A 72,089-nucleotide genomic window follows, 5' to 3' on the forward strand; every position below is an offset into this window, starting at 1 on the left:
TGCCAGTATAGACGCTCTCTTGTGCAAATACTTTTAACGGAAAACTCTTCCGTTAAAAGTATTTGCGCAAAATCATGCCAGTGTAGATGCAGTCTGAGAGACCAAGACCACATTAGTAAAGCATTCTGTCTTTTGTGAACAGCTCTAGGACCAGACCTGACAAACTTATTACACCAAACATATCTTGCAGGTATGTATCCATAAAAGATATCACGTGAAGTGTCTACAGAAAGTTTGTAACTTCTCAAGACCAGCACTGAACCAGAAAATCTGCCAAACCATGGGAGGTCAACATTATCTAGCAGCATCACCAACACTTCCACTGTTGACTGGGCTCTTAGAAGACATTTAGGGGTAAATTAAAATGAAATAACAGCACAGAACCCTGAGAGGCAGGTCTGGTGGCTGTAAGCAAACTTTATGGGACCGCAGGAAACTTGGCCACACCCATGATAAGCGAACTAAAATCATGCCAGACCATGGATGCTTCCAGACTGGAGAGTGCCAGACTAGAGAGGTTCAACCTTTACTCATACTGATTACTGGTCGTCGGTGCTAATCCTACACTGCACACATGTAAGAATGTTTCAGTGATTGCAATTTACACTTTCCTGTGGACAGTAATTTATAAATATTCTAGAAGCACCACAGTATGGGCATGTCTAAACTACGTCCCTCTTTCGAAAGAGGGATGTACATTAGACAGATCGAAATTGCAAATGCAGCCGGGATATGAATTTCTTGCACTTTATTTGCATAATGACGGCTGCACGATCTTTCGAAAACAGGTATTTTGAAAGTGAAACTGCCATCTAAACGTGGTCTCCGGGGGCCATTTTTCATACCCCCCATCACAGCAGCGGGGGAGGCAGTTTGGGGGAAGGGAGGCTACTTTTTCAGTCTAGTGGCAGACAAGATAGCAGAGCCCCAGCCCTGCTAGGTACTCTCTTGGTGGTCCAGTTGCCCCCAGTGGTCCCTCTGCATATAGCTCTCCCCTGTTCTTGCTGCCCCCCACTGGCCACTCTCTGTATCGTGTCCCTCCCTTACCCAGCACTTTCCATTTTCTTGACGCAACCAAACCCCGACATCGCTTTAAGTTAGAAGAAGTGGAAGCTGAATAGCAAATTTGGTGACCCTAGCTCTTATCGTTTAGAAGGCGTTCTTGAACAAACAGACTCACAGACAGACACACATATAGCTAGATTTAATGTGTCCTTGCATCTTTAAAGCTGTGTGTCTCTATGTACAGTGTACATGTAGAGACATCAAAGTGTCACCATCTCACTGCCCATAGCGTTTGTTCTGTGCAACTATTGAGGCTGGATTTGATCAGAGATCATTTTGGCCAGAAGCCATTCATTTTGGAGTCGAAGATTAGAGTTGTCAAGTCCAACTGAAAATTATGAAGAAAGGCGGCTTGAAAGTTAAAAATAACCACTCTATTTGTTTTTCAAAAACGTTAGAATATTTATTCTAGCTGCTTATTTTTCGTGTTTTGAAAGCTACTTACATGAACTTTGAAAAATGATTTGCAAATAAATCTGCGTTGTCGGACTATTTGATTTGACTGTAAAGGGCAGTTTAAGTTCACTTATGTTTGATCTACAAAATACAAGCTACCACAGGGCAGCTGTACAATTTATACTTATGAACACAAACTTTAGATTATATGAAAGCCAAATAGCAAGTCCTGAACATGCCCAAATAGTCTGAGCCTCATCAGAGCGTGTGGGGAAAGTTGTGCTCATAAGCTAAGTCTCAAGCAAACTAAAACAGATGGACTTCTGACTTTCTTGTTGAACTTGCAAGTTTGCATTCCTCTGCAGAAATAAAAAATCATGTCTGTTGCTGCAACGAGGTTTTTTCTTCCATTTAAATGACATGTGATTTTGTGTGTTTCTAAAGAAGGTGGACTGAGATAGATTTCAGCAAGAAGTAAATTCCACATCCTGGGACTGACACAAATATGCAATCCATTTCCAAGGTATAGATACCTATACAACAGGTATCAGATGCAGGATAATGCTCTCTCAGTTGTGAGGATCTGATTGCTGTTCCAGAAAATTAGTCAAGTGTGTGACCACTTTTAGCAAATGCTGCAAAAAACTTTCTGTCTAGTATAGTTTGTTCACCAAAATCAGAATGACATTAAGCACCAGCTATCAACTCTAAGAAAGAAAGAAAGAAAGAAAGAAAGAAAGAAAGAAAGAAAGAAAGAAAGAAAGAAAGAAAGAAAGAAAGAAAGAAAGAAAGAAAGAAAGAAAGAAAGAAAGAAAGAAAGAAAGAAAGGCAATCAAGCCAAAAACATTATTCCAAGCAGAAGCAGCCAGATATTCCATGAAGGCCACTTAACACCATGCTGCTGCCAATCTCTTTGATGTGAAAGTCACTTAAGGTTTGTCTACACAGCAGCATTATTTTGGAATAACGTCCATTATTCCAAAATAACTATGTGAGCATCTACACAGCTAGCCCGTTATTTCAAAATATTTTTGAAATAACAAGTGGCTTATTTTGGTGTTGGTAAGCCTCATTCCACAAGGAATAACACCTCTTCCGAAATAGCTATTTTGGAATAGCAGTAGTGTGGATGAGCCACTGCTGCTATTTCGAAATCGCTCCTCCCCCAGGCCACTCAGAGTAATTACTCCCCAGTGCTTGCTGCAGCTCTAAATCAAAGGAGTGTGTCCACATTACCAGAGCCTGCCACAGACTAATTTCCAGGCTTCCCTGTAATGTAGACATGCTATTTTGAAATATGCTATTTCGGAGTCTTTCTTCCAGAATAGCTTAGTCTGAAATAATCGTTTAGTGTAAATGTAATCTTAGCTAGTATAATGCCAGGTGGAAGCAAAATCTCTAAGCCCTGGTCTACACTATGGCTTTATTCTGAAATAACCCCCCTTAGGTTGAATTAATAAACAGCACATCCACATTACCAAGCCTGTTATTTCGAAATAACAGGCCACTTATTTTAAAATCTGTACTCCTGCTTTTCTCGGGGAATAACACTCATTTTGAAATAGTTATTTGAAAACACGGTAGTGTGGATGCTCCAGTGCCACTACTTCAAAATAACTACTCCCCAGAGTCATTCAAACTAATTACTCCCCCGTGCTTCCTGGAGCTCTACGTCGAGGTCATGCATCCACATTAACAAACGAATTTTGAAGCTTCTCCATACTGTGGGCATGCTATTTCGATTCTGTTAAATCAGGAGTTATTAAATCAATTTTCATTTTTTCCAAATAGTTTCCTAGTGTAGACATGGCCTAAGACAACCAGACAGACACAAAGCCTGCCAATGGGGTGGGGGAGCGAGAAGGGGGGCCGTTGTCTCAGGACCCAGTGATTCTAAAGGGCTATCACAGGAGCAGTGGCAGCCAGAGCGGTAGGCCCTTTAAACAGCCCGCTGGAGTTGCACAGCATGGTTGGGGTGGCTCTCAGGGCTGGCTGGGGGCAGGTGAGGGAGCCTGCTCCTAGCCCCACTCCTTCCACCTGAGGCTCCACCCCTTCCAGAAGCATGGAGCCTGCCCATCCCCCCTTGCCCAGGGGCCTGGGAAGTCTGTTGAGACCCCTCATAGAAATTATAGTGAGTTGGAGAGGTAGTGGCTAAACCTAGAACAACGCTCAAGGCTCGCATTGTAAAATCTATTTACTTACAGCTCAAGGCATTAGTGACATTGTACTCAACGCTTTTGCTCCCAGGTCTAGCCCATAAAGCACATGATTCTAAGTTCCCAAATTTGTGACTGTCTCATGCAGTGGACCCGATAGCCCTCAGGGGAGTGCTGCACAGGGCTCCAAAAGGGATTTACAGGGCCTAGGGCTCTGGGCCCTTTTGTATTGTCAGGCCTCAGGGCAGTTGCCAACTTTCTGCTCCCACAATCAGCGGGCTTGGTCTCATGAGCCAACACCACTTGGTGCTGCAAATATTTTGTCAAGATTCCAGCACTCTTTTTTTAAAAATCACAATTGGGCGGATATAAAGCAGCAGAGCAGGTATCCGTTTCCAGTGCTTTCCTCGTACTAAAGGGCAAAATCCCCAAAGGTAACCTCAAAGTAAAAGCGCAGGCTCAGGGAGAGCAGGAAAACACTATCAGATTTGTAAAACTTTCTCCTGTTTTTGCCAGCTCCAAGTGAGTCTTCATGCATTTTGCCAGTGCAATTTCCCTTGTTTTTAACCAAAGTGAAAAGCCAGTGGAACTGCCTTATGTAAAGCAAGAAAAACCTTGGGGGCAAAAAACTTCTCAGCAGCAAAGATCATCCTAGCTATCCCTTCAGTCCAATTTATTACTGCCTTGTGCCTACCGCAACCTGAAACACCAGTGCAGCATAGGTGCAATATGCTGATCTGGTTATATTTTGCACTAGTGCATAAGGTGCAGGGCAAGGATTAATTTAGCTCCTTGTTTTACAAAAGATCTACCCCACAGAAAGTAAAGTAAAGAAACGAAGGCAGCATGGGAGCAAAAGAGTAGCAACAACCTAAAAGTCTGGCAGAGACAGCTACTTAGCTCAAGAATCAGTTACTTAGCTCAAGAATACTCAATTATTTTTTGTCAAGGTCTAAATTTCTTGGTCAAGGTATAGCCAAGCTTCAGAGGCCAGAGAAATATTTTTTTATACAGTAATAACAATCATAATGATGAGCAGTAAATAAGAAAAAAATTAGGGAACCAGTCATTATCATCTGAGGATCTGGATTTTGCCCTCAGTTCACCTACAGATTACTCCTGATCATCTTCCTATGATTTCTAATTGATATCACCACCCTCTGTCTCTGGAAAAGAAAAACAGAATAGAAGTCAAGGCTCTCTCGTCCAGGACTCTCTGGTCAAGCAACATCCATGGTCTGGCAGGACTACAGATGTTGCTAGACCAGAAAGCCCCGGCTGCAGAGTGGATGGGAGCAGAGCCGGTCTGTGCCAGTGACCCTAGATAGCTCCAGGAGTAGATGCCACTGCGCAGGGGACAGGGATGGGGAACTCTGCAGAAGCCGCAGCTGCTGTGCAGAACTGGGAGCAGAGCTCCGGGGGGGCAGCAGAGCTGGGCAGGTGAACCAGAGAAGGTCAGGCCTCTGCGTTCTCCTGGGGCAGCAACCAGGAGGGGAGCTCCGGGAGATCCTGGACGCCTGACCTCCCCTGGTAGGGCAATTCAGGACCACTTAGGTCCGAAGGATGCAGGACCAGGGAGGTTCAACCTGTACACGTTTTAACAAGGAGTTAAGCTGAAAATTAAATCATGCTGTTGTAACCTAGAGGCACTGAGAGGGAAAGTGACATCTGCTCTACAGCCTGAGCTAAGGACTAGGTGGCTTCTCGCTCATGGAGGTAGCAGCTCAGGCCTAAAGTCCCAGGTTCAATCCTACCTGCTGGCAAACCAGGTTTGTCATAACAGAGTCATACTCGAGAGAAGTTAATTCCTTCGACAGATGGACTTATTGTCACTACACGGTAGATTGACTGCTGCAGTGTCAATCCCACTGGCCTGACACTCATTACGAGCACTCTCCTGTCAACTCCAGTACTCCACCAGGATGAGAAGAGTAACTGGAGTTGACGGGAGAGCCACCCCTGCCAACCTTACCACACAGAAGATACTGTGGTTAGATCGACCCAGGGGGAGGTGTAGTGTAGACTAGGCCTGAGGGACCTTAATGATTCTAGAGGGACTTCTTGCCATAGCACCTCCCCCCACACACTCTTGCATCAGGTCCTTAAACTCTGGTACCAAACTCTGGTGATCTACTTGGGGCGGCCCATCCATATAGGTGAACTAGGCGGTCGCCTGGGGCGCCAAATGGTGGTGCAATATAATTGAGGGGTTTGGAGGTGGGGATGCTGATTGCATGGTTCGCCTAGGGCACCAAGCCCAAATATGGTGATCAATTAGACCATAAGTATGGACAAGACCTACCCACCAGACACCTGGAAAAGAATACACATAGTAACTCAGACCTCTCCCACCCGGTGTCTCATCTCTGGCCACTGAAGATACTTACTAGCACAGTGGTCCCCAACCTTTAGAGGCTCCCGGACGCCTGGGAGGTGGGGCCACTCACGCGCCGGGCGCCCAGGGGCGGGACCGCGCATCCAGGGGCACGCCAGGGGACTGGGATGCCCTTGAACCTGGCGCCGGCATGTGCCCTAGGGCCGGGGCTGGGGCTGCCCGAGCGCCTTGTGCCGTGGGCTCGGGGCTGGCACTGCCACCCGAGCTGCGCGCCTGGGGCCGGCACCGGCGCCACTCGAGCGCCGTGCGCCCGCATGTGCCCCTGGGCTGGGGCTGCCCGAGCGCCGCGCACCCGACGCCGGTGCGTGTCGCATGCCTGGGGCCGGCGCCTCGGCGCCGCGGGCAGGCCCGGCCCAGGTTGTCGGCGGGTGCACACAAATGTCCCGGTGGGCGCCATGGCGCCCACGGGCACCGCGTTGGGCACCACTGTGCTAGCAGAATTCTCCATTTGTAACTACACAAAGTCAGATGGGATGCTACATTACACAATGAAAAACAGCAACTTCCCTGCACTGATCAAAGTGGTTTGAGGCAGGCAAGATGGTGAGCCCCATCCCTATCTGGTCAGTCCATTGGTGGCGTGCCTACCCCCAGTGGTGACTCTGTAATATAGCTCTCCCCTGTGCTTGCTGCCCCCAGTAGTGACTGTGAGGGTCACGTCCCTCCTCTCTCTGCCCCCTCCCTTTCCATATTATGGAAAACAATCAAATTCCAGGCACATCCCATTTTCCTGGCACAACCAAACCCTGACCTTCCTTTAAGCTAGGATAAGAGGAAGCTGCATACCAAATTTGGTGGTTCTAGCTGTTACCATTAGGAGAAGTTCTTGAACAAACAGACTCGCAGACAGACAAATGGACGGACTCACAAACGTATGCACAAATCTCTAAAATATATATAAACTAATGGAGAGAGAGAGAGAAAGAGAGAGATCAAGGACTTGTCCAACAACACAGAAAGTCATGAGGAGCTCTAGGAACACCCGTGAGTGTTGCATGTGAGCTCCATGTTCAATCCACTAGACAACACTGCCTTGCTGGAAACCAAGATCATACAAATAAGACCAATCAGTTCCAGTGGAGTTCATTTTCCCAAACCCATTTGACAAATTTTAAGATACACCTCCGCATGTTGAAAGGAAAGCAGCTCATGAAATTTTCATCCTAGTACCCCAGTGCTCTCATTATAGTAACCTGAGAAGGTGGACATGAAAGGCATTCAATCTGTCTGAGCATTTCTAGCACACAAGGGCAAGCAAGCAATCAAATTACCCGTGGCACTTTTTTCCAAATGAATCCTGCTTTCCTCTGTAAAGAGCCCTTTTCTGACACACTTTCAAATCATTCAAATAGGAAACACAGAGCTGCCAGTTTAGTGCCATGAATGGATGCCGCATCAATGAAGAGGAGTAACTTTCATTGGCTGCTGAGGGCACCACCAGTTGGGACTGCTTTGGTCACTGGCTCCCCATTCCAGTTCATAGCTAGGCACATGACCTTTCTCCTAAAATCTCAGGCCCAATTTTAACTCAGGATGCCGAAAAGCCGTCAGACTCTCCAAATGGAGACACATGAGTATTATTAGCAAGGAGCATTTATGAAAGGGTTTTCTTGTCATAGCATGTATACATTGCTAAGGTAGCAGGCTCCATATACAGACACATTCCAGCATCCAGGCTCCATTTACACATGCTAATAATACAGGTTCCACCTCTCTAAACCAGGACTCTCTGGTCTAGCAACATCAGAGAGTCCTGGCACGCTGCAGGGTGGGACAGAAAATCCCAATGTGATGCAGCTGGGCTATTTGGGAAGCTAGGAGCCCAATAAGCTGGGCTGCGGATACGGGTGCAAAAGCCCAGCACACGGCCTAGCTGTGCTGCTGGGGGGTTGGGGCAGGAGCTATGAAGCCCAGTGGGGTGTCAGGGCTAGGGGAGAGCAGTGACAGGGGGGCCAGAAATAACCTTCCCTGGTCTGGCAAAATCCATCATCTAGGACCAGTCAGGTGCTGAGGGTGCCAGACCAGAGAGGTCCGAGCTCTGTACCCAAATTTGAAAAGCGGTCTTGGATATCAATATTAAATTGCTGCAAACAGTCACCTGCTGGGTAAACAATAACCAACACTTTGTTTTAGAAAATATTTTCCACTTAATGTTCTTTTGGTCTAAGATTTTTTTTCCTCATACAAACCAGAAATATTTTCTAAGCAAGAGAAATTCTGCCAAACCATTTGTTTTTTGCCATTCACTTTGACAATAAATTATAAATGGCTTGGTAATTTCCATTTCCTGAAAGATATCCCTAAATTCATATTAAACAGGCAGTTGCCATTCCACAGGTTTTCATAAACTAAAGCTTGAAAACAAATTGTACTATAGACAGTAAGACCGAATATCTTGAAACATATCATAGTCTTCACTTCCTTTAGCACAAAATTAATAACTTTACTTTGTAAGCATTTAAATCAATCTAAATCAACTCCCATTAAATTTTTTTGTCCAAAATAAACATAAAACATCTGTTCAGCTAAGGTGATTATTAAATCCCTTTGCCGACATAGGAAATGTTCCTGTACTCTTCCAGAAAAAAACACCACCACTTTTTTTTTTTAAATAAACCTCTGAATTCAACTGATTTTCCCCATCTCTTTTACATTCTTTATGGTGATGGAAAAATAATCACTGCATCTCAGTGCAGGGTGATGGGAGTGTGCTGTATTAACAGTAAATCAGGCAGAAATTGGTGGAAGGGGAAGGTTTTGATGAGGTGCAGAGACATTATATCATTTTAAAGCACTTTCCTAGTCTCTCGTAATCCCCATGTAAATGTAAAGGGAGACAAACATGCCTCATTCTTGGGAAGGTAATGGTTTGCAGGCAGGCAGGCTACTAGGGCTTCAGGCTGGACTTCAGCTCAGCCAGCCTTACCTCTAACATGTCAACTAAGTTTGGCAGTTAAGTATTCCATTGTGCTGTTTTGGAGAGACCATATTAGGATGCTTGTACCCGAAGCCTGCAATGTAGAGTGCATCCATGATGAGATCCTCTTGGCATAAAATGCCATCTGCATCATCTGCCATCTGTAGAGGATGGGGTGAGTGGGACAGGTTCATGGCAGACAGAAATTGGCCCCATGAGGCATCCTGAAACACATACTGCTATTAATGCCCTGCATGGTGTGCTCTCCCGTATGCTGTGCCATAGTCAGCAGTAGTGCCGTTCTACTACATGCATACAAGAGGGTCCCTTAAAGTAAGACAAATGAAAGAGCAAAGAAGAAGGATTGTGCAGGATGGCAAAGGCTTAATCTAGAAGAGTCATATGCAGCATGGGTCACTGGCATTGCAAAAGTCTTGCCTTCTAAGATGGGCACTTTTTGGGTACATCTACACTGCAGCGTTTTTCCGGAAAATCAGACATTTGTCCGGAAAAACAATACTTTCATCCACACTGCCATTGAGTTCTTTTGACAGAAAGTTTAAAGAATGGAGGGGTTTTTCCAACGGTGGTAAACCTCATTCTATGAGGAAGAAGTCTTTTTCCAAAAAAAGCTTTTTCCGAAAAAGCCATGTGTGAACACAGAAGAGGGAGTTCTTTCAAAAGAAGAGGCCTCCAGGAAATAACACAGGTGTCCTGGTGGCAACTCCATCCAGACTAATCACAACTTAAATGCAAGCTAGCATCCACATTGATTGGATGCTATCTTTTGAAAAAGCACATGGCTTTTTCCTTGTGCTTGTGCTGGGTGGATGCTCTCTTTCGAAATAAGCTTTTCCAGAAGATCTCTTCTGGAAAAGCTTCTTCCAAAAGAAGTTTGCAGTCTAGACATAGATTTTGAGGCAGCATAACATAATGGGAGAAAGCAATCTGCCCCGGAACTCAACAGCGCAGGCCAGTAAACACAGCTTTAGAGTAAAGAAAAGTAGAGCTAAAAGGATGCTTAAGGGACCCAACATCCGCAGAAACATCCAGCCACTGAAGGAGTCTAAAGGTGCCCCTAGAAGAAGTCATGAAGTGAGGAAGACCTTGTCTGTACTTACCTGAAACAGAGAACAATCTTCTGGGGATCAATTTAGTGGCTCTAGCAAGAACCTGCTAAATCGAATTCTCATGCTGCCCCCATTGACCCTGATAAGGCCATGTCTTCACTTGCTGGGATGGAGATCAATCTTCTGATGTTCAATCAAGCCGGTCTAGTTAAGACCCACTAAATTGAATGCTGAGGGCATCCCCGGTCAGCACCAGTATTCCTAGTAGTCATGAGGTGTAAGGAAAGCCAATAGGAGCATTTGCTCCCATTGGCCTCCCTGTGTGAAGATGGTGCCAAGCTCAGCTTACAGTAAGATGACTCCAGCTATGTGTTTTATGTAGCTGGAGTAGCTCACCTTAACCCAACCTTCCAGAGCTAGTGTAGACCTGGAAAAGAGTATAACTCAGTAATTTTATAAATTGTTAAGGCATGCACACATTTAGATTTAGCACAGAAGTGACAGGTGCACATATAGGAGAGACTGGAAAACAAAAACAATAGTGTATTCTGGACTAAAACAAATCCACACTGAGAATTACAAATTAACTAGAATGACTCACATTTTATACAGTGGCTGAAAAAAAATGCCCTGGGAAAGTAACAGAAATGTTTTAATTGATTTTGATGGCAACACTCTTTCAGCATTTGTATAGATATATGTGTGTATACACACACACACACACACGCGCGCGCGATACATCTACTTTGCAATCAGAGGAGTGACTGCAGCATGTGTAGCCATACCCAAATTAGCTTTGATCTACCTAGCTTGAATAACAAATGTGCCTCTGTTATTGTTCAAGCTAATTAGATCAAAGTTAGCTCAGGTACATCTACATGTGTTACAGTCACACTTCTGAAGCCAGTTTAAGCAGATCCTCAAAATGGTAAGATGTAGTTACTGGAGCCAGGGCCAATTCGGGGAGATGGAGCCCAGAAGGGCCATTTGGCCTGGGCCTCAAGCTCAAAGGGGACCTCACATTTAGACTCTTGTTAATTTGGGGGCATTTGATAAGTTTCACAACATATTTTTATGAGCATCCCTATTGGACTAAAATGCAACCCGCTCTCTCAGGGTGTCTACAGGGTTTTTTCCGAAAAAAGTGGCCTTTTTAAAAAAAAAAAAAAAAAACCTTCTCCTGCATCTAAACTGCTGCCACGTTCTTTCAAAAGTAAATCATTTTTTCGACCGCGGAAAACCTCATTTTACAAGGAAGAATGCCTTTTTTCAAAAGTGCTCTTTCAAAAAAGGCACTATGTAATGCAAACTGTGCTTTTTCAGAAGAGCATCCAGACTGCCTGGGTGCTCTCTTTTGAAAAAGCGGCTTGCTTTTTCGAAAGTATCAGTTGTAGTCTAGATGATCTTTTTCAAAAGAAGTTTGTAATCTAGATGTAGTCTCAGTGAAGAACTGAAATTTTCAGCAAATAAGAGATGTAATTTGGTAGAAGACCTAATTTCTTTGTTAACTGATCTAGATTTTCTCATATTAAAAAGTTACAGTGTTCATAAATATCAATAAAAATGTATCAGTTCAGAAGACACAAGATTAGACCGCATGGATCCTTTCAGATCAGCTGGTTATATAAACAAACCACTACTAATGGCTGGTGCTGGATCAGGGTCATCACTTTTTATTTTTATTATGGCGAGGGGCCTCAAAAGTTGGACCTCCAAGAGGGCCTGATTGGAACAGCTCAGTACTGCACACTCTTAAGCCACGTGTACCACAGCTCAGAGGCAAATACCATAGGCATGTCAGTAGCTACTTCTTGTAGGCACCAAACATAACATAAAAGAATAGAAAAAGGGGCATTTTCTTTTGACTAATGGGCATTTACAGGTATCTTTAGTCCCACACACTGTAATTAGAACACTTCCTAAAGAAAGGGCAACTCAAAATACTAGAGCTCAGAAGGAAAGCTAAGAGAAACAGATTGGAGAAGAACACACCAACCAGCAGGTCTCCTCACTCTGTGGTGTGCCCAAATGCTATACTGTTGAAGAGAATGTTGGCTGATCCACATGCAAGAGACACTACTTACTGCAGAGTCAATTGGTGCGAGGGAATCTCTTTTACTGGCCCAGCTTCTGTTGGGGAGAGAGACAAGTTTTCACGCTCAGAAGAGTGCAGACCAGTGTGTAGCTCGAAAGTTTGTCTCTCTCAAGCCTCCCAGAAGCTGGTCCAATAAAATCGACCACAGGTTCTTTGTCTCTAATATCCTGGGACCAACATAGCTACAACAACTTAAAAAACAACAAATAGTCTGGTAGCACTTTAAAGACTAACAAAACATGTAGATGGTATCATGAATTTTCGTGGGCACAGCCCACTTCTTTAGAAACTTAGTGTGCGCCCATGAAAGCCCATGATACCATCTACATGTTTTGTTAGTCTTTAAAGTGCTACCAGACTATTTGTTGTTTTTTAAGTTTATCCTTACAGACTAATTTGGCTACCTCTTGAAGCTTTTGAACCTACATACTATGTCATTGGATGCATTTTTAGAAGGGGCTGGGATATGGCTTTAGAAGACACAAAAGCTGAATAGAACACTGCTTTGTCTCATTCATGTTATGTCTATATGGGTATGTCTAGACTACAAGACTCTTTCGAAAGAAGCTTTTTCGAAAGAGCTCTTTTGAGAAAGCCTCTTTCAAAAGAGATTGTCTAGACTCTAGACAGCCACGAGAGTCTGGCAATCTGGACGCTCTCTTTCGAAAAAGCCCTGTTTGTGTTCAAGAACACCTTTTTTCAAAGGAGCTCTTCCAAAAAAAGGCATTCTTCCTGGTAAAAGTAGGTTTACCAATTTTGAAAAAAATGCCGTGTTCTTTCGATTTAATTTTGAAAGAACGCGACGGCAAATTAGATGAAGGTGAAGTTTTTTTTTCGAAAAAAAGGCAACTTTTTCGAAAAAACTCAGTCTAGACACGCCCTATAAGTTGTTCCTAATGGTCAAATACCTACATGCTATTTCCTTTATGTGATATTAAGATCCTTTAGGTGATAAGGAACAAACTTCTTAATATCTCAGTAATACGGTACATTGAATGGCTCAGCTTTCAGTGACTTCATGAAAGTTTTTCCTTTCTTTCATTTTGAATATAAACAAAGGAGACATTGTTCAAGAACTCCAACAGAGAAGTGTGATTTTGTGCTGAACTCCTAAAACTGGATCTGTTTGGGTAAACCATGAGCATACCCCTGGGAATGGCTAGAAGCTGCTGAATTTAATTAGGCTCCAGTGGGTGCCACAAGTGTGTAAGCATTTCTCCTCCTTTCCAGCTGTTTTCTGCTTTCATAGAGAGGGAGGCTAGAGGGTGGTTACTCACTTGTTCCCTTTCTCAGACACTTTCTACGCTCAGCTTTTTTATATATTTAAAGAGCTCTAAAGAAACAGAATGCAGGGAATCCGGCTGGGAAATCATATGGGGTTGGATGTTGTTCTTTTAACACATTTCAAAGAAGGAGAAACTATTTAGGAAAATGTTTTGGGGGTGCATTTTGTGCTTTCTGGACAGGAGGAGAGTTGGGGATCTGTACTGACTTTTTAAGCTGGCTTTCGATCAAATTTCTCCCAAATACACCTCCCCCTTTCAGCTTTCTTGGATCAATAAAGGATTGAATGGCACATTGGCCACAGGTGCCACAGGGAGATAATTTATATATCTGTAATGCCTCTGTACCAATTTTGCACTTTTTAAAAAAAATTTAAAAATGACTGGTTCTAGTAAGACTGAAATTCTGTAATTAAAAATTTGTGTCTACATGTTTATTTGTCTCTACAGAGGTATCGTCGTCATCATATGGTCATTATGCTGCCTTCCAAAAATACAAATGTCTGGTAATTATCAATAAAACTGTTTAGTCTCATTTGACATTAGCTACCACGAAGGATGCTGACTGTAGGACACTGCCAGGAGTAAGGCCAATACTTTGCCATGGAGATTTCCATCCTCTGCCGTACCACAGCAGCACTGAAGCAGCCCTGGCTATACTCCACGCTGTAAAGATGCCAGTTGTTCTATATGATCCAGAACCAGAGTTCACAGTCCATTGGAAGATTCTGCTGATGCTCCTTTATACGGGTTTCCCTTGTGAGAAGAGATTGCCTCCGCAGTGCAGTATCTTGGGATATTGGCTTATTGGGGGGTGCCCTAAGAGTTCCAGAGACCAATGGAGTTTGGAGGCTAAAACCTATGCCAGTCTGTGATGAGGAAGATGTAGGCAAACACCATCTTGATGGAAGGCTAAGAAGAAAACTGAGTGAAAAGTGGCTGAGTTTCAGAGCCCATAGGCAGGAGAGCCTACTCAGAGGTAGAATCATAGAATCACAGGACTGGAAGGGACCTCGAGAGGTCATTGAGTCCAGTCCCCTGCCCTCATGGCAGGACCCAATACTGTCTAGACCATCCCTGATAGACATTTATTTAACCTACTCTAAGTATCTCCAGAGATGAAGATTCCACAACCTCCCTAGGCAATTTATTCCAGTGTTTACAATCTCACTCACAAGAATAGCCATACTGGGTCAGACCAAAAGGCCATCTAGCCCACTTTCCTGTTTCCCGACAGTGACCAATGCCAAATGTCCCAGAGGGAGAGAACAGAACAGGTAATCAAGTGATTCCCTTCCTGTTGTCCATTTCCAGCCTCTGATAGAGGCTAGGGACACCATTCCTATACATCCTGATTAATAAGTATTGATGGACTTAACCTCCAGGAATTTATCTAGTTCTTTTTTGAACCCTGTTAAAGTCCTGATCTTCACAACATCCTCTGACAAGGAGTTCCACAGGTTGACTGTGTGCTGTGTGACGAAAAAAATCCTTTTGATTGTTTTAAACCGGATACCTATTAATTTAATTTGTTGACCCCAGTTCTTCTGTTATGGGAACAAGTAAAGAACTTTTCCTTATTCACTTTCTCCATACCTGTCATGATCTTATAGACCTCGAAGGCTGTTCTGTACTGATGACCTTGATGGCTTACACTGTATAGTGATCCTGTGCCCTTAATAATTTAAAGCACACAATGACCACAAGAAACAGACAAGCAGTATCTTCATTTTAAAGAGGAGGAAGTAGACACCAATATATGACATGACCTACAAATTCAGCAGTTCAAGCAAGAGTTCAAAGTCTAATCTTGAAGGCCTGATAAAGTTTGCAATTGAAACAGAATGGTGTCTGTATAGAGCCAAGTGACATCTAAATGGATGAGTCACAACCACAATGGTTCAGAAATACACATTGCTGGGGCAAGGAACGGTTTATGTGATATTTCCAGGGTCGAGAGTTGAGTAGACCTCTCAGGGATCCACACAGAACTTTTATGAAAAATATGCATTCTAATAAGTTTAACTTAAAGATTGCTAGATTCACCACATATATTACTGTTTCCATAAGGCAAGACAGCAGAGGAGAAGGCATAAGCAGCTAAAATAAGTAGATGTGTGGGAAGGGAGGAAACGACAGCTGCAAGAGTGATAACATACAAGCAAGGAGGGAAAATGTTAACAAAACACAAATATGGAAATAGAGGAAGAAATGAGCTGATAGCTGAAACAATGTCCAACATGCCAAGCAGAGAGGGCAGAAGACAGCAAACAGGCAGCCAGCCACAGAGGCTGGAGAGAAAAGGAAGTATGGAATCAAGAACTTACCTGAAATTGTTTCAGAGGGATAGCTCTGTTAGTCTGTATCTGCAAAAACAAGGAGTCCTGTGGCACCTTAGGGGCTAACCGATGTATTAGGGCATAAGCTTTCATGGACAAAATCCACTTCATCAGAGTGAATTTTACCCACGAAAGCTCATGTCCTAATAAATTGGGCCTTTTTTTCCTGAAATAGTTTGTTGATGTTGACTCAATTCTGCAGTTCTGAGGAACCTGGAACGTTTAGAAGGGGGAAAAGGAGAAGGATCTTTTTAACTAAGTCAGGAAATCTTGAAACACAGGCAGAGTAGAGTGGAAGGGTGGGAAAACAGTATCTTCCTCCCTGTATTTCAAATGGGGCTGACTTTTCTTTTGTCTGTTCATTTTTGGTACATCATTGATCTCTTGGGTGGAAGCATACACTGTCCAAATATGTGTTTAATGAAAATAGGAACAGATGTCAATCCTTTACAAAAAAAATCAGGGCAAGTATTTCCAAAAGCTTCTTGGAAGTGCTTTTATAACAATTTTCTACTCTGCTCCATTGCAACAGTGTGACGCTGTTGCAAAAACACAACCATGATTTTGGGATGCATTAATAGGAGTGTTGTGAGCAAGACATAAGGGCTGTGTCTACACTGGCATGATTTTCCGGAAATGCTTTTAACAGAAAAGTTTTCCGTTAAAAGTATTTTCAGAAAAAGCGCGTCTAGATTGGCAGGATGCTTTTCCGGAAAAGCACTTTTTGCGGAAAAGCATCCGTGCCAATCTAGATGCGCTTTTCCACAAAAAAGCCCGGATTGTCATTTTTGCGATCGGGGCTTTTTTACGGAAAAGAAATCTCTGCTGTCTACACTGGCCCTTTTCTGGAACAGTTTTCTGGAAAAAGACTTTTGCCCGAACGGGAGCAGCATATTTTTTCCGGAAAAGCACTGATGATTTTACAGGAGATCGTCAGTGCTTTTCCAGAAATTCAAGCGGCTAGTGTAGACAGCTGGCAAGTTATTCCAGAAAAGCGGCTGATTTTCTGGAATAACTGGCCAGTGTAGACACAGCCAAGAAGTCATTCTTTCACTCTGCTCTGCACTGCCTCAGTTAGAGTATTGTGTCCCATTCTGGGCACCACATTTCAAGAAAGATGTGGAGAAATTGGAGAGGGTCCAGAGAAGGTCAACAAAAATGATTAAAAGTTTCAGAGGGGTAGCCATGTTAGTCTGTAATAGACAAAACTTAAAAAATGACGAACAGTCCTACAACACATTAGAGACTAACAAAAATTGTGGATGGTGTCATGAGTGTTCATAGGCACAACCCACTTCTGCAGATGAATGGAGTTTAAGGGGTCTGAGTTCCAAATAAATAGCAGAGAAAGAGAGGAGATGGGGAGGGAAAGGAAAAGAAAAAAAAATAGGGAAAGAATAGTCAGTTAGAGTTTCCATACTAAATGAAGCTGATAGAGAGGGTTCTAAGTACTCTTAAGTACCTGTTGTTTGGCCTTTTATGTCATTGGGATTTGGAATGTAGCAGGAAATCCAGTTAAGGTCTTTGTTTAAACCTCTATTGTAGGTATCAAACTTGTAAATGAAATTAAACTCTGCAGCTTCCCTTTCAAGCTGGTTTTTAAAACTGGCTTGTAATAATATGGAGGTCCATTAATGAGTGCCCAGGCAAGTTAAAATGTTCCACATTGTGATTCCTTTTCAAATATCTGATTTGTGTCCATTAATCCTTTGTCATAGAGACCGTCCAGTTTAGCCCATATACATAGCAGAGGGGTATTGCTGGCACTTGATGGCACAGACCACATTGGTGGATGTGCAGTTATATGATCCCCTGATGTGGTGGTTTATGTGGTTAGGTCCTGTGATGATGTCGCTTGTATAGATGTGTGGACAGAGTTGGCACCGGAGCGGATTGCAGGGGTGGGTTCCTGGATGAGTAAGATGGAGGTGTGTTGCGTGGTTGCTGGAAAGAATTTGTCTGAAGTTAGGGGGCTGTCTGTAGGCAAGGACTGGCCTGTCTCTTAAGGCCTGTGAGTCCAACATAGTGACTTTGTTGTTGCCAATTCCACAAGCCAAATACACAGGGAAGCCTTTGAACTTAACTTCATTTACATGTTTGGGACCATCACAAGACATTACCTGGCTAGCACACTATCCTCCACATCATAATGACTTAACCAATCAAACAATGGGTACATAAGAACAATTTGCACCTTCTCTATCAGCTTTGTGTAACATGAACACTAACTAGTTTTCCCTTCCTTCTCCCCCTTTCCCTCATCCCTTCTTTATTTTGGAACTGGACTATTAATACTCCATTCATCTGATGAAGTGGGTTGTACCCACAAAAGCTCATGAGACCATCTCCATGTTTTGTTAGTCTTTAAGGTGCACAACTAGACTATTAGTTGTTTTTTTTCAAGTTTTTCTGGTTACAGACTAACTCAGCTACCCCTCTGAAACTTCTGAAATAATTGAGTTTGGAAAAGAGAAGACCGGGAGGGGACATGATAGCAGAAAAAATAATTCTCCTTGACCTCTGATGATAGGACAAGAAGCAATGGGCTTAAATTGTGGCAAGGGAGATTTAGGCTGGACATTAGGAAAAACTTCCTGTCAGAGTATTAAATACTGGAATAAATTGCCTAGGGAGGCAATTGGAGATATTTAAGAGCAGAGTAGACAGGCATCTATCAGGGATGATCTAGATCAGTGTTTCTCAACCTTTTTTGTTAAAGTACCCCTAAAAAAAAATTATAAGTACCCCCAGTACAGTTTTCAGACACACAAAAAACATTTCTACCATTGCAACACATTTGTTTAAACAATGTAATTGTAACCGGGTGGGCGATAGAATCTTTGAATGTAAAAAGTACAAAAATAATAAAGCTGAAAACAAAAATTTAGTTTTCTCCAAATTTCAGTTGTGTTGATGTACCCCCCTGACATCTCTCGAGTACCCCTAAAGGGACTCGTACCACTAGTTGAGAAACATTGATCTAGATGGTGGTTGGTCCTGCCATGAAGGCAGGGGTCTGGACTTCATGATCTCTTGAGGTCCCTTCCAGTTCTTGTATTCTATTATTCTGCCTTCAGCTTCAGCTCACCACCACCAAAAGTATGAGATATGATGCTTCGCATCATCCTTATTAATTCTTGTATTGCAATACCACATAGGGACCCTAGTCGGGACTGAGGGCCTTCATATAGTAAAGGGTTCTGCCTGCACAATTTACAATCTAATTCCACCATTTGTGGAGAGTCTGTGCAGTTCTGTGGCTTCCTTCAGACAGTATCCTTGCAATTCATATTGTGGCTATGAATTACTTATTTTTTAAGGTACTCAGTCTTTCTTCAATGCAAACAGGATGCGGTGAACTCTGTCGGGGAGCGATCTCCAGCTGATTCTACCGTCTGCTTTCCAATGGGAGAAACAAGCAACAACAGTCTGAATGCTTAATGAGAGTGAGAGGCCTTCCTGCATCATACAATGCAGAAAATAAATTTTAAAAGTTATTGTTCAAATCCTGCCTTCCCACTTGCATTTACAGAGAAGCCTGCCTTCAAGGCTGGTGGAAAACTGATAAATCGTGCAGGCAATCTGCATAGAGGTTCTGCACTCTTGGAATGCCATGAGTGCACGGCACGGAAGGTAATTGCAACAGCTGGAGTTTGAGAATGCTGTTGACAACTTGGAAGGGTCTGCTCTGTGATACCTGTGTACAAGCGCCCTTGTGGCACATTGTAAAGCCAGGTCCCATCCTGTACCCACTCTGACTTGACAGTCAAAAGGGTGGCGGGGGGGGGGGGGGGTCACCATTTAAATAAAAGATGAAAGAGTTATGGAGTTAAATAGGATGAAAACAGTTGTCAAATCTGAGCCCAAATTGCAAGAGTCACAAACAATCTCACTTTATAGCCACCACCCCCATAAAAGGCTCAGAAAAGCCATATTCACCACTGTTTATAAATAGACTCCTGGAGCTACACCAGATTTCAAGCCCTTTCTCCCAATGGGAGTCCTCTGGAAGCTGCACCAAGAACACAGAGCATTGCCTTTTGCAGGGTCCTTCCGACAGCCTCGGGACCTTACTGGTAAGTCACTGCAGTGAGGCGTCTGCCGTGTGTGGCACTTGTCACAGGAGATCTGGCTTCCTTTTAGTAATGTATTAACCATTTCTGGTGGCACCTATTGGATCCACAATTGCATACCTTGAGCGGATGCAGTTTACGATCAACCCTGCACCTCAGCACTGCTATTACTAGTGCAGCTGGAGCATGCTGATAGATCAGCATCCGTGAATGATGTATTTGTTAAATGGCACCACCTCCAGGAGCTTTTTATAACAACAGGGAGGGGAAATGTTCTGGTTAGACACACTTTCTATCAAGATTTTTACCATTAAATTAAGTATTTAATTATAAATACTTGATACTGGATAATATACTTTTTAATTACTTAAAATCTTCACTCATTGTTCACAGTCGTTGTTTTAACAATACATACCTAGAATGCTCTTACCTAGCAATGTCATGTACTGCACAATTTACGAAAACGTTAGTAATACAATTGTTTAATACACTGGGCATATATTGCAATCCATTAAAGAGTGTAGGCTCATCTAATATTCATTTGACTTTCAAGGCACGTGTGTACAAATCCTTGTGCACCAGACACCGTAAAAATGCAGCATGTATGCACACACACAAATTAGTCAGGACTAAAGATGTTAAGAAATGGGTAATTGGCTATTTGTGCAGTTGACACAATTTGTATCGACTACATGATTACTTGATGCGGGGGAGGCGCTCACTACCCCCACTGGGGCTCTGCAATTTACATGTAGTAGGAGCTGGGCACACAGGCAACCCAGCTCCGACTACATTTAAACTGCAGAGTAGGGGTAGCTCCTGGGGCCAGCCCAAGCCGGGACTGAGCAGTCCTAGCTCACGCTGGATCTGGGACCACTGCGGTTCTGCGTTCCCTGCTCCACCCCCTGTGCACCAACATCAGCTCCTGCTTCATCCTTCCCTTGCTGCCTCTGATACAGAGACAGAAATTGTGGGGAGAAAGTAGTCAAGTAGTCACTCAACTAGTCACTTACATCCCTACTCAGGACTATTGTAATATCTTCTATGCTGGAGGCCTGATAGAATCATAGAATAATTGAACTGGAAGGGACCTCAAGAAATAATCAAGTCCAGTACCCTGCTCTCACGGCAGGACCAAGTTCCATCTAGATCATCCCTGATAAATGTCTATCCATCCTGCTCTTAAATATCCAGTGATGGAGATTCCACAACCCCCTTGGCAACTTATTCCAGTGATTAATCACCCTGACAGCTAGGAAGTTTTTCCTAATGTCCAACCTAAACCTCCCTTGCTGCAATTTAAGCCCATTGTTTCTTCTATCAGAGGCCAAGGAGAACTATTTTTCTCCCTCCTCCTAGTAGCACCCTTTTAGGTACCTGAAAACCGCTAGCATGTCCCCTCTCAGTCTTCTCTTTTCTAAACTAAAGAGGCCCAATTCTTTCAGTCGTCCGTCAAAGGGCATGTTTTCTAAACCTTTAATCATTTTTGTTACTCTTCTCTGGACCTTCTCCAATTTCTTCACATCTTTCTTAAAATGTGGTGCCCAGAACTGGATACAATACTCCAATTGAGGCCTAATGGGTGTAGAGTTGAATGGAAAAATGACTTCCTGTGTCTTGCTCACAACACTCCTGTTAATGCATCCCAGAATCATGTTTGCGTTTTTTGTAATGGCATCACACTGTTCACTCACATTTAGCTTGTGGTCCACTATGACCCCTAGATCATACCTTTTCTACAGTACTCCTTCCTAGACAGTCACTTCCCATTTTGTATGTGTGAAACTGACTGTTGCTTTCTAAATGAAGCACTTTGCATTTGTCCTTATTGAACTTCATCCTATTTATCTCAGACCATTGCTCTAGTTTGTCCAGATCATTTTGAATTATGACCCTATCCTCCAAAGCACTTGCAACCCCTCCTAGTTTGGTATCATCTAAATTGTTGATGAAGATATTGAACAGAACCAGTCCCCAAACAGAACCCTGTGGAACCCCACTTGTTATGCCCTTCCAGCATGATTGTGAACTGTTAATAACTACTAACTACTCTGAGAATGGTTATCCAGCCAGTTATATACCCACCTTATAGTAACCCCATATGGGTTGTATTTCCCTTGTTTATTGATAAGAAGGTCATGCGAGACAGTGTCAAATGCCTTACTAAAATCTAGGTATACCATGTCCACCGCTTCTCCCTCATCCACAAGACTTGTTATCCTATCAAAGAAAGGTATCAGATTAGTTTGAAATGATTTGTTCTTTACAAATCCATGCTGGCTGTTTCCTATCACCTTATTATTTTCCAGGTGTTTGCTGCTGAAGTCCTTAATTACTTGCTCCATTATCTTTCCTGGTACAGAAGTTAAACTGACTGGTCTGTAGTTTCCTGGGTTATTTTTATTTCTCTTTTTCTAGATGGGTACTAGATTTGTCCTTCTCCAGTCTTCTGGAATCTCTCCTGACTTCCATGATTTTTCAAAGAGGATAGCTAAAGGCTCAGATACCTCCTCTATGAGCTCCTTGAATATTCTAGGATGGCCTGAAGACATCTAACTTTTCTAAATAATTTTTAATCTGTTCTTTATTTTATCTTTTAAACTTGCCCCATTTCCATTAGCATTCACTATGTTAGGCATCCTGTCACCAACAAACCTCCTGGTGAAGACCAAAACAAAGAAGTCATTAATCACCTCTTCCATTTTCAAGTTTTCTTTTATGGTTTCTCCCTCTTCACTGAGCAATGGGCGTACCCTGTCCTTGGTCTTCCTCTTGCTTCTAATATATTTATAGAATGTCTTCTTGTTACCCTTTATGTCTCTAGCTAGATTGAGCTCATTTTGTGCCTTTGCCTTTCTAATCTTGCCCCTGCATACCTGTGTTGTTTGCTTATATTAATCCTTTGTAATTTGACCTAGTTTCCACTTTTCATACAACTCCTTTTTTATTTTTATGCAATTTTATATTTATGAACACAAAGATGCAATTAAAACTCATTACTATGTTGTGGTCCAGAATACAGAATCTACTCTATAACCTTGAAAGCTGCAATAAACACATCTTTAAAAACAAATGTACTTCCTTATTTTACTACTGTGAAATCAGCACTATGCCCCAAAATTATGGAGATTCAGGTTGAAGGTGGATCTCAATAGCACTATTTTATACTGTTGTTTTAATTGTTTCTCTCTATTGGGAAAGCTTTGAGTTGCAAAAACTCCATTCACCACTGAAAACATTGCTTTTATGCTATACAAGTTGCTGTATCCTGCAGTTCTGGTCCTGCCGTGAGGACAGGGGACTGGACTTGATGATCTCTTGAGGTCCCTTCCAGTTCTTGTATTGTATGATTTTATGATTCTACACACAAGGAAAGCCCCTGCAATGTCTCTATCTGAAGAGTGGGAGAGAACTTGTGGACAATTTTTGCAGGGGGAGGCTGAGCTGGGTTTCCAAGAAATTACCTCTTCCTCTATGCTGTTCCCATTTTTCTTGATGACAAATATCCTCTTCAGTTAGCCTGAGTTCTCACAAGAAGAAAGGCATAAACAATAACGAAGAATTAAAAAACACAAGAGTTTTCAACCCTCCTCCATCAAAAGTCCCTGATACTACTGTGTTCCGAGCTTGCAGACACAAGCAGCACTTCCAAGAAGAAGGCCGTCACCAACTTGAAAGGAACAGGACTTCTGAAAGTTAGCTGCTGCTGCCACCAAGTTAGGCCAGGTGAGTTCCAAATCCTTTGGTCTCAGTTCCCAATTGGAGTCAGCATCTGAGTTTCTAGCCATGGGTTGGCCCTTTTCTTTACACTCTGCGCATCAGAATTTCACTAAGCTTCATGGTGCTTCTCTTATTTAACTGACAGAGGATAACTTCCCTTAGAATAGGGGTGCTCAAACTTTTCCTGTCACTCTCCATGACCCCCCCCCCTCTCCGGCTCTCCCTCCCCAACAGTAGTGGAATCTGTCCCTGCCTCCTGCCTCCTCCCCCCCACACTTTACTGCAAAGGGTTCTTCAGCCGTGGTGCTTGTGCTGAAGACAAAGCTGGAGCCGGGGGCAGAGGAGAGAACTGGGGCTAGATGCTGAGCTGGGTAGGGAAGTAGAGAAGGAACAAGGGCAGAGCTGCGCTGGAGCCAGAGCAGGGGATGGAGTGGAGCTGCAGCTGAGGGCAGAGAGGAAATGAGAGCAGAGATGGACTGGGGACAGAGTGGAGTTTTGCCAGAGCTGATGTGAGGGTGGAGCTGAGCCTGGAGATGTCACGGGACTGGGGGTAGAGAGTTGAACGGGGTTGGAAGAGGAGCTGGTCTGGGGGTTGAGAGGGGCTGGAAGTGTAGCACTCCCTTCCTGCTCCCCTGGGGGCTGTCCCCAGCCCCACCATGCATCCCTTCCTGCCCCCCGGGGGCTGTCCCCAACCCCACCATGCATCCTTTCCCAAATGTTCCTCTGCACCCTTCCCTTTCTTCCCATACTGGGATGTGTGAACTAGAAAAGTTTTCAGGGAAACATTTTTATAAAATCATTTTCAACAGCAATTGATTAAAAATCTGCCTACGGATTTATCACAAAAAGTTGTACTGCTGAACAAAGCTCTGGAGATGAGCAATCTGACCGATTCTCTAGTTTCTGCCTAACCCTTGGGCACTTCTTGAATAGTCTCCATTGCAAATTCAACTGCATCATCTTCTTACTGCATCATTTGCATAGTATATATATTTATTTTAAAATCAGAGTTAAAAATATATGGATCCAGAAGATATCAGCAGAGTGAATGTGTCATCTTCTTTAATTTCTTATCAACCGCCATGATGCAGCTGAATGAAGACTTTCCACCACTTTCAATTGAGTATCAGCTTCAAAGCTTCATTCATTTTAAAACCTTCTGTGCCATTGTTCACTGTGTCCTTCCAACATGTCAGTGGTCTTCTTCACCATCATGAGAGTCATGTCAATGGAAGAAGAGACTTTAAATAGGTATGAATAGAATAGACTAGCAGTTCCTAAACTGTAGTCCACGGACCAGTTGCAGTTTGTGGAGGACTTGCTGATGGCTCACAGAGAGCTGCATGGAGACATGCTCCTTGCTCCCAGCTGCTCAGTTGCATTGAAACCAATTAAAAGAAGCTTAAATATTTTCCTGATGTTGTTTTTCTCTGGATGCAGTTACTGTAGTTGCCACAGAGATTCTATGCAATTATAAATCAGATGGGATGAACCTTTGCATATGATCCACAAGATGCATCCACATGATGAAAAGCTTGGGAACTCCTGCAACTGGTGCTCTGAGTTGTATCGAGACAGTAACATGGAGTCATAGAATCATAGAATATTAGAACTGGGAGGGACCTCGAGAGGTCATCAAGTCTAGTCCGCTGCCCTCATGGCAGGACCCAGTACTGTTTAGATCATCCCTGATAGATGTCTATCTAATCTCCTCTTAAATATCTCCAAAGATGAGACTCCACAACTTCCCTAGGCAACTTATTCCAGTGTTTTACCACCCTGACATTTAGGAAGTTTTTCCTAATGTCCAGCATAAACCTCCCTTGCTGCAGGTTAAGCCTGTTGCTTCTTGTCCTATCCTCAGAGGCTAAGGAGGACAATTTTTCTTCCTCCTCCTCATGACACCCTTTTAAATACCTGAAAAATATAGTGACTTGAAGCTAAGTAAGAAATAAATTAGGCTCACCATTAGGGAAAAAAATACTTAACAGGATCACTGGACAGTGAAGTAGATTTGTCATGGAAATTGGTCACGTCCCCAGCACTACAGAGGCTCAAGAACTCATTAGGCAAGATAATGAGAATGGCAGTGAGCAGCAATGTTCCCAGTAAGCTGTGAGCTTGGGCGGACACCCAGTATAGATTTAAATGTTGCCAGCTGATTAACAGAGTGTCCACTGCATGTGTTTCTGTTGGTGGTGCACATCTGCACATGCCTTGGTGCAAATGAACAACAAAATTTATTCTGCTCAGAGATGGAAAAAGTTAGAGGGAACATTGGGGAGCAGTCCTACGCAATGAGGAAGGCCTTATTAGATACTCTGGCAAGGGGGGAGGCTTTTCTGTGTCTAAGTACTTGCATCGCGTCCATTAGTGTCATATAAAATGGCTCTCTCCATTTACAATGCAGACTATTTCTGCCTCTCCTCCATTGTATCAGAGTCTAACACATTTATCTGTATATGGCTGCTACAGCCTGTCACACCAGTGCTCAGGACGAACTGCCAACTTCTTTGTGAGTTTATGTTATGTTATTAAAATAATGTATTTTATTTGTATTCTACGGTGCTTGATCCTGTACAAACCTAAGCGAAAACGCCATTCCTGACTTGAAGTAGCTCACAAATTGAAATGAGACCAATCTTAGAGGCAAGCAAAAATGAAACCTAGGGTAGCGGTTATGCTTTCCAACAGGTTCTGCTTTCCATCTCTCAGGTTAGTTTGAATTTGTATAAATAACCAGTAATTTGTGAATCAGCATTGTTAGGATGAAATCAGTATTAAGGAGGGCTTCCAAACAGGACAGGGCATTTACTAAGTCAAGGAAAAGAAAGAGGGATTGTCTAATGCAGTATTGTGGAGGAAAGGCAAGAAAGCCACAGCGGGAAACAGCTTGTGAAACACTGAACACAATGAACTAAAACACTAATAACCTCAATGTACAATTATTGACACTCCCCCAAACCAGGAAACGTTCTCACCCTTCGGAGTGTGCACAGAGGTTCTTCAGTCTGCCCAAGTGGGTGGTTTGACTGTTTCTGCTGACAAGTACAGGCACAAAGGAAAGAGTTAGAAGTGGAGCTGCAGCCTTTTAAATCATCCCTCTCCTGGCTTTTGTTTATTGAGCACAAGCTCCACACTAGTATCTGAATATACAAATCAACAGTTACTAAACCATGCCCTATGCAAAGGTGAACAAAGGGTCTATTTTTGTTTTAAAAGGCTAAAAACTATCGTGGCTAATTGCATTTCCTGCTCGCCCCTCTTTCCAACAGGGTTTAAAATATATTCTCTTCAGAAACAAAAATATGTTGGATCTTTTGAGATGACGCATAATTTTCATTCTCTGAGCCTGAATCAGCTCCACTTTGACTACATTATCCACCAGATGAAAAGTGCTCTATTCATCTGTTATTGCTCATAGAAGACTCTACATTATTGATATAATGCCTGGCAATGAGATACTCTGCACCTTTAAAATGTAAAGGGCAAGAATAATAAGTCCTTGTCCCTCTTGAATGCTGCTCTATTGGCTTCATTAATATGCCCATTAACAGATTCTGATTGGCTGCTTATTTTTTGGGCAAGCTATAGCCGAGGCAGATGTGGATTTAATTACAGTGTTGTTGGGGCACTGGCCTGGGGGCCCCTGCATTATGCAAGCATGTTCCTGTTAGCGCTTCCAATTATTTTGCCAAGACACCACAACCACACTGAATCCTTTGGGAATAGCTCACAATTTCTTTCTAAAGGCCCCAAAATCTTAGAGCAACCACTGAGATGTTGCCGATAAACTTAGTGAATTTCTAAAAAAAAGATATTCTTTCCCCCAGAAAATGAGAACTCTGTGAATCATACTTCTGCTTATTTTTAGTAAATAAAATCCAATGAAGTCCTATTTTTTTAAATCAACTTTGCTGTTCTCTTGTGCTCTATTTTCTCTTCCTTTGGCTTTCAGTAACTGTGGAACTTTGTCCACCAGGGGAGACACACACACACACACACACACACACACACACACACACACACACACGCTACTTGAGGTGGTTAACGATTAATTAGTCATTTCCTTTTTTCTCCTTTTTGTTTATTGACTGTTCAATAAAAAGCTTTTATCATCTATCAAAAGCAAAAAGACTTGATGGCTGCAGAATAACTTCACAATGCACAGTAGAACTTCAACAGCAGCAACAAAAGCAATTATCGGGAACAGAGAAATGGTCTCTTCTTTATTCTAAACTGAGGACAGTGCTGTCCCTTCCATGCTTGGCCAGGGTCTGAAAGTGAATCTCTTTTACCTACCAACTCCTAGGGGGGTATTCAAGTAATGTAGCTGGGTTCGGTACTGGCATAAGCATTATTTCCCATTCCTTCTACCTCAGGGGCAATCATAGCAAATTCTTTAAGACAGAAACAAAGGGCTTTAATGCAAATATACATATCATATGAGTCATGCTAAGGCGGCTTTGAATCTAATCAGCATCAGCCACCACATGTTCACTGGGTCCCTGTGAATCTTTCTGGTTTTCTGGTCCTGCAGTAGAAGATGCCTGTCTGTTTCAATATCTCCCAAACTTCATGCAGTGCCTCTGTAACAGTATGTCACATACAGAAGTGCCCACTGGGGAACCTGCATTAGGAACTCTGAAATATTATCAGTAGGCTTGGCACAATTCAAAGATAATTTGGGTTCGGTACCGGCATAAGTATTATTTCCCGTTCCTTCTACCTCAGGAATGCTCATTTTTAAAATGTATTTATTTATTTTAATTTTCACGGTCGTGCAAAAGTTTGGGGCGGGATAATTAGTTAATGGCAGACATTGAGATTCAAAAGTTAAAGCTTGACAACTGTTAAGAGACCATTTTTCAATTCTGCATAAAAATATACAATGCAAAGATCCTTAATCAAACTCGAAAAAGTTCTCAAGCAGCATTTTTCCTACTTTGCTTACCTGTAAATTTTGATAAGGATCTATGAGACTATTTTTGTCAGTTTGTGTGTATGTGCATGGCAAAACTGATATTTACTGACATTTACTGATAACAACGGAATCCTTCCAAGCCTAGTTATCACATTCCTCTCAAGACCTCAGTCACATATTCCTATACAGTATGCTTGTGACATAATGGTAAATCATTGTATAGATTGTAGGAGACTGCCAGATTTTACCATGAAAATACAGTTATTTGACCTTAGCCTGCCAGCTGACATCATCAATAAATGAACACTCAAAGAAATATCTAAATTGTGTGTGTTTTATTTACACACACAAAGTATTGAAATCTTTTATAACATTTACCATGCCCTTTTTATAAATGCAGAGACAAACCCTGACAACAAGGAAGTATATAATCAGTGTTGGAACATCTCTAACATATCTTCAGCCAAACACATGATGCCTCTCTGCTAGCCAGACACAAATCAACAACTCTGGCCTGGCACCTCGGCTTCAGGTACGCAACTCCAGCAACATAGAATACGTAACTGGAGTTGGCTTACCTTAAGAAGAGCTTGGTAGCATCCCCACAATGAGAGGCCGATGGGAGCAAACGCTCTGATCGGCTTCCCTTACTCCTGGCAAGAGCAGGAGTACCAGACACTGGTAGAAGCACCCTCGGAGTTTGATTTAATGAGTCTTGACTAGACTCATTAAATCGAACTCCAGGAGCTTGATCATGGTAGCATCAATGTTCTGCAGAGTGAAGATGTGGCCTGAGATTGGGGCAGGAGAACAAGAGCTATGAAAATGCAATTCTGCCCAATGAAGTACAATTCCAGTATCACTTGTGATTACGCTTAACAACTGGGGAAGTCTGCAATGCACTTAAGGTTTATTCATGCCTTACCTGAGAGCAATGGGATGACAGAGGCTCCAAACTGGCCTTCTCCATACAGCATAGATACTGTTGGCAATGGCAGCGTAGTATCTTAAAAGTGAACATGGTTGGTTTTTCATACACGTTTGATATTTGAGCATGATGACCCCTTCTTGCAATCCCACGTTATAAAATCATTCCTTGAGCACTCAGATTGAGAGAACTGTTCCCGACAGGTCCTTTACTCTGTCAATGATAATAAACGTAGGCTGCATGCATGAGTGTGCGCCCCTGTCTAATGCGTTAACCATGCGCAATTAGTGAAAACAACAGACTCCGAGAGAGCCCCCAGAGACCACAAATCACATAAGGATCAAAAGCACCCGAGCAAGTTTACTGCCAAGCGAGGTACAATAATAGTTGTCAGCCAACATACCTGCCGCTGCGCCACTATACATATGTACGCCATGACCATGGACTAACACCCAACTGAATGCTCTGGATTCTAGCGTCCTCCCACAGTCAGCCAATGATCAACCTTTGTGGTCTACTTTTATACAGAGGTAAAAACAAGTTCCACATCACTCCTGATGTATCAGGTTGCCACCCCCTATTAGCTAGTTACCACCCCTTACCTCACACCAGGTGGGTTCAATCACTATCCATCATGCTGTCAATTTGGACCTGGTCCTGAACCCGGGACGGTATCTCTGTTATTTGTGGGGTGTATGTTGGTACCAAGATGTTTCTTACCCAGGTGTTCTGTTACAACCCCTCTGGAATGTGCTTCCAGCCTGTGCCTAATACCTCTGAGGGGTGAGTGCTTCTGTAATATCAGTCCTGTTGTCAATTTCTGTGAGCAGTGCCTGCTTCTTGCTCACAGCTTAACTTTGCTTTATATTAGCAAAGTCTTGGTCGTTCCTGTCTAGGCCTCAGGCCTTATACTTGGACTGATACATGGGCTTATGTTTCAGACCCTCATCTTACTACAAAAATCAGGTAGGCCAGTGGCTCTCTGCTTTCAGACTACTGTACCCCACCTCAGGAGTCTGATTTTTCTTCCATACCCGATTTCAAGTCATTTGAAAATGGCTCGCTACAAAGTCGGACATCAAAACAAAAAAGCACACGATTCCAGAAGAATTGATTACTTTCTCTGGTTTTTCACACAATGGGTACATCTAAACTACATGGCTCCATCGATGGAGCCATGTAGATTAGTTTACTCGACAAAGGGAAATGAAGCGACGAGGCAAAAAAGATCACGAGGCATAAAGGATCTGCTGACGAAGGGTTCTGGGGTCAGCAGATCCCCATCTAGACTGCTGTGATGTACCAACAAACAGCTGATCGGCACAGCGTGACAGCCATTTTGATTTAAATGAAGTGGCGATTATTTAAATCGCCGCTTCATTTCCCTCTGTCGTCATTCCTGTCTACACACACACAATTATAAAATAAATAATTTGGAATATAAATATTATACTAAAAATATAAAACTGGTCATACTGGGTCAGATCAAAGATTAGAGTTACCAGATGGTTTAAAAAAAATACTGGACACACTTGATCTCAGATTGGGGGCGGGAGTGGACTAGCCAGGAGGAGAGCAGGGCTGGCCGGCAGGAGGTCGGGGGGAATGGGGCTGGCTAGAGGAGATCGGAGGAGGGTGGAGAGGGAACTGGCCAGCAGGAAGCAGGGCTGGATAGGAGAGGACTGGGGGAGTGGGACTGGCCGGGGGGAACTGGCCACTGGGAAGCACGGCTGGCCAGGAGCGGGTTGGGGGGAGCGAGGCTGGCCGGGGGCGGGGGAGTGGGAGGTGGAGAACTGGCCGGCAGGGAGCGGGGCTGGCCCGGGTGCACACAGATCCCAGGATGCTGCCCGTCCAGGGCACATGGGCAAGTCTGGCCCTGGGGATTCCATCTCGCCCTGGCCCTGCCCCCCTCCTCTCTCCTGCATAGTTGCGTACTGCCTGGCTGGTAGACACGCTTACTACGTACTGATACTCATGATAATAATAAAAATGTAATTAGAAAATACCGGACATTTATATGTCTGGTGTTTTCTCAATTTGTTTCCCAGACAGAAAGCTCAAATACTGGACTGTCTGGTTCAAAACCGGACACCTGGCAACCCTACCAAAGGTCCATCTAGCCCACTATCCTGTCCACTGACAGTGGCCAATACCAGATGCCCCAGAGAGAGGGAACACAACAGGTAATCCTCACATGATCCCTCTTCTGTCACCCATTTAGAGACAAACAGAGCCTAGGAACACCATTCCTACCCATCCTGGTTAATAGCCATAATGGGTAGGAACCTAACCTCTTTGAATATATATAGGTCTTTTTTGAGCCCTGTTAAAGTCCTAGTCTTCACCACATCCTCTGGCAAGGAGTTCCACAGGTTGACTGTGCACTGACATTTCAGTGCACACTATACAGAGCAGTATAAACTACTAGCTGCCCCGACCCTACCGTTTTCCATAAACTAGATGGTCAGAATGGTCCCTTCTGGCCTTAGAATCTATTATTGAAAACTCATTGGTGTCAGTCACATGAATCACAGGACTATTTAGATATCAACAACATGCCCTCACCATGGTAACACAGTGCTAAATTCTTCAATGTCCATTCTTCACGGGTAAACATGCATTCACTTCCTGCACCCAGAGCATATTTCTTGTTAGCTCCCCTCCCCACCCCTCTCTTGTTTATTTTGTGCCCAAGCAGTCTGACAGGGGCAGTTTTAAGGATGGGAAAGATGAAAAAATGTCAGCTGGATTATCTTTGTGCTGGGCTGTTTCACATCTCTCACAGGATAAGAAGCCTTGAGGGGCTCCTAAGCCAGGTTCAGGCCTGCTGACAGAAGGGGAGGCAAATGGGGAAATTGCTGCAGGCCCAGGGCACCCGGCTGCAGCTGCTATTACTGCAGCAGCGGCATTGGTTGGAGCCATTGGCCTTTTAAAATTCACGCTGGAGCGTCACGCCGTGTGCTCCAGAATGGCAGGCCTGCTTCAAAACGATGCTATATAACAACTGAGAGAAACAACAGAGTATTGACAGGGATAAACAGGGGAGGGGTGCTGGAGAAGGGTAGAATGATGGGGGGGTGCTAGGGGAGGGATGCTGCCCTAACCCCATCTTTAACCCTAATCCTAAACTGGGCTCTCCACCACACTGCCCCGAGGCCCAGTGATCCTATGGACTGCCCTCTCCAGGTTCCTTCATTTTGTGACCTGTCAACTGAAACTTTTCCCTCTGGAAGTAGCTCTTGTCACTCATCTGCCCCCGGCGGGAGGAATATTGTGGATATCCATGTGGAGGATTACTGTGATCTCATCATCAAATTCGCCCACGGTTTAAAACTTCCCTGGACTTCAACTAGGTCTTCAACTCCTCTCCAGTGGGTGACACAGAAGAATGAACTGGAAAGATGCTGGCGTGTAACCGGACTCACTGATTGTTTCTACAGAGGTAGGCTGGGTGTCTGAACTTTAAATTAAATACCCAGAAGAACAAAAATTAAACAGAAGAAGCAGCTGGATAGACAAAGGTTTCAGCTAAATGGTAGCCCCAAGGGACTGCAGAACAAAAGGGCTGCCGCCAGCCGTTCTCTCACATGAAGTTAAGGACGCCTGCCTTAAAACAGAGAGTGAAACGACAGGGATACATACCTAACACAATCCAACACACAGACACGTTCTGTGAGAATCCCAGAGGAACAAAGGCAGATTGCATGTTTGAAGAACATGCTGAGATTATTCTCCTCTGCCTCTCAGATTCCAGGCGAGAGAGAGAAAGCAGGCAAGACATCTCGCTGCACATCACGGATGACAACACATGTCCAGGGAATCATTGCACAAAGCCTTTAAAGCAACAAGAAAATTATCCTGCTGGAGGTTTCTCTGCTGTCATCACCTTTGTTCATTGCAGTTCTCTCTTGCACCAGCCTAAAGATTTCATCTCACCTGATTTTTCTGCGCATCACCTTCCTTTTCATTTGCACGGGAACTACCCAGAGAACTCGCACAACTGACTTGACTTCCCAACTACACCTTCTGGGACTGAAATGGACATGCGCCTGCTCTCATGCCAGAGTAAATCTGGAGTAATTCCAGTGAAGACAGAGTGGCATGCATGTAAAATCTGAGTGAGAACTGAACCCAGGCCCAGTAGATTTAATTATTACTAAACCAAGTGGCTTATAATCACTCCCCATTCCTCCATTATTAATGCATTCTGTTTCCTTGGGTGGCCAGCTAGCAGCTGCAGGTCAACAAACTTATCTTCATCACACTGGATTTTCTAGCCAGGGAGAGATTTAAGAATGTTACAGCCCTCCCAACTCTTCAGAGGTAGACTGCAAAGAGAGCTGTTTATTCTGTGCAAAGCTGCACAAAATACTGATAGCGGAGGTCATCCGCACAGCACAGATGGATCACAGAAGCTGAAGACTGAAGGCAGCGTATGCCAGGTCCATTGTATTGTGAGAAATAGAATGCCCGGCACCTTCAAGCACTGGGAAGGATGGACTGAGATACTGAGTAACTGAGCCAAAAATAGCAGTACGGAAAAGATTTTGTTACAGGTTGAACCTCTCTAGTCCGGCAACATCCGTGGTCCAGCAGGATTTTAGTTGGCTGGATGTCCACTTATCACGGGTGTGGCCAAGTTTCCCCGCAGTCCCATAAAGTTTGTTCACAGCCACTAGTCCTGGCTCTCACTGTTCTATGCTGCTATTAAGCTCCAATTTATCCCTAAATGTCTTCTAAGAGCTTAGGAAGCAGTGGAAGTGTTGGCAATGCTGCTAGCCAATACTGACTTCCCGCGGTCTGGCAAATTCTCTGGGTCGGCTCGAGTCAGGTCCTGAGGGTCCCAAACAAGAAAGGATCAACTTAAAGTAGCATTTTCCAAGCTGTAACACAAGACAATTTAAGCCTATGCTTCCTGCCACACAGACCTCTGGGCTTCCAGTGCCCTTGCCCAGCAGAATTCTGGTCCCCATTTCCTCCTCACAGATCCCTACCCTTATGTAATTCCCAGAGCTTCCTCCCCAGCCAGGGACCCTACTGCTCCCCATCCCTTCCCTAGCTCCTCCCCCACAACCTCCAGCCACTCCATCCTTCCCCAGCAACCCTTCCCTGCTTATCCCTGTCAATACTCAGCTGTTTCTCTCAGTTAGGTTACATTTTTTTAAAAAAATTCTAAAATCTTTTTTAAGCAGTTGTAAAAAAGTACTAACAGGACCACAGCCCTGTTTCACTCAGCAATAACCCAGTTGCCTTCTCCAGACTAACTACAGAGTCTTTGGCCTCACCGATTCACACTCAGGAACTGGATTATTGCCTCATAAAACAGCACCACAATGTTATCATCACTTAATTCAATAAAATACAAGCACTGCCATAAAAGTAAATGAAGCAAGTCAAGCAGCGCAGGACTGACAAATACAAAATCAGGACACTAAAAGATCTCTTGTCAGTCACCCAGAGATGATGCTATCAGTCTTTGCAAAACATCTTGGCTGTGTCTAGACTGGCAAGTTTTTCCGCAAAAGCAGCTGCTTTTGTGGAAAAACTTGCCAGCTGTCTACACTGGCCGCTTGAATTTCCGCAAGAACACTGACGATCTGATGTAAGAAATCAGTGCTTCTTGCGGAAATACTATGCTGCTCCTGTTTGGGCAAAAGTCCTTTTTCGCAAAAGCTTTTGCGCAAAAGGGCCAGTGTAGACAGCTCAGATTTGTTTTGCGCAAAAAAGCCCCGATGGCGAAAATGGCGATCGGGGCTTTTTGCACAAAAGCGCGTCTAGATTGGTACGGACGCTTTTCCGCAAAAAGTGCTTTTGCAGAAAAGCATCCGTGCCAATCTAGACGCGCTTTTCCGCAAATGCTTTTAATGGAAAACTTTTCTGTTAAAAGCATTTGCGGAAAATCATGCCTGTCTAGACTTAGCCCTTCAGTGTGTGCCCCAGACCTAATCAACCTGGCAATTGCTGGAGCTCACCATACACTGTCTTCACACTACTTGTTCAAATGTGTCTCTAGTGCAAGGGCCCATTTCTCTCACACAAACAACTTGCCTTCCCATCTCTTTGCTCAGCACCAGAAACTCTTAGATGCTTCCAAGTAATTTCAGGATGATTTTCATCCACAAAGTTGACACTCTTCAGTCTCATTTATGGGCAACTTGCATCTTCTGTTATAAACTTTTCGGAAGAGAGACTTTGTATGCATAGAGAGAACAAGTAACTGGTGCTCTACAAATAGCTGAGTCAGCCATTAATGATCTGAGATGACACACAGACAATCACTCTCTACTTAAAAAAAAATCTGTGGATTCTCAATAGCAATTCTAAAGCCACCTACCATCCACAGAAAACTGTTGGAAAGCAAGCTGTAGGATCTCAGGGCATCACTCTAATTTTTTCAGCAGTTCAGCTAAGGAGACGACGACATAAGCATCTCTAATAGATAGGAGGAGTGCTGGCCAGCATTCAGTGACTACCTGAGTTTAACTCTTTAGCTACATGGTGTTGGCAGGGAGCCAGGAGAGCCAATGGGAGAAGGCATTGAAATCTGAATTGAAAGATGTACCTCAAAGAAAACAGCAGGCAGGGAGTTTTAAGTTAGAAACTGGGGGAACAAGATTAATTAAACCAGGCAGAACTACCATGCCTACAAGGAATACTGGGCATGGAAATAGACTGGACCTTGAAGCACGGATTGTAAGTAGATAGGAATATGTCTAGTTAGTTATGATCAGGTTATTTTCTGTGTTTTGTTGTTTGGTTAAACTTCTCTGTGCTAAGTCCATGTGTTCTCCCCCCCCCCCCCACATACACTGTATCTTAGCTATAGCCCAGAGATACCATTTTCTGTGTTTTAATCTGTTCTTTTCTCAGTTGCTCTTTACACCTAGCAACCAAGTATGCTTTATCAAGTATATCTTTTTGTTTTGTTAATAAAATCACCTTTAAGATATTTGGATCCTTGTGTCCTGGAAGGTAACAGAAGGTCTGTGCATGCCTGCCTAAGACTGAGAGGTCAGCTATCAGTGACTGCAGTTTGTTTTTCTCTTTTTATTCCCAGTTTTCTGGTGGTAAAAAGAGCTTGGGGGTATCCCCTCTGGAAGAAGTTCAAGTGCGTTCTTCCTGGGTTCAAAAAGAAAGGGGTTTTTGGTTCACTTGGTGGTGGCAGCTACCTCCCAAGGCCAGGGAATCTGACTTTGGGGAGCTTTTTAAGCAGAAGCCTATGGAGGCAAGATACCCAGGACTGGACACAATACCCCAACTGAGGCCTAATCAGTGCACAGTAGAGCGGAAGAATCACTTCTCGTGTCTTGCTCACAACACAAAAATCAATCCAGCGACTGATTCTAGTCTACATTCAGCTCAGGTCCCAGGCATCATACACATTCAGCGGAGCTCTACTCCCAGCAGACTGAATGTCCAAAAATGTGCACTGAGTGGGGGCAGTAGAGACAGAGCAGCACAAATACAGATTAGATAGTGAAAGCTATTAGGCTCCTTCCTCAACCTGCCTTCACAGGCCCGGTCCTCTTGATAAGAAGATTCCAAATCAAATCCCCATGGAAATGGATGGGCTTAAAGGTGAAACATCAGTACCTTCATCAGTTCTTCCGTAAACACTGTTCACAAGCCCAGCTGTTCAGAAAGGATATCTAGCCTCAATGAAGAAGGATGTCACTTTTCACTGAAACCACACGCTCTGTGTGGCGGGAATTGTTCCACGTGAATTTCTTTAATTCAACGCCTGTTCCTTTTTCAAACCATCTACCTATCTGCAAACAATTTTATGCTGGCCTCATAAGAGAGCAACCATGCTCACGTTTTCCAGAGCCACGCAGGGCAATATATCCTACCAGAGGTTTTATCTTTTTTTTTTTTTTTTTTTTTTTTGCCTACTGGAATTTTAAAAGGGACAGTTATATTACTTCAAAAGGATCTCACAAAACTAGGTGACTGGGCAACAAAATGGCAGATGAATTTTAATGTTGATAAACGCAAAGTAATGCATGTGGAAAATCATAATCCCCTGTTGTCCAATCCCAGCTTCTGGCAACTGGGCATCATCCCATTTCATGAAAGAGTCCGAGAGGGACAAGGTGAAAGATCTCTGTGCCAGATTCATTATTGTTGGAAACGGCAGATATGGAAGCAGCCATCTCTCTCACAGCACTAACTGGGGACACCTCCAGACACCAGCTGTTTGTGCAAAACCAAAGAGCAAACATGCGATGATGCACCAATTATTTGCCACACTAATGTGTGTCTGTTTTCAAATTAGAGCCTTGTCTTGCTTTGCTTGTAGCACCGCACAATGGGGCTCCAATCCTCATTAGGGTTTTGGGCCACAACCAAATGTAGATCATAAAGAACCCTCATCCTCTCACTTGGCAGCTGGGCCACTTTTCCGAAGGCACCTTCAGAGTTCTCCAGGGAGCAGAGTAGCCCAGACTTTAATCCCCTTTCCTCCGAGGACTCTGAAAAGGCTACTTTGGATAGGCTGAACTACACTCACCTTCTTGTCAATTACAACTGGCAGACGCTCTGGGCATGTCTACCCTGCAGGGCAAAAGTTGAATTAAGCGATTGCACAGCTCAAGTCAAAATAGCTTAATTTGGCGTTTGGCGCTGTCTACACAGTTGGAAGTCGAAGGAAGAACACCCTGCCCTCTATGTCCCTTACTCATGAAATGAGGATCACAGAAGTCGGAGTAAAAATTCTGCCATCTCGAAATTATTTCAGAATAACTGCTTGCTATGTAGATGCGCACTTTGTTATTTCAAAATAACGGTTTTTCCAAAATAATGCTGCTGTGTAGACGTACCCTCTTAGTCCTTCATTCTTCACAGGTATTGAATATATCACTATCATCTAGAAAATTTCACTATGTATTACGTGGCTTTAATGAGTTCACCATTGAGTAAGCAAGGCAGTGGATTATGTGGGAAATGCATTAACCTCTAACATGGTTGTAAAAATAGCCTTAATAAAATAAAGCTAAATCCGACTTAATAGTAATAAAATAGGAACCGTTATGTTCTAGGGATAATAATGCTCATTGAGTCACTCCGTTTGATTTTAGAAGGATAAGCATTTGAAGCTCCTTAAGAAACTCCCAGGCCCGGATATCTGCGGAAAATTGCACATTGAAAAGGAGTTTCAAATCTTCTGATAATTCTTGTGTAAGTGAAAGAAAATTAGTTTAAAAACGATTAAAGCCATCCTGAAACTTCAGTGTGTTGAGGTCTACATGCTGATAGCTGGAGTTTAGTAGAGTGTCATCCCGAAATATAACCCACAAATAAAACCTGGGATTGATTGTTTCTCAGAGACAAGAATTCTAGGAAGAGAAACCTAACCATGACCAAGATAATATGTGGTCAAAGCTAGTAAATGAGAGCAGCAGGTGGAAAAGCCTTCAAATTTTCTCATCCAACCTTCAATCCTACTCCCAGTGAGCAATGGGAATTCAGCATATTTCTCTCAGGAGAATGTGATTCCCCACTTTTTTCCTCTGAGAAATCAGAACAGGTTTCCAGTTACAATATAAACACTCAGCTTGGCTATTAATGTTCTTTATACATTGTTTAGCCACCAGCTGCTTTAACACCTGAAGCATCGGTAAATTTGTTAGGGGTTTTGTTAGACACAATCAAGAGCGGGTTAGTGGGCTTGTTGCATTCCCATCAGCATCTGAATGTCCAAATAGCTGTTGCCCAATGTGCTTCAAATCCCCTGCACCTGACACAAAGGTTGGATCCTTTCCTCACCGAAGCATGGACCTCACCACAGGGATCCAGGCCTTTGTTACCTTAGAGTGCCTCAACTTGGATTGCTGCAATAGGCTCCACAGGGGGCTGCATCCCCTGGAAACTGTAGCAAGTACAAAGCAGGACTGCATGGTGCTCTGATCTGCAACGGCTGTTAATTGATTTCCAGATGAAGTGCAGCATGTGGGTTTGGACAACCCTTTGTGGCTGTAATCCCAGGTGTCTCAGACTAATCCATTGCCTGGACCAGGTCTCCTGGCGACCCTGCTCTCCCAGAGTTCTCACTTTCCCTTTCTACTCCTCTTCACTTTTGCCTTTCTAGATTATTTCTCAAAACAACAAGTAGTCCCGTGGCACCTTGGAGACTAGATTATTTTTTCAGTCCTCCTACTCTGTCAGGCCACCGTTTCTCCCACAGCAAGTCTTCTGCCTACTCCCATCTGGCTATTAGCACTTCCCATGCTGAATCAGCGCTTCTGAATGCAAAGCTAGCTCGCTCTCTCTCAACAACTGACAGATGGTTCTTCTGTCTGGTGATGTCGCCTCAGTGCCACAATAACCAACACCAGGCAGAAGCAGCAGGAGGCGAAGGAGCAGCGTGGGAGTGCTAGCCCAGCCTCAGCGGGAGCACCTGGAAGAGAGCAGTCGACATACTGGATCCCTTGGGCCCATATTTGAGGAATATGCAGTCGGGTAAAAACAGCAGCATCTTCCTGTCATAACAGCCTTATAAATCCAAAGGCTTCTCTCCTCTGTGCTCTCCTCAAAGCAAACTGGGTACTGTTAGCCGAGCCCAGAGTGCCTAACCACATTCCTTTGACTTGATATGAATCAACAGCGTGCCCTTGTAGCCAAGGAGGCTAATGGCATATTAGGATGCATTAGGAGGAGCATTGCCAGCAATTCTAGAGAAGTGATTATTCCCCTTTATTCAGCACTGGTGAGGTCACATCTGGAGTATTGCATCCAGTTCTGGGGCCCCCATTACAAAAAGAATGTGGGTGCAGTGGAGAGGGTCCAGCAGAGGGCATCGAAAATTATTAAGGAGCACATGACCTATGAGGAGACACTGAGGGATTTGGGCTTGATTAGTCTGCAGAAAAGAAGAGTGGGCTGGGGGGGGTGATAGCAGCCTTCAACTTCCTGAAGTATGGTTACAAAGAAGATGGAGAGAAGCTGTTCACATTAGTGACAGATGGCATAATAAGGAACAATGGTCTCAAGTTGCAGTGAAAGAGGTGTAGGTTGGATATTAGGAAAAACTATTTCACTTGGAGGGTGGTGTAGCACTGGAATGGTTACCTAGGGGATTGTAGAATCTCCATTCCTCAAGATTTTGAAGTCCCAGCTTGACAAAACCCTGACTGGGATGATTTAGTTGGGGTTGGTCATGCATTGGGCAGGGTGTAAGACTCGACCTCCTGAGGTCTCTTCCAGCCCTAGGATTCTATGACTTGCATGAACAAACCCAAGGGGAATGGGAGAATTTGTGTTTCCAAGGCTACGTCTAGACTGCACCCTTCTGTCGACAGAGGGATGTAGATTAGGCACATCGAAATTGCTAATGAAACAGATTTAAATAATCTGCACTTCATTAGCATAAACATGGCTGCTGCTTTTTTTCAAAATGGAGGTTTTTCGGAAAAAAAACGGCACTCTAGATGCGGATCTGTCAAAAATAAACAGATCCTGTAAACCTCATTTTTTGAGGAATACAGCAGCTGTCGACAAAGGGTTTATTTTCGACAGATCTGCATCTAGACTGCTGGTTTTTTTAAGAAAAAGCTCTGTTTCAGGAAAAAAAGCGGCAGCCATGTTTATGCCAATGAAGTGCAGGCTATTTAAATCCCTGCTTCATTAGCAATTTCGATGTGCCTAATCTACGTCCCTTTGTTGACAGAGAGGCGTAGTCTAGACATACTTCTAGGGTATGTCTACACTACCCCGCTAGTTCGAACTAGCGGGGTAATGTAGGCATACCGCAATTGCAAATGAAGCCCGGGATTTGAATTTCCCGGGCTTCATTTGCATAAGCCGGGTGCCGCCATTTTTAAATCCCGGCTGGTTCGAACCCCGTGCCGCGCGGCTACACGCAGCACGAACTAGGTAGTTCGAACTAGGCTTCCTAGTTCAAACTACCGTTACTCCTCATTTCACAAGGAGTAACGGTAGTTCGAACTAGGAAGCCTAGTTCGAACTACCTAGTTCGTGCCGCGTGTAGCCGCGCGGCACGGGGTTCGAACCAGCCGGGATTTAAAAATGGCGGCGCCCAGCTTATGCAAATGAAGCCCGGGAAATTCAAATCCCGGGCTTCATTTGCAATTGCGGTATGCCTACATTACCCTCCTATTTTGAAATAGGAGAGTAGTGTAAACATACCCCTAGATAGTAAGAAAATTAATAGGCAAGTCTAAGATCATTGAATAAAAACGGAATCAAGTAGCAGGATTTTGCTCATAGCACAAGAACACTCTTTTCAGTCTATACCCCTGACCTGATTAAATTTCCCCAGCTTTTTATTTTTAAGGGTCAACTGATGTTTACAGCTGCTCCTTCAGGCTGTGAGAGTATGTCTCCGTTTTTTCCCTCCATACAGCCCATTTCTGACCAAGTGCTAGGTACAAAGGCCTGAGTCAGCGCTCCTCACAGCAGCCCCAATCAGGCAAAGCAGACTATGGAGCCTGTGCCTAATCTGTGGGCAGAGCAGAAAGGCCAATTAAGCTACTGGTGGCACCTCTATAAGCCGTAACTCTCTGGTCCGGCAACCTGTGTGGTCAAGAAGGACCATGGATGTTCTAGAATCAGAGAACCCCGATGCACTGCAGGGGGTGGGAGCTGGGAGCCTGGCATGATGTGGGGGTGGGGAGATGCAAGTCGGGCTTGCATGTGGCTCAGATGGTCTGTGGGGGTCTGAGAGCTGGGAAGCGGTTCAGTTGGGCTGCAGGGGTAACCAGGAAGCCCAGTGGGGGACAGGGCAAGGGGTGAGGCCGGCAGCAGGAGGGCCAGAAATGACCTCCCCTGGTCTGACAAAATCCCTCATCCAGGATCAGTCAGGTCCCTGGGGTGCCGGACCAGGGAGTTCCAACCTATATTAGCCAATAGTCCACAAATGAGCAGGAGAAGGAATGGGGGGCAGGTAGCGAGCCTGCCCTGGCTTAGGAAAGGTTTTAGCATGCTGTGAAGGTGGTGGGATACAAGTATAAATAAAATGCTCAGGGTATTGAACCAGGAAAATGTCTGGAGTGAGATAGAGGCAGGACCAAGGTGGCCCTGTTACATGTGGGGACTGGTCCGGGACCTGATCCTGTGCCAGAGTTTGGCTGCCTGGGCAATAGAAGAGACCCTGCATGGGTTGGTAAAACAACAAGAGGAGCTGCACAAGGATTTCAACCATCCCAGCACCTGGAGATCAGGCTTTGCTTGCCTGGCTGGTAGAGCAGCAGAAAAGCCTGCAGGATTTCATAAGGGAGCAAGCCAACGGCCAGCAGCAGCTCCTGCAGACGGTGGTCAGCCCAGAGGTGAAGGTAAGCTGATGCCCTGCATCGGTAAGAAAGGGGTCAGCATTAGGGATGCTCTGCTGCAAGTGAAGGCATGGCACGCACTCCCAGCCGTGCTCCAGCCAGCTCCCAGTGGGGCTACCATGGTCCTGCAGCCTGGACCCATGCCACACTAAGCAGCAGGCACATGAATGCTGTCTGAAAGGAACTGGCTGGGGGAGCTGGAGGTGGAGGTGCATGCACGCCCAGAAAGACTCCTCATGGTGCTCCTAGCCTGTCCTGCTGCTCCTTGCTGTGCTGGCTGGATATAGTGCAGCCACATGCTGTCCCTGTCCCTCAGGGGAAGGGGAAGAGAGAGGCGGGAGGGGGGTGTCTTCATGCATTGCCAATAGCATGCAGCACCCCCACAACCACAGCCTCCTTTGACCAAGAGCAGCACAGGGCAGGGACCAGGTAACCTACTGTGACCGGGACTGCTCCAGCCCCCCTGCACTCCCCCTCTATGTACACCCCCCCCCCCACCTGAACCCTCTCACCCTGAGCTCCCCCCACTCCTGCACCAAGCCCCTCATTACCCCACAAACACTCCCAGCCCTCTGCCCTGAGCCCCAAAGTAGTGTGGCAGGAGGCCCACAAATGTAGTTAACGCAATCATGCTAGGACTATCTAGCTAGCCAAGGTACACAAACCAATCCTGTTCACAGAACTGAAACCAGTAGTGCAGATGTTGAAGTTCAGAGCAATTAAGGAAACATGAAATGTAAAATAACTCAGGAAAGCACAAATCTGCTTGATCTGTCAGTGTTCACTTCTCCGCGGCAGAACAGACTACAGGGCAAGTGACTATTGTGATGGGTTGGATCACACAAATCCCCTTGGGGTTGTCCCCCCGTGTGCTGATCAAGCCATTGACACCTACCTTCCTGCCCTCCGGGGCTCCCCATCACCCTATCCTACTGGCCCAGAAGATTCCCACTTCCTACCTACGATGCCTTTAGGAAACATCTGAGACTGAACAGGGGAAGGATTGGGCTGAAGCAAAGAGGCTGAAAGAGATGTTTAGAACAATTATTTAGGGTAAGAATTTGCATGTCACACATTTCTTAGGCCGTGTCTCCATTTACTGGGAGATCAATGCTGCGGAGATTGATCTCCTGGGTGTCGATTTAACAGGTCTAGTAAGGACCCACTAAATTGACCACCGATCACATTCTCGTTGGCTCTAGTACGCCACCAGGACACGAGAAGTAAGGGACGTCAATGGGAGATTTCTCTCATTGACTCCCCATAGTGGGGATGCCGCAGTAAGTCTAGCCAAGGTACATCAACTCCAGCTATGCCATTCATGTAGCTGGAGTTGTGTACCTTAGTTCAACTTTGTCCCTAGTGTAGACCTGTCCTTAGTGCATTAGGATTAGTTAGTGTACTTTGTTTACCTTGGCTTAGTAATTTACTTTGATCTGACTGTTTTCACTTGCATCCTACTTTTTGTACCCAATAAAAACACTTTTATTTATGATCAAGCCCAACATAAATAATTGTTACCTGGGGGAAGAGCGGCACAACCACTGTGCATCTCTCGATGATAAAAGGGTGGGGATTTTGTGAGTTTTCTCTGTAAAACTCTTACAAGGGCAAGATGGATTGGTTTGGGGTTTTAGACCCTTTTGGGGGGTTGGTTTCCTGGGTGCTGAGCCCTTATACTGAACTGGTTCAGTGCAAGATTTCCTCTATTTTTTTCATCCATGTGAAGAATAATTTTTTATGAGCACCAAGGCATGTGTGGATGTGTACCGCCAATAGAAATACATGTTACCAGCTGTGGGATCTGTGGGTGCTCTGCCAATCAGCTGGGCAGCATTTGAATCTCTCCTGGATGGCCATCCAAGAACTCAGCTAGACCTAGGAAACACTGGAGTTCCACCAGTGGCAGCAACATTGGGAATTCATATGTTCATTGGGAATTCATAATTCCTCCAAACCCTGCAACATCTAATCTTAGAGCAGATTCAGATGACACAATGGTTAAAACTCGAGAAGCCACTGGGACCTGCCTGCCATTTCTCCTGCTGGCAACCTGGAAACCCATCCCACCATTGCTCCTGTTGTACACACCTACACTTGTGTAAACATGACATGCCTCTGGACACTAATTCATCTTGATTATAATGACCAGCTTGGAGCATGCAGAATTGTATCCGCTCTTAGCAAATGTAAGACACAGTAACAGATGCACAGGTACAAACATTTAAATGACATTCTGGGTTTCATTTAGCTAGAAGCAACAATGTATAGAGAACATTAGTCCTGTGATAAGCTTATTGTAGATTACAACGTACATAATTATGCATAAAATTTTAAACAGACCACACATTAGTAAGTAGTCTACAGCCTGTGAAGAAAGCTTACTTAAACTCCTGCAGGTCCCATCAAAATCTAGGTTTATTATTCAGCTTTGAAACGTTTGTGTTTCTGAGAAATTTTTTACAAATTCACAAATGCTAACCCCTAGAAATAACTTTCTGTTTTCTAATGTGACTAAAAAGATTCAGGTTAACAGCAGCACTTAAACTTAAAATGTACTATAGTTCTTCATGAAGCAGCCAGATGGCAGTTAAAATACCACAAAAGGTTTTACAGACAAATCGTAAAAGATGCCAGTAAATCCCATTCATATTGCATGCAATGGGATCTTTTGCATAGATCATAGGTTTTCTGTAGTCCAAAAACTTCAACCATATGTTAACAAATGCTTCTGCAATGTAGACGAAGATAAAGTCAGGAGGATGCCTTGGTTGCTAGCAATTGGAAGTAAGCACAAAGAGATGAGGGCAAGAGCTGTGAAAGTTAAATAGGAGCTAAAATGCCTTAAAAATCAAGTGTAAATCAACTTTCTTACAGTCACATATGAAAAGATTTAGGGTTTGTTCTTAAAAAAAGAGCATTGTTGACCAGTGACTCTCCACCTTTCCAGACTACTGTACCCCTTTTAAGAGTCTGATTTCTCATACAAACACCTAAGTTTCATCTCACTTGCTTACAGAAAAAAATCACACACAAAAATACAAGTGTCACAGCATACGATTACTGAAAAATTGCTCACTTTCACCGTATCATTAAAAATAAATCAATTGGAATATAAAGTATCCTTTCCACGTATTGTATACAGAGCAGTACAAACAAAGTCATTGTCGATATGAAATTTTAGTTTGTACTGACTTTACTAGTGCATTTTACGTAGCCTGTAATAAAATTAGGCAAATATCTAGATGGGCAGATGTACCCCTGAGAAGACCTCTGCACTCCTTTAAGGGTACACATAACCCTAGGTGAGAACTACTGTGGTAGACCTTTCTCTTCCACCCCCACTGTAGGGCTGCACCACTCTCCAATACCAATATAATTAGATGCCATCAAATGGGTTTAACCGCAAAATAAGTCTTGACTGAGTACAGCATTGCCTAGTCATCTCATGAATGTAGAGGTAGTGGACAGGACACAAATTATCATGGATTTTAAAACAAGTAAATATCTATGATTAAATCATGAGCTAGAGAAGTAAAAAGTGGGATGTAAGAGGATTCGTAACTATGTTTTTCCAAGCTGACACACTCAGATGTTCAACCAAAAGCATCATGGATTTGGAAAGACGTACAGAGGTGCAACTCACAGGTTAGTCTCACTCTGCTCAGCCATTCGTTTGAGAAGAATTCCTTCTATCCCGGTTATGCCGTGTTCATAAATCAGTCGCTCTCATTGGCATATCCTTAATCCTGACCCCTGTTGGGCTATTCGAACTGTGTATCTGCCTCTTTCGTTCCCCATAGCAGCTGACTGGCCAGTGATTCATTGCCTCCTGGATGTTCAAAGGTAAAATTAGTCAGGCTGATTTGCATTGCTTGCGAGTCTTCTCTCTGTGTATTCTGCTCTTGGCTTGCATCAGCTGCCTGATTGCTGGAAGCAGCTCTAGTGTCACCTCCCAGTCTCTCCTTATTTACACCTGTTTCCATCTTTGAAATCTCTGGCTTTCATTTGGACTGTTTCACTGCTGTTGCCTTGCTTTGGATGCAGCTTTTCCCCTGCTCCCTTGAGAGTTAAATCTGGGTCTCTCCATTGCTGCTCAGCAGCATGCTTCTAGAAAGCAACAACTTGCTAATCTGATCATCTTTTATCCTGCGTTGAGTTGGCCATTGAAATTCACAGTCAGTCATCTGTAGTTTGCAGAAAAAATGTTGCTTTTATGCATCATTCTTTTACTGCAGAGCTAGACTGTTCCTTGCTATGGAAAATATCTGTGAAAGAGCTAAAATTATTTGGAATTGGACAAGTGACTTTCCAAGGAATCATGCCTCTAGAGATGACCATCTCTATGGAACAAGCATGGCCTGAAAAAGGAAATTTGGATATAAAGTCAGACATAGGTGCAAATGTAGCTAACATGGGTTGATGGCAAAGTGCTTGAATGGAACCTGGCATTGCAGATCATAAAAAGCTAGCAGCCCTTCCACACTAAACAACAAAAGGTGCCAGAGAGCCAATAAATGGGAGTGCAAGGCATTGTGGGAAACTCAAACCAACTGGATGGCATTCAGATTTGGTAGCATTTTATACTCTTTTTGTGCAAGAGGCAAGGCAGTAGGTGCTCTGTCTCCCCCGGGAATTTGATCCACTGAGTGTAAGGACAAGACTGCAAAGGGAATTGAAAGTTCAACTTCCTAACACAGAGACTCCTCTGTATGCCCACTTACTGAAGAATAAGAGTGGAACTTGGGCTGTGTCTAGACTACATGGCTCCATCGATGGAGCCATGTAGATTAGGGTTGTAGGCAAAGGCAAATGAAGCCGCGATTTAAATGATCGCGGCTTTATTTAAAATTTACATGGCTGCCGCGCTGAGCCGACAAACAGCTGATCAGCTGTTTGTCCGCTCAGCGCGCTAGTCTGGACGCTCCCCTGCCGACATCAAAGCCCTTTGTCGGCAGCCCCGCTATTCCTCGTGGGATGAGGTTTACCGGGACTGCCAACAAAGGGCTTTGATGTCGGCAAGGGAGCGTCCAGACTAGCGCGCTGAGTGGACAAACAGCTGATCAGCTGTTTGTCGGCTCAGCGCGGCAGCCATGTAAATTTAAATGAAGCCGCGATCATTTAAATCACAGCTTCATTTGCCTTTGCCAAAAAAACAAATCTACATGGCTCCGTCGACAGAGCCATGTAGTCTAGACATACTCTTGGTGTTTTCCCCCTACAAGCCAGAAAACATAAGCATAGTAAGAAAAGCAGCTAAGGGGGTGGGGCTTACTGTAAACATGTTGGGTGTGTCTCCACTGCAGCAGGAGCACAACTTGAGGTAGTGGGGCCTTGGGATGGAGTGCACCAAGCCCGACATCCCTCCTGGAGGCCTTTCAGAACCCTGGCCAGCAACAGGCGCAGTAGAGAGGTCCTCCGAGCGGAACAGAGTGGCAGCTTCCCCTGCAGCCAATCAGGCTGCTGCAGGCTGATATAAAAGGAACTGCTAGGCCACAGCCTGTCAGATCCTTCCTGGAGCTTGACCCAGGCAGACCAGAGGGCTGATTGGGGAACACGAGCACTCTGGACAGCTCTGAGTGGGAGCTGGGCATGGTATCTGATCAGAGCCAGGTCCTGCAGCTGAAGGCTAGCCAAGAAGCCAAAGACAACCATGCAGAACCCTGGACAAGGGGAACTCAACCACAAGGCCCTAAAGAAGGGCTGGATGGAACAGCACCCAAGGCAAGTGTTCCAGGAACATGACAGCAACTAATTATTTGAAACTCTGCAGGTACCTGCTACTTGTAGGGTCCCTGGGCTGGGACCCAGAGGAGTGGGTGGGCCTGGATCCTCCTCAAACCCCCTGCAAACTGCACTGTGTGGGGGGAAGAAGAGGCCTGATCTCCAGCCACTTACTGGATGCTGCTTTGCCTGCAGATAGGCAAATAAAGACTGTAAGATTCTCCTCAGCCACCAAGGGGTGCTTGCATGAAGGGTGCACCCTGTTACAGCCCTAACAATAGCAAGGTGGATGTTGCACCTTAGGAACCCATCAAGCTCCGAAGCCCACCTGATATTCTGGATCTGAGCTTAGGTGGCTAACCCAAGTCTCTGCAAGAGCCACTGTGTTCACACTTCTCTTTTTAGGCTGTTCGTGGGAGGCTCTCTACCCAGGCAGGGGGGCTCATTCCCAGCTGCAGGGCAGACATAAGAGTGAGAGTTGAAATTAATAGAACACAGCCTGATTTTTGTTTCTAATTTCACAGTTTCATTGAAGTCAATGGGAGTTGGACCCATGTAATGAACCAGAATGCAGGTCAGACAATGTAACTCATGCTACTTTATAGTCCCCTCTGAACATGGACTAGTAAAATATCCCTTTTTTTTTCTATGAGGCAATACTTCCTCACTTGCAAGCGCTAGGTCAGTGTACAACAAAGGAGAACTCTTGTTTTGTACCAGTGCAACCTCCGGTTGTGGTCACTGTGCTCCTTGCATGGTGTCAAGTATCAGAGGGGTAGCCGTGTTAGTCTGGATCCCTGTGTTAGTCTTTGCTCCCTGTGCATTCTGATCACCACACTGCAGATGTTTCTAAGTCCCAGATTTTGTTCTTAATTTCCTAGGATATTTGTGTTTATCCTTCCAAAACCCCATGTTGCAGAATTGTGCTGCTCAGGAACTTGGAAGGAAACTAGGGGAGAATGGCCTTTCTTTTGGAGGTGTTGAAGTTTGCTGTGCTATTCTCTGGCCCATTGGTGATTCTCCTGTGGGCCGGAGTAATCACGTTCAGTGTGTTCTTTAGTTAAATTTTTTTCTCTAGTCTGAAAAGGCTGGTCCTGTCACTTCCTCATCAAACTCTGAAAAGGCATGCATTTCTCCTCCTATTTTGTCATTCGGCATTACTTCCCACACTCAGACTTAACCATGCAAAGAACCAACTTCTCAAAATGTGCAACAGGAGCTATATGGTAAAATCATCTTTAATGCATCTGTTTTAGGAGATGTCCCTCCTCAGTGATTCTTGGTCAGCAGGTCTCCATACAAAATCAGCGCACATAGCATGCATGGTTTGTGGCAAAGAACAGGGATATTATCTAAAAGGCAGTGTTGATAACTTGTAACTATTGGGACATCTTCATCAAATGGCTAATTTAACTGCTTGTGCTTTAAAGGAAAGCTTGCTGTGAAGGTATTTTATTGCTGCGCATAATCTTAAAATGAGAGATACACAAACTTTCTTCATTCTTATGGTTTCTAATGGCGTGTAAAGCAAGGAAATTTCCTACTGGCTAACATTCTTGAATAACTCATTATGTGAGCTTCCATCTCCAATCCCTGTACAAAGCTCAAGCATGCTGTACCCATTACAAAAGAAATACAAAGCAGAAAAATCAGTCATTTGTGTCCATGACAACGGGGGGAGGGAGTATTGTGATACATCGGAGTTCGTGTATATTTGAATAAATATTTCAGGTGTGTGACTTTGGCAGGTTTTGTACCAATGATATTTTAGAGCCTTGTTGAAGTCTATTGCTTTTATGCCAAAACTTGAGTATTACTTAAATGGATGTTTGTTATACACTGACACAGTGCTAGCGGGAGGGGAGGAGGGCGAGTATTGCCAGAGTGGTGGGAGTGGTGGTGTTTGGTTTTCCCAGATTATTGGGCGGGGGGATTAAGCCAGTTCTGCTCTGTGCTGTTAAGAGGGAACCCCCAGATATTGAACCTGGCCTGTCTGGCTGCCAACTCCACCTGGAAGAAGGGTTACACTAGAAATGCCTCCCCTAACATAGAAATAGTCTTCAGTAGCTTCCATCCCAGGCCTCTTTAGGGATTTCCACACAGCAACTAGACACCCATAGCTGGCCCATGCCAGCTGACTTGGACTTGTGGGACTGGAGCGCTGGGGGGCAGGATGCTGTGCAGACATCTGGGCTTGAGTTGGAGCCCAGGCATTAGGACCCTGGAAAGTGGGAGGGTTCCCGAGTCTGGACTCCAGTCCAAGCTCAGAAAGGGTATGTCTACACTACCACCCTAGTTTGAACTAGGGTGGTAATGTAGGCAACCGGAGTTGCAAATGAAGCCTGGGATTTGAATTTCCCGGGCTTCATTTGCATAAAGCCGGGCGCCACCATTTTTAAATGTCCGCTAGTGCGGACTCCGTGCCGCACAGCTAGACGCGGCACGGACTAGGTAGTTCAGACTAGGCTTCCTAGTCCGAACTACCGTTACTCCTCGTGAAATGAGGAGTAACGGTAGTTCGGAGTAGGAAGCCTAGTCCGTGCTGCATGTAGCCGCGCGGCACGGAGTCCACATTAGCGGACATTTAAAAATGGCAGCGCCAAGCTTTATGCAAATGAAGCCCGGGAAATTCAAATCCCAGGCTTCATTTGCAACTCCGGTTGCCTACATTACCACCCTAGTTCGAACTAGGGTGGTAGTGTAGACATACCCAAAGCTACTGAATAATGAAACAATCCCCACAGATTCAGCCCCATAGCTTAAGAGAGGCTGGCCCTGGCCAGCTGCCACTTTTCATGCCCTTAGGTGGCTATGTGGCACAGGCAACCAGAGGGGTATCATGTGAGTTTGCACAGCATTCCCAGAGATGGGGTGGGGCCATCAAACCCACTCACCCTATGGAGAATGGCTGGCAGGACAGCAGGAGCAAGCTTTCATCTTTATGAAAGTATTTCAATGGGATGCACTCCTCCTACATTCCCAGGGAGTGGGGCAGCTTTGTACAGGGGACAGCCTTGGTCATTTTCAATGTATTTACACACCATCATATTCGCCGTGTACAGGAATACGTAAATGAGACTCGGCTCACTCTGTACAAATGATCATGGAGAGGGTCACAAGCTATTTTGCATCCATGGACTAGTGCACCAGAAAATCCAATATCAGAATAGGCAGTCTAGTTTCTCCACGTTGATTCCCGCTTTAAGCCAAATGCACAATAGAGTTGGAAGATGATGCGGAACAAATGTTTCACAGCTGAAAGCAGCACAAACACCAAGCTGTTCCTTGTGATGGCAATTACTTTGCACTGCACTCAGCAAAAACACTAGATGGAAGGCTCCCAAATGTGGAGGCTTTCCCTGGTCTTACCTAGGCCTCCCAATGAGCAGCTATGCAGTCTGATAGTCATAGCCACCCTGCTATAAACATTGTCATACTCCTTGGAATACAGGAAACATTTTATCCAAAGTGTCACTAACAGAAACAACCACTTTCCTAAAACTGACAGTGAAAACCAATCTGTGGCAGTTTGCAGAGGCTGTGTTTTCTTAGTCCAATTAAAAACAGTTATGACAATAGCTTCTGCCCAAAAGACAGACTCTGATACCTTGCTGAGAGAAATGGTAAGTCACAGGCCTCGCTCAGTTTTCACTTAAACCAGCATCATACCAGAATAATTCCACTGGATGACTAGATTTCGGGAGTGACCCCTAATTCATACTGATGGATGATAAACAAGCCCAGGAGCTGTTAAAAAATCAGAAAAAGCAGTAAGGCTAGAAGGTGATGATATTTGTGTTTTTAAAAACTTCAAACGCCCCAAATGGTGCATTTCTCAATCCCACAAGAGAGAACTGCTGTCCAGCATACAGACCTCTGTCTGCATGGCCATTGCCAGATGCTAGAGTGGGAATGAACACAACAGGCAATCACTGAATGATCCATCCTCTGTGATTCACTGGCAATCAAAGGCTACAGACACTCAGAGCATGAGGCTGCCTCCCTCACTATCTTGGCTAACAGCCATTGAGGGATCTATCTGAACTTTTTTGAACCCAGTTTACTTTTGCCCCACAACATCCCCTGGCAATGAGTTCCACAGGTTGACTGTGCTTTGTGCAAAGTTCTTAATTTTGTGTTAAACCTGCTGCCTATTCATTCCATTGAAGGACTCCTGGTTCTTGTGTTATGCACATTAGGTAAATAACACTTCCTTAGTCACCTTCTTCATGCCAGTCACAATTGTATAGATCTCCATTATATCCCCTCTTGGTCATCTCTCTTCCAAGCTGAAAAGTTCCTGTCTTTTTTTAAATCTCGCCTCATAATTGCTACTCCACACACACACAATCTTTCCCCCCACCCCCTGTACTTTTTCCAATTCTCTCTTTTTTTTTTTTTTTTTTTTTGATAAGGAAACCAGAACTGCAGCCTATATCTAAGGCATGGACATTCCATTGATTGATACAGTGGTATTATATTTTCTGCCTTATTACCAATCCTTTTCCTAATGGTTTCGAACATTCTATCAGCTTGTTTGATGGCTGCTGCACATTGGGTCGATGTTTTCAGAGAACTATCCCCAATGACTTCAAGATATTTCCTGAGTGGCAATGACTAATTTAGACCTCATCATTTTGTATCTATAGTTGAGACTGTTTTCTAATGTGCATTATTTTGCATTTATCAACAATACATTTCATCTGTCATTGTTTCTCAGTCATCAAGTTTTGTGAGGTTCCCTTTGTAGCTCTTCCTAGTCTGCTTTGGACTTAATCTTGAATAATTCTGTGTCATTTGAAAATTTTGCCACCGCGATTTACCCCTTTTTCCACATAACTTATGAATATATTGAATATGACTGGTCCCAGTATAGACCCCTGTGGGATAAATCTATTTACCTCTAATGAAAATTATTCCTACCTTTTTTCTATTGTTTTTTATCCAAATACTGATCCATGAGCTGACTTTCCCTCTTTTCCCATAGCTGCTTACAAGTCTTTGAAGGACCTTCTCCAGGGGTGGGGAACCTCACGACCAGGGGCCATTTATTGCCCCCGGATTGCCTGAATCCAGGTCCCAAGCTCAGAGCCCCCGCCCAGAACTAGGGAGCCTGTGCTGGTTCTCCAACTCCCTTGCTGCCCCCACAGTAGGCTGGAGCACACAGATCTACTAGGCTGAGCCCCTCTAGGCTCAGGTGGGCAAGGGGAATGTGGAGAGTGTCTTTCTCCTCAGCTGGGGGCCACATCAGTGAGGGAGAGGGGTTTCTTCTCACTTATGCGTGGCCCCGGACTGATTTTTCTGTGGGTCAATGGCCCCTGGCCCAAAAAGGGTTCACCACCCCTGACATTGTCAAAGGCTTTCTAAAACTCCAAGTATATTGTATCCACTGGATCAGCACTGTACACGTTTGTTTACCCCCCTTAAATTCAAAAAGAATGGTATGGCCTATTTTCCCTTTACAAAAGCCACGTTGAATTTTCCTCAACATACCATGTTCTGTTGTCTAAACTAAAATCTCATCTTTTCATGTCTCTAGCCATCAGCTTAAAGGCCAGTTTGCCAAGGTCACTTGGAAGAGATTAGAGTACAAGACTCTCTGAATTTATGTTCAGGCTGTTACAGTGATGGAGGAGCTCCCACATGGTAATTTGGTTAATGAACTCTACATATAGAACTCTTAACCCATTTGGGGTTTGTGTCCTGCTTCTAAAATGGCTGCCTTGAAGTTGGGACTCATGCTCTTGAGTCAATCCAACAGTAGGACAGTCCCATGTAAAACCAGTATTTTATGGGTTGCATATCCTCTGCTGTTTTACAGAGCTAGTATTCTTTAGACAGAAAGAAGACAAATGTTCCGACCCAGTCCAGAAAAAAGTTTGAAGTGTACCAAGTGTTCCCTCTCCTCAATCAGAAAAATCTGACTTTCTATTCCAATACATAATTGTTGGGTTTAAAGAGACCAGTGAAGGGAAACTTTACATCCTGCAGTTCTTTTATTGTGAGTCAACATTCAAAGCCCTACACCTACAATGATGCAGTGACCTGCTGAGCACAATCAAAAGTAATGACACTGAAAAGTCAATACATTTTTACAATTCTGTTCCCAACATTTTCCTATTCGATATGCTTCCATAGACTGTAGAGACTGCAAAGGACTGAATGGAAAAAGATGGAACATTCACTATTTATGAAGCAGATGCTTTTTATTCACTTTTGAGGGCCTAATTAGTTCTGGGATTTGATGTTGGAATACTGAGCCTTTTACCCCATCCAAAATCCAACCCTAAGTCATAAGGTCTGCTGACTTGGAAGAGCTGTCTGAAATATGTTGGGCATCCCGGCAACATTTTTATTGGACAAGTGCCAATCTCAAAGAAAACACCATCACAGACAAGACTATCAGCTTTCTGGCAGTCTCAGCAGAAAGAACAAACAAGGAGCATAAATTAACCTCATTTACAGAAGAGTCCAATGCAGACAAAACTGTAAACCTATTCTGTTGTAGCATATGCAGAACCTATTTTATTGATAAATGGTGGATTTAAGCTTCTCTCTAGCACTCTCAATCCATCACCTTTTACAAACATTAGATACATTTAAAAATTATGCTTTAAATTCACACAAGTGTTCTCTGGCTATTTGTCGACAACTGTTTATGTCCAAGGACATAGAGCTAGTTACAGAACAATGATGGACTTGTATGCTTCCCCTCCATCCCCATTCCTTGGAAAGATGACAAGCATTTGTAGCAAAAGTGGCCTTGGTATGTTTACTCTTGAAGAATCTCACATCTGAATCTAAGCAGGATTATAAGAAAGCTAAAGCAGGGATTCCCAACCTATGGGTCAGGATCCAAATATGGGTTGCTATTACATTTCAAAAGGGTCACCAGGTGACTCTTAAGGAGCCATTCACACTTTTTTTAATTGCCCTGGGTCACCAAGTCTTCCTGAATTGTCAAAATGGGTCCCCATCTGGAAAAGGTTGGGAACCGCTGAGTTAAAGGAATATCTTTTTTTCCTCTTATTGAGGCATGGTCTACACTACAGCAGAAGATCAAATTAAGATACGCAAGTCAGCTACATTACTTACTTAGCTGGAGTCAACATTTTAAATTGAGTTTCTGCGCCGTCCACACAGCGGGAAGCCTACAGGCACAAATGCTCCCATCAGTTTCCCTTACTCCTCCTGAGAAGCAGGAGTACCGGCTCTGATGGGGATGCCCTTTGAGTTAGATTTAGTGGGTCTTCACTAGACCCGCTGATTCGAACCGTGGAAGATCAACCCCAGCAGCACTGATCTTTCACAGAGTAGACACAGCCTAAGTCTCTCTTCCTCTGACTATTTACTGATGACTGTTGTGTGACCTTTACCTTCTACTCTGCAGTTTTTACCCAGTATCAACAATATCTCTAATCTCTCTGCAATTCTAAATGGCCCATCATAGTGGAAACCCAAACATCAAATCCTGGGACAGCATGAGGGTCCCAAACTTCGTGATTCCTGGAACCCAGGCTATGTGGGATGTGTTATACAATACTGACCACTGTCATGACAGCTCAGCTTATTTGACCCTTGAGGGAACAACCTGTTTAGGATTCTAAAACAAAGGTCTGACTATAAAGTATGTTGAATGAGTTGGGTTTTTTGTTCAAATCAAATCTGAATGTGGAAATAAGTAGGATGCCTCTGCCAAGGAAACAGAAGCTTTTAAACATAAAAAAACTAAATACAAATAAAAAGAGGGAGAATAAAAGTATTTTGTATCTATCTTAAAGGCAGTTGTGATATTTATTATTTATAAATGCCTCACAGTAGTCAGTGGTATAAAGTACTTTCCCCAGTTCTGAGAAATTGAAGTGCTTAGTACCTGCTTTTAAAGCTTTGCAAACATCTTGTAGATGCCCTGAATAAATATGTTTCAACTGCCATCAGAGATTCTTCTTTCGCATGGTGGTTTGAACAGTTGTGTACTCAATAGACAAGAAGTTAATGTCTATAAAAAAATGGATGAAGATATAAGACTGTTAAAGTTTTTCTGCCCATCATGGGATCCTAATTATCTTCTGAATGGGTGAATATGCCTAAAACTCATTGGGGGCAACACAAAAGACTGAGTCTATTATGCTCTTTGACTGCCCAATTCTTCCTACTCTTGAGATTGCAGATCCTTCTAAAGTTCAAGAAGAATCAATTTTAGAAAAAAGTCTTTTTATGAAAATAAGTTTAATAGGGAATGTTTTCTTGAACACTGTGCAGAAAAGTCCTGGAGTAGTTATAAAAATGAGGGCTGTCAAGTGATTAAAAAATTAATTGTGATTAATCACGTACACTGCCCCTTTGAAATACTGCAGTGGCATTTCAAAGGTGCAGCACTGGAATCAGCTGGAGTCCTCAGATGACCCCAGGCTCAGTGCAACTACCCCTTTGAAATGCAGCGGTGTGGTTTCAAAGGAGCAGTACTGCAGAAGCGCAGGGTTAGCTGCAGTCCCCAGCTGACCCCAACTCCACGTTGCTCTACCCCTTTGAAGCACCAGACCAGCAATTCAAAGGGGCAGTGCTGCATGGAGCCTGGGGTCAGCTGGGGACTCCAGCTGATCCCCAGCTCCTACTGTGCTGTCCCTTTGAGGCGCCAAGGTGGCGCTTCAAAGGGACAGCGTAGCATTAATGCATGCAATTAACGTGTTTAAAAAAAGAACGCATTAATCCTGGACTGCATTAATCATAGGCGTTATGCACATCAATTAACAGCCCTAATAAAAACAGGACCCACGTTTTACAAACTTTGTGAAGTAAAATGGGAGAAATATGTTCACTGTTTTTAAAGTGTCAATAACAGGTCAATCTTTCAGTAGCCAGGGAAAAAGAGGAAGCTGTTAGAACAATGTGAATGCCATAAGATGTGGAACCCTATAGAAGGCTAGACGTGAATCCTTATGAATTTAAGTGTTGTATAACAAATATTAGCAATCACCCAAGTTGTGGATTAGTGAAAGAAAACAATGGTGATGCTACTTTATCATTGAATGAAAAAAGTCTACCTGAGGGCCAGGTAAAATAGTCTAAATGAGCTTAAGACCTTTGTGGCACCATGCTCTAAATCCTTTTAGAATAAGGATAATAGTTGAAATATACATCACTAAGAAGCACTATTAGATATATTTCAGGAACCAGTTTCTGCCAGACATCTACTGCAAAATCTCCCTCTCTAGCTTATCTTCAAACATATCTGAGTGAAAGGGCAAACAGAAATTTGAAAGAGATGATTGCTTCCTTTGTGGGGGATATGGATACCACTGAGACAGGAACATATATGAATTCTGATTTGCAATCATTTCCACTATTTATGAGGTCACTGGACTTACTCCTGCTGAGCTCAATTTAGGAAGAGCTTTGGTTGGATCAGGCAAGAGAATATTACAATCAAACTGACTGGGTGATGTCCAAAGTACCAGCGATATCTAACTCAAACAATGTATCAATAGGCTGAAAGCTACACACATGCCAGTAAATGCTCTAATGCACAAAGTTTGGATGCAGCTGTCATAATTTTTTTTTTTTACGAGACCTACCCGTATAGCATGTAAAGTGAGATACGGTTAATGGGTTCAGACTATATTAAAGTCAAGCGGTCAAGTTGCCTGGTTTACCAGAATGTGGGATGGAGATTCAACTTAGCAGATTGGCCTAACAAATCTTTGATCAATACTTTGAGTATTTTTGCCTGAATAATTACAGTACTCATAAGTGGGAAGCTCATGAAAATGGTCACCACACAGTCATCTTCAACACCAGACAATACACAGCTGCAGCTTCTCTCTGTTTAAGCCTGACTATTTATAACTTTTGTGATATTTTCTCTTGCATATTAGCTGCTCATTTTCATATCAATTACCGACCTCCGTCAGCACAAAAATTGAACTAAATCAAACCGGTCACTTCTAGCTTTCTGGTTATTTTTTTTTCTCCACATGATCAGGATTAGTGTGCATTTCCTATACATTCCCCATTTCAGCCCACCCCCAATGGCAGCAGATCTGTGTTCACAATGGCTGTATCTAGACTGGCATGATTTTGCGGAAATACTTTTAACAGAAAAGTTTTTCCATTAAAAGTATTTCTGCAAAAGAGTGTCTAGATTGGCACGGATGCTTTTGCACAAAAAGTGCTTTAGCGCAAAAGCATCCGTGCCCAGTATAGACGCGCTTTTGCGCAAGAAAGCTCCGATGGCCATTTTAGCCATCAGGCTTTCTTGCACAAAAAATTAAGGTGCCTGTCTACACTGGCCCTCTTGCACAAGGATTCTTGCGCAAGAGGGCTTATCCCTGAGTGGGAGCATCAACGTATTTGCGCAAGAAGCACTGAATTCTTACATTAGAACATCAGTGCTCTTGTGCAAATTCAAGCGGCCAGTGTAGACAGCTGGCAAGTTTTTGCGCAAAAGCGGCCGCTTTTGTGCAAAATCTTGCCAGTCTAGATGCACCCACTGTGTTTCTCCCACTGCACCACATGTCCCACGTGTGTGTACCAAAAATCTATAGAGTTCTGTGTTTTTACATTCACTGAAAGTTTATAATTGACTGAAGAGTTAGTGTTACAGATAAATGATGTCAAATTGAGTATTGTTGTAGTCATGTTGGTCTCAGGATATTAGAGGGACTAGACTGAGGTAATACCTTTTATTGGACCCATTTCTATTGGTGAGACAGACATGCTTTTAAGCTTATACAGGTCTGGAAAACATGTTCATAGTTTTACAGTTTAGCACAAACTTCCTGGATACAACCATCAACTTCAACTGTGGAACCCTACAGACAACCATATACAAGAAACACACAGATCACCACACTGACCATCACATATCTGGTAACTACCCTAAACACCCCAAGAAATCTGTTCTCTACAGCCAAAGACTCATATCACAGAACATGCTCCGGGGAGAAAGTCTGGGATACATACCTTACGCACTCTGAAAAATGCCTTCTTTGCTGAAGTGTCTTTGAGAAGTAGATCGCCTCATGGAACAGGCCACTCCAACACCTCCAGAGAACCTGCATCAATGTGGAAATAAAGTCCCCTCCAGTTGCATACCCCTAATTGTCATATAGTTCCCTACAAAGGAGCCATCTGGGGTATCATTAAACAATTACAACCCATACATAATGGGGACCCCATCCTGGTAGAAATCTTTCCTGAGCCCACTTCTTCTGCCTTCAAACAGTTCCCCTCCTTTCAAATTGATCCTCAGAAGTAAAATTTCCCACAGACCAGGACCTACCAACTCAGAGGCAGCAGACATGCTAGATGCAATTCCTATAGACATATCGCCCCTGCTGTGAGGAACGACAGTCCACACAACACACCCTTCCAACTCCAAGGGTACTACGCATGCTTATCACAACATCTGGTGTATCTCACTCAGGGTGCACTACACAGCTGGGCTTAACTCGAAATAAGCTACGCAAATCGAACTACGTCAAGGGTGTAGCTTATTTCAGAATTGGGAGTATCTACACTGCACTTACTTCAAAATAGAGCATTCTTCCTGCTACTTCCCTTACTTCTTGTACAATGAATCAGAGTAAAAAGTCCTCCAGCTTGACAGTATTTCAACATTTCAAAAAAACTGCCTGCTGTGTAGACACGGACTAAGTTATTTCGAAATAACGCTAGTTATTTTGAAATAATGTTGCTGTGTAGATGTACTCTTTGTCCTAGCTGCCCCTGATAAAACTGTGTGTAAACCCAAGCAATTGCCATGCCCTTGAATGAAGTTATGCAGAAAATCGATACAAGACAAACACCCTGTCACCTGTGGACAAACACTTTTCATAAGCAATCACTCTGTATCTGGCCTCTCAGTCATCCTCACCACACATTTAAAATATGAGCCTGGGTGCTTAAATTCATGGCATTGCTAGCCACTAAAAGTCATGGATTGAGCCACTGGATTTATGGATTATTTAAACCCAGTAACAATCCCACACCGTCTTTTTCTCCCCTCTGATTGCAAGAGAATTACTGGGCCACGTCACCCTGAATGCTCCCTTGAAAGGCGGGTTATGCTAAGCAATCTGCTCCACGTCTATCTCCTGTGATGCTCCAGGATTCCCAGAGCTGAAGAAGAGCTCTGCCTGTTGGAAAGCGCCTCTCTCTCAACACCACGAGTTGGTCCAATACAAGATATTGCCCCCTTGGCTGCCAAGTTGAGTATAAGAACTCGCTTCCCCCAGGAACTTCCAGACCCACCCAATGAGTCCTGTTGAAGACGAAGAGGTGTTTCTATCTATGTTTCTATAGATTCTGAGGTGAGTAGGGATCATTGTAATGATCCAGTCTGACCTTGTGTCCAACAGACCATCAAATTCACCCCCTAATAATTCCCTTTGAAATAAAGTATGTCTTTTTTAAAAGATCCCATCTTGATTTTACAGTTATCAGTGATAGGGAATCCACCATCACCTATGTTCCCCATAACTCCTTCCCCTGGCACAAACCCTGCACTGGTATGGACCTGCTGAGGCTGCTGTGGGGAGAGAGTACTGGGATGGGGGGTCTTCTCTCCCCATTGTAGCCCTGGGGCAGCCTGTACTCCAAACCCATCATTCCCAATCCCCCCTGAGCCTGCACCCCCAGAGTCCTCACTTCCCCTGCACCCCCAACGCTCTGCCCCAGCTCTGAGCCCTTCATCCCCAGCCCCACCCTAGAGCCTGCACCCCCAGCCAGAGCCCTCACCCTCCATACCCTAATGCTCTGCCCCAGGCTTGAGCCCTTAGCCTGCATCCCAAGCTGGAGCCCTGAATGCCCCACACCCCACCACTCTGGAAAGAGGCAGGTCTGTAGACATTAAGTCCCAGTGGTGCCCCACATATTGGGCATATGGGACAGGATGGCCTGATGGCAAAGATTCCCACAGTGAAGGCAAAGCAGAAGACTTAGCCACTATTATTAACATCAGTGAAGACAAGAAAGCTCCAAAACACATCAACAAATAGCAGTAATACAGTATTACAGATACAGGCAGTCCCCGAGTTACGCGGATCCGACTTATGTCGGATCCGCAGTTACGAACGGGGCCGTTCCTCTCCATGGTCTTCAGCAGACCAGGGAGAGGAAGCAAAGCGGCGGAACACGTGGGCAGCGGACAGGGCTGTCCGCTGCCCACGCGCTCCGCGGCTTGGCTCTGCTTTGCCCCCCCCCCCCGCCCCGGTCTGCAGACGGGGGGGGGGGGGGGCAAAGCAGAGCAAAGCCGCGGAGCACGCGGGCAGCAGGACAGCCACGGCGCATCTGGGCTGTCCCGCTGCCCCCGTGCTCCATGGCTTTGCTCCGGACACCTGTGGTACAGCAGCTGGGGCGCTGCCAGTTGGTCCCGTAGCGCCGCTCTGGGCGCTACTGGACCAACCAGGCAGCACCCCAGCTGTTCTGCCCCAGGCGTCCTGATTCAGCCACTGCTGGTCAGATTCAGCAGCGGCTGAATCAGGACGCCTGGGGCAGAGCAGCTTGGGTGCTGCTGGGTTGGTCCAGTAGCGCCAAGGAGCGGCGGCGCTACTGGACCACCCAGCAGCACCCCAGCTGCTCTGCCCCAGGCGTCCCCAAGTCAGCCGCTGCTGAAACTGACCAGTGGCTGACTACAGGAAGCCCCTGCCCCGGGCTTCCTGGAATCAGCCACTGATCAGTTTCAGCAGCAGCTGACTTGGGGATGCCTGGGGTTCTTAAGTTGAATCTGTATGTAAGTCAGAACTGGCGTCCAGATTCAGCCGCTGTTGAAACTGATCAGTTTCAGTAGCGGCTGAATCTGGACGCCAGTTCCGACTTACATACAGATTCAACTTAAGAACAAACCTACAGTCCCTATCTTGTATGTAACCCGGGGACTGCCTGTATAACATTCCTTGCATTATATACATCACATAAATGATGACAATGAAGATTTGAAAGTTCAGTGATGGAAAGCTCGCTACCCCTGTTTACGTGGTGGGCTGGCCTATTATAGGCCTTGGAGACTCAGGAATATTCATTCAGATATCTAACCTTCCATCTCCATATCATCCTCAAAATATTGGGGTGTCTTTATCCTACATGCTAACATATTATTAGCTATTAGGTCGTTATCATAGAAGTCAACTATTCCTAAAACACATTAGGGGGGCAAACATCTGCCAGTGATTTTAGCCTAAAATAGCTAAGCCTACCGCCGGTTCAATATTCCTGCAGTTGCCCAGGCTCATTGTGTAGCAATTCCCTGCTTAAGCAACCTATTTTCAGTTCCTCGAAATCTATGGTAAATGTAGGGCCATTTAAGCAAGGCGAAGGCTCATAGGCCTGTGCTTCATTTATGCTAATTTGCTTACGCTGATGTCTTACAGTTACAGTTCCTGATGTTACTGTTACATAAAATACAAGGCTGAGCTAACGATTTGTACTCCATCTCCTTATATGGAAGCTGTTCCATAAGCTTAATTTTTGTTGCCCTTTTTTGTGCTTTCTGCAATTTTGGGGGGGGGGGGAGGGACAGTTGTGAAGACCAGAAATGTAACTGGGTTCAAAAAAGAACTAGATAAATTCCTGGAGGTTAGGTCCATCAATGGGTAGGAATGGTGTCCTTAAACTCTATTTGTCAGGGGCTGGAAATGGATGACAGGAGGGGGAATCACTTCATTATCTGTTCTGTTCACTCCCTCTGGTGCATCTGGCATTTGGCCATTGTTGGAAGTTAGGATACTGCTAGATGGACCTTGGGTCTCACCCAGTATGGCCATTCTTATGATTGAGATATATATTTATTTATTTTTGAGAGGAGGTGACCACAACAGCATGCAGTATTCAAGATGTGGGATGTTTTCAGAGAACTATCCACAGCGACTTCAAGATCTCTTTCTTGAGTGGTAACAACTTATTGAGACCCTCATAATCGTATATCTATAGTAGGAATTAGGTTTTCCAAAGTGCATTACTTTGCATTTATTAACGCCGTATTTCATTTGCCATTTTATTGACCATCACCCAGTTTCATGAGATCCCTTTGTAACTCTTTGCAGTCTGTTTTGAACTCAACTGTCCTGCTCCTCAGAGGACCCCACTATTTTCTTCTTGCCACTGTAAAAACTGGCCGTGTGTTACTAGCCTTTGTTTCCAGCCTTTTCACCATAATACAAAAACCCAAATATATTAGAGCCACTGATCACCTCTGTCCACATGGCATAATTGCCCTTTACCTACAAGGTGTTCACTCTTCAATGTATGTTCATCTGTGTGTCTAGTATGGACAGAGCTGGCCCAAGCTACGGGCTGACCAGGCTACCGCCTGGGGCACCCAGGCCGGGCAGCACTGCACATGCTCCATGCACCCAGGGCAGGGCCACGCATGCGCCGCGTGCCCGGGGGGGGGGCTACACATGCGCCTGTGGGCGGGGCCATGCATGCATCGCACTCCCAGGGGCAGCACCACGCTCCCAGGGCCTGGGGCGCACGAATAGCTTAGGCTGGCCCTGAGTATGAAATTAAGCTTACTGGCCTGCAATTACTAGGATCACCTCTGGAGCCTTTTTTCAAAAATCAGCTAATGTAATACTACCTGCCCTTCATAAAGTACAGACCTAACAGATGATATTCAACAATTAGTAGTTCTGTGATTTCATAATTAAGGTCCTATTAAACATTTGGGGAATACCATGCATTCCAGATGCCTCATTACTGTTTAATTTATCAATTTGTCCTGAAACCTCCTTTGTTGACACCTCAATCTGGAAAGTCCCTCAGATTTGTCACATTTCTTCTACAACTGTTAAATCTCTTGTAAAAACTGTATTTTCACACACATACTGAAAGTTAAACCAGAGAATGTCCTTGTTTGGTGGTCAAGGGAGACACACAGAAGGGAAGAATTAGACATTTTAACTGGCATGTAAAAACACATAAACCAGAGGTTTACATGCTTCTAGGTGCAATCGTTCTACAAGAAATTATATTAGAAATGATATAATATCAATATTAGACATTTTTAAATATTCAATACAAAGTTCAGGATAGAAGATCCAAAGTATCTGTAATTTGTGTTACCCCTCTTTTCACGTTATAGAAAATCTCCCAGCTCATGTGTACATTTGACTTTGTCCCAGGGTTTAGTGGAAATCTGTTCATCAAAATAGCAGTAGCAGTAAAAATTGAATCAAAAAGCTCTATCTAGTGATGTTTGCTCACTCCTTTCTTACTGGGCTCGCTGGTTTCATTATATTTAGGTATTTCTTTTATTTGTGTTTGCACTGAAAAAGAGAGGTGCATTTTAAACCAAGCATGAAAAGTACTAAGGACCAAGTCGAGAATAATGTGAGTTTTTCCCCCTCCTAGAAAACCAGCCCATAGGAGAGAAAACCCATTCCAATAATTTAGTTTAGACCAAAGTATAAAATAACTGAAGTCAAGGTGCCTATGCTGTTATTATTTTTTCTGATGTTTTTGACACCAACGTGCAGAGTTTTATGGCATTCACAGCTTCAAAAGCAGTGAGCTCCCACTTGGTATAGTCGTAATACTCCTTAATATTTTCATTTTGATGTAATTTGCGGCCCCAGCTTTTTAAATATCCGCTCTGTAATAATGTTTAATTTCAGGGGTCACTCCGCCAAGGAGTATATTAAAGCTTATAAAACTCATTTCCAAAGCTCAAATATCAAGCTGTGATCAGGTTAGGAGGGCAGCATCTGTGAATATTTCATCTTTTATCATGCTGATAATAAGGAGATGACAGAGGCACATTATTACAATGAGAGAATTGCTCATTTCAGCCCTGGCTGCTGGAAGCTAGGGTCTGCAGTGTGTGTTACTCAATAAAAGCAATTCTGATATGAAAAGCAAGTTTACTGAGCCACCACTGTGTCTTATTTGATTGTAATGAATAATATATGGAGCCAGAGCGTGTGTGGCTGCAGGGGCACCGGGAGTGGGGGTAGGTTGGGGGAGGGGAAGGCTTAAGTTTAGAGGGGCTCTGGGGGATAGACAGTGAAATAATTCATCAAAGATTCCTTAATTTTTTAGGAAACAAAGTTACGATAACGATTGTTTATTTAGAATCATTATTTTGGTAGGAAAAAATCAAAATGGTCCATGAGCGTGAAGAAAGTAGAAATTAGTATGAATTGGTTGACAGATAATAACAAGGTAGAACTCGATCTGTGGACACATAATAATGCTTGCCTGGTAGAAGCCACTGGAGTTTAAAAGGAGCAGGACAGTTTCTATTGCAACCTTTTCTATTCATAAGTTCATCACTTTCTGACCTACTCATTGCAATTTTCCATACTGGCCTCTGCGTAAGGGTGAATATTTTCAATGATTATCAAAATCTAAAGAAAAATCCCTTCAGCCAACTCTGAATTCTTCAAGGGGGAAAAGATTTTTCTGGCTTTAAAAATTGTTGCCAGATTCAAAGACAAGTAAGTGCCTTTGTTGGGTTTAATAACTAGTCTTCCAAAACCATGAGAGTAGGAAGGAAGAGCTTTGGGGCAACATTCCCTCTAATTTTTTTCCATTTGTGTGTGGAATAAATTTTTTGCAGATGTGCACCACCAATAGAAACATGTGCTGCCAGCTGGGCACTCTGCCATTCCATGGAGCAGCACCTAAACCTGTCCTGGGTGGCTGCCCAAGCGCTCAGCTTACAGGGAACACTCCTGTAGGTGATCTTCCCCCGTGATTATCTCCAGTCAAGCCATTTATGGCTTTATAGGCAGAAATGCATACTTCCTGCAATATTAACAGCTACTAGTCCCCTCTCATGAGGGACTTAATCACCCTGACATCTATTGGGAGACTAATACAGCAGTACACAGACAATCCAGGAAGGCTTTTGGAGAATGTTGGGGATAACTTCTTGGTACAAGTGCTGAAGGAACCGACCAGGGGCCATACACAGCTTGACCTGCTGCTCACAAACAGGGAGGAACTAGTAGGGGAAGTAGATGTGGGTGGCAACCTGGGCAGTAGTGATCATGAAATGGTCGAGTTCAGTATCCTGACAAAAGGAAGAAAGAAAAGTAGCAAAATACACACCCTGGACTTCAGAAAAGCAGATTTTAACTCCCTCAGAACTGATGGGCAGGATCCCCTGGGATGCTAACATGAAGGAGGAAAGAGTCCAGGAGAGGTGGTAGTATTTTGAAGTATACTGAAGGCACAGGAACAAACCATCCCAATGCACAGTAAGAAAAGCAAATACGGTAGGCAACCAGATTGCCTTACCAGGGAAATTCTTGGCAAGCTTAACACAAAAAGGAAGCTTATAAGTGGAAATTTGGACAGGTGACTAGGGAGGAGTATAAATATATTGCTTGAGAATGCAGGGGAGTAAACAGAAAGGCGAAAGCACAAATGGAATTGCAGCTAGCAAGAGATGTGAAGGATACAAGAAAGGTTTCTACAGACATATTAGCAATAAGAGGGTGATCAGAGAAGGAGCGGGGCCCTCACTGGATGAGGGAGGTAACCTAGTGACAGATGATGTGTGGGAAAAGCTGAAGTACTCGATGCTTTTTTTGCCTCTGTCCTCAAAGAAAAAACTATTTAGAAAAGCTAGACATACACAAATCCATAGGTCCAAATTTAAAGCATCCGAGGGTACTGAGGGAGTTGGCTCAAATGTCATTGCAGAGCCTTTGGCCATTATCTTTGAAAACTCATGGAGATTGGAAAAGGTCCCGGATGATTGAAAAAAGGCAAATGTAGTGCTCATCTTTAAAAAAGGGAAGAAGGACAATCCAGGGAACTACAGACCAGTCAGCCTTACCTCAGTCCCCGGAAAAATCATGGAGGGCATCCTCAAGGAATCCATTTTGAAACACTTGGAAGAGGGGAAAGTGATCAGGAATAGTCAACATGGATTCACCAAGGGCAAGTCATGCCTGACCAATATGATTAGCTTCTATGATGAGGTAACTAGCGCTGTGGACATAGGGAAGTCAGTGGATGTGATATACCTTGACTTTAGCAAAGCTTTTGATACGGTCTCCCACAATATTCTTGCCAGCAAGTTAAGGGAATATAGATTGGATAAATGGACTGTAAGATGGATAGAAAGCTGGCTAGATTGTTGGGCCCAACAGGTAGTGATCAATGGCTTGATGTCTGGTTGTCTGTCAGTTTCAAGTAGCGTGCCCCATGGATCGGTTCTAGGGCTGGTTTTGTTCAACATCTTTATTAATTATCTGGATTAGGGGATGGATTGCACCCTCAGCAAGTTTGCGTATCACACTAAGATACAGCGTGAGGTAGATATGTTAGAGGGCAGGGAGAGGATCCAGAATGACAGACAAATTAGAGGATTGGGCCAAAAGAAATCTGATGAGGTTCAACAAGGACAAGTGCAGAGTCCTGCATTTGGGATGGAAGAATCCCAAGCATTGTTACAGGCTGGCTAAGTAGCAGTTCTGCAAAAAAGAACTTTGGGATTACAGTGGATGAGAAGTTGGATATGAGTCAACAGTGTGCCCTTGTAGCCAAGAAGGCTAATGGCATATTGGGATGCATTAGGAGAAGCATTGCCAGCAAAGCTAGACAAGTTATTATTCCCCTTTATTTGGCACTGGCGAGGCCACATCTGGAATATTGCATCCAATTCGGGGTCCCTCACTACAAACAGGACGTGGACACATTGGAGAGGGTCCAGCAGAGGGCAACCAAAACCATGAGGGGGCTGGAGCACGTGACCTAAGAGGAAATGCTGAAGGATTCGGGCTTATTTAGTCTTCAGAAGAGAAGAGTGAAGGGTGGTTCTAAAGAGGATGGAGAGAGGCTGTTCTCAGTAGTGACGGTTGGCAGAGCAAGGAGCAATGGTCTCAAGTTAAAGTGGGGGAGGTCTAGATTGGAGATTAGGGAAAACTATTTCCCTGGGAGGATGGTGAAGTACTGGGAGGGCTACGTAGAGAGGCAGTGGAATCTCCATCCCCAGAGGTTTTTAAGTCTTGGCTTGACAAAGCCCTGGCTGGGATGATTTAGTTGGGATTGGTCCTGCTTTGGGCAGGGGGCTGGGCTCGATGACTCCTGAGGTCTCTTCCAGCCCTGGGAGTCTCTTCCAGCCCTGGGAGTCTATGATTCTATCTGATCTGACATAGGTGACTTAAGTCCTTAAATGAACAGTTTACTAATGACTTTAAAAGGCATCAGATGGCCTCTGCAGACTGGTACACATTAGGTATAACATTAGGGACTTGTTTTTAAATTGGAAATTGCATTTAACATAGCTTTTTGCATGCAATGTTATGGTTGCACAACTATATGCACACAGGTCAAGAACTGCAAAAGTTAAGGCTGAATTATAAGCATAAATGCTAACCTCTTGCATATATGTTGAGACTATTTAATTACATGATCACAGATTAAAATATGAATGTGTACCCAGCTTTCAGAAAGAATATATTGTATTATTTTGGAGGAGGGTCATGCATTATAATGCCAATCAGTTTTTTCCATTGCCATCTCCTGCAGAAGTGATTGGGATTCTTCCGTACTGCACTTGGGACTGCTACAGGCTGAGGACCGACTGGCTAAGTAGCAGTTCTGCAGAAAAGGACCCAGGGATTACAGTGGATGGGACACTGCATGAGTCAACAGTGTGCTCTTGCAGCCAAGAAGGCTAACGGAATATTGGGGTGCATTAGTAAGAGCATTGCCAGCACATCTAGAGAAGTGATTATTCCTCTTTATTAAGCACTGGTGAGGCCATATCTGGAATATTGTGTCCAATTCTGGGGCCCCCATTATAGAAAGGATGTGAATGCAATGGAGAATGTGCAGCAGAGGGCAATAAAAATTATTAGGAGACTGAAGCACAAGGTTTATGAGGAGAGACTGTGGGATTTGGGCTTCTTTAGTCTGCAGAAGAGAAGAGAGAGAGGGGATTTGATAGTAGCCTTTAACTCCCTGGAGGGGAGTTCCAAAGAGGATGGAGAGAGGCTGTTTTTAGCGGTGACAGATGACAGAATGAGGAGCAGTGGTCTCAAGCTGCAGTGGGACAGATCTAGGTTGGAGATTAGGAAAAACTATTTCACTAGGAGGGGGGTGAAGCACTGGAATGGGTTCCCTAGGGAGGTGATAGAATCTCCATCTCTAGAGGTTTTTAGATCACAGCTTAGCAAAGTTCTGGGATGATTAGTTCGGATTGTCCTGGTTTTAGCAGAGGGCTGGACTCGATGACCTCCTGAGGTCTCTTCCAACCTTAGGTTTCGATGATCTCCCATAGTTTTACTATACGAGTTGAACATCTCTAGTCTGGCAGTCTTGGAACCTGACTGGTGTAGAGCCAAAGAATTTGCCGAACCATACTGTCTAGCAGCATTACCAACACTTCCACTGCTTACTGGGTTCTTTGACAGTTTGGGGTAAATGAGAGCTAAATAACAGCACAGAACACTGAGAGTCAGTACTGGTAGCTGAAAATAAACTTTATGGGACCACAGGAAACTTGACAACACCCATGATAAGTGCCAATACAGTAAAAAATTTGTAACAAAAGCTTTGTTAGGAAGAGAGCAGATAAGACTTGGTTAGATGTAGGCTTATATAAGATGTATCAGTGTGCAGTCATACATTATTAAGCAGCACTGCAAGCATTATTCTGTTTATTCACCTCGGCAAAATAAAAATAAAGAGACCCACTCGCTACAATATTGACCTCTCATGATTCGGCAAATTCTCTGGTTTGGCACCCATCAGGTCCCGAGGGTGCTGAACTAGAGAGATTCAGCCTGTGCTAGGAAGCTCAGCAAGGCCTCTGCTTCTGCGAAGCTTTTGAGGCTGAAATATTTCTGATATGGAAAATGATCTGGCATTATTATCTTGTGCCTCCGTCCTTGGTATTCTAGTGCTTGTACTGCCTTTCGAATTAAGCAATACTAGAACTCGAAGGGCCCTCAAGAGGTCATTAAGGCTTTGAGGAAAGCTTCAAAACGTCCAGTCCCCTGCCCTCATGGCAGGACAAAACTCCATCTAGGTCATCCTTGACAGATGTCTGTCTAACCTGCTCTTAAATATCTCCAATGATAGAAATGCCACAACCTCCCTAGGCAATTTATTCCAGTGTTTAACCGCCCTGACAGTTAGGAAATTTTTCCTAATGTCCAACCTAAACCTCCCTTGCTGCAATTTAAGCCCATTCCTTAACCTCAATTCCTTACTGCAAAGGGCATCTAACTCAATTTACTTCTAAATCCATCATGTGACCAGCTTGCCTCAAAGCCTTCATCCTGTCCAGTTCAGTGCTCTTCCAAGCCTTCCCAATCCCTTCCCCAGCCTTGTCTCCAGCTCTGCAGCAGGGGCCATGGTTGTAGCATTCAAGATGCTGCATGCTGAAGTCATGTTACCTTCTCTCCAGCTAAGCAGTATTAAGGATAGATTAGCTGTGTTTCATAGATGTGTTAGCCCTTTAAAGCGTTTACCAAAAACAGATCAAGTCCATGCAAACCCGCCAATAATTTGGTGACATTGTAGAGACCTCCTCCATATTTCTGAAAGCTTGGCTACATTTCTTCACCACACAGGTGATTATTATAACTGAAGAGTTACTGCTCTATGGATTTATTGCATTGCAGGCTCCAATTTCTATGCCAATAACTATACTGAACTTCCTCCTCTCACTTTCCACAAAGTTCCCAGGTTCTTACAAAAGGGTAGAATGCAGCCCAGTACAAAAGACCCACGTCTTTCTTTTGTTGTCCTTATATATGCTCATGACTTGGTAACCTCCACTCCAATTCATCTGATGAAGTGGGTTGTAACCATGAAAGCTTATGCCCTACTAAATCTGTTAGTCTAGGTCAGGTCCATATTTATGTGCCAGAGATCGATCTTCCAGCATTCGAGTTAGTGGGTCTAGTAAAGACCCACTAAGTTGAATGCTGAGGGCATTCCCAGCCGGTGCCAGCATTCCTTGCAGTTGTGAGGAGTAAAGGAAGCTGACGGGAGCATTTGCTCCTATCAGCTTCCTACTGTGAAGACAGCACTAAGCTCAGCTTAAGGTACATCATCTCCAGCCACATTATTTACATAGCTGGAGTTGCATTCCCTAAGTCGACCTTCAGAGTCTAGTATAGACCTGGCCCCAGGTGCCACAGGACTCTTCGTTGCTTTTGCAGATACAGACTAACATAGCTACCTCTCTGAGGGTACATCTACACTGCATCCCTAGTTCGGACTAGGGATGCAAATGGAGACAACCGAAGTAGTTAATGAAGCGGGGATTTAAATATCCCACGCTTCATTAACACGATCTCGCTGGCACGCTAGTTCGAATCACAGCCAATTCGAACCAGGATGTGCGCGCCAGGACGCGTTAGTTCGGACTAAAGCCCTTAGTCTGAATTAATGTTACTCCTCAAAAAATGAGGAGTAACATTAGTTCGGACTAAGGGCTTTAGTCCGAATTAACGCGTCCTGGCGCACATTTCCTGGTTCGAATCGGCTGTGATTCGAACTAGTGTGCCGGCGAGATCGTGTTAATGAAGCGCGGGATATTTAAATCCCCGCTTCATTAACTACTTCGGTCGTCTCCATTTGCATCCCTAGTCCGAACTAGGGATGCAGTGTAGACATACCCTGAGACTTTACACCAGTTAAGTTCCACTTAGACCTTATTTTGATTATTTAAGTTTTGTATAATCTTCCTGTTCATCCTTTGTACAGGACTGTATTTCACCCAAAATGCCCTTAACAGAGAATTCTGTAGTA

At 44.1% G+C, this 72,089-nt stretch overlaps 1 pseudogene; it reads right to left on the reverse strand.

The window, feature by feature from the left end:
- Window positions 1-15,403: 15,403 nt before the first annotated feature.
- LOC149521421 (uncharacterized) lies at window positions 15,404-29,797 on the reverse strand (annotated as a pseudogene).
- Between the last annotated feature and the right edge of the window lie 42,292 nt (window positions 29,798-72,089).

Source organism: Pelodiscus sinensis, chromosome 26, assembly GCF_052426305.1.
Source record: "Pelodiscus sinensis isolate ZL-2025 chromosome 26, ASM5242630v1, whole genome shotgun sequence".
Taxonomy (NCBI): domain Eukaryota; kingdom Metazoa; phylum Chordata; order Testudines; family Trionychidae; genus Pelodiscus; species Pelodiscus sinensis.